Here is a 72,089-nt window from a genome sequence, read left to right as displayed (position 1 = left end):
ACTGTTTCAGCAGAACAGATTTTTGCAAAAGGGATAATTTATAAAATTATGGAAAGTTACAGATACAAGAATAAAATGGAAGGATTTAAATATAGATGACAAGTTTAAATTTGGAGCTAGTATCAGGCAGTGGGAACACAAGTGTAAAGATTCTAATTGTGTATATTACAATGACAGGATGTAGGTAATGGAATTAGCTGAAGTTTATGGAAGGCCATAACTCACCATAGAGAGTAAGACATAATAGCATTTTCATGGGAAAGTAGTAAAGGCCTGTGTAAGAATGTCAGCATTAAGTATGCAGAGGCAGTTCTTTAAAAATAGAAGTAGATTGGCTTTTTGATAGAGGAAGCCACACCCTGTCAAAATGACTGAATATGTCTGACTGTGAATACTGCAACTAAATCCACCATAGAGCATCATCACGGCATTCCAACCTGAAAATTGCAAGGAAAGAAATCACCTGAAATGTCACCTGCAGAGAAATTGTGTTGTACGACCTGACTTCTTCCTATTTTTGAGTGACCTCTGTATCACCATCTGTAAAAGGCTGTCAAAAAGAGCAATATTTGAGTAAACATTATACAGAATCTTGCCAGCACACAGGAGGTGCAAAAACCACCTTCCTCCATACTCCTACCATACCTATGGTCTTGACCACTGACTGTACAGTTTGAGTCTCAAGTCTGCACACCAAACAATTTCCTCAGGAATGAGAATAGCACTCTGATCAAATCCAGTTCGGTGGTTACCAGATCCCCAAAATGTCACCCATTCACCCATTTAACTGAATTCAGCAACGTGCAGAGAAACAAATGGCATCAGCATCAAGTTGGACTTTCTCATTCATAAAGAGCTCACAATTCCCTATGCTGTCTCGTGGCTTTGCAAAATCCCCTCTGAGTATGAATTGAATACCACCTCCACCATAACACAGTTAAAACTTGGACAGCAATCAGCCAATAAACACATTGGCCTGAATTCTTTTGGCTAAATGTGAGTTGCATCAATTTTGTTTTGGAGGGATTTTGCCATGAGACCCAATGAGATTTCTCACTGCTTCTCACCAAACTTGCCTTAGAAACTACTTACCCTACCCTTGTGGCTTCACCCACATCCAAGTCTAGCACCAGTTTAATGCAAGTTATTCTCAGAACAACTTGCAACTCAGTAGATAAATGCTAAAAAAAACTCACGCCATTTGAGAAACTATTGTGCACCGAGACGAGCATTGGCAGCCAGCATTGCACAATAGCTACACAGCATGGCTTACGCTCACTGCAAATAAACCCTATTATCTCACCATTTTAACCACAAGGCCACATATTTTACCTGTCCATGGATACATCCCATTTGACAACTTTCTCTGATCCCCAGCTGTTTTCCCAATGCCCTGTGGTCACCCACATCTGTTCACTGTCTAATAAGGGAATATCACATACAGACAAGCATTTGAGCAAGTCCGAACATGAGCTTTTATTGACAGCCACAAAATGGAGCACAAAGGAAATTAATACAGATTGTAGATCAAATCAAGCTTTTGTTGCAAACGTTTCGTCCCCTGGCTAGGAGACATCATCAGTGCTGTGGAGCCTCCTGCGAAGAGCTTCTTTGATGTTTCTTCCGGCATTCTACTATAAATGCCGGAAGAAACATCAAAGAAGCGCTTCGCAGGAGGCTCCACAGCATTGATGATGTCTCCTAGCCAGGGGACGAAACGTTTGCAACAAAAACTTCCAGCTCGGCGAACAGAACCACTACAACAAGCACCCGAGCTACAAATCTTCGCACAAACTTTGAACACTTACGGGCGAGAGACGCTGAGATCAAATCAATGCATAAGACAAATGCTCCCATCTTGACCCTGACAATCCAGACTGGTCTTGTGCATCCAGCTCACAGCTACTGGAACCAGGTATCAGTCAGGTCCTGTTTGCCTTGTAGAGCCTGTTGCAGCTGACTGTTATTTCTAAGGAGAGTTTTCTCCAACTCAATGTCCTTATTCTTCTCCTAAGCTGACTACTCCTGTTCTCCCATCTCCTCAGTATCTATCTCATCACTTCATTGCTCCAATTAATACAGAGTACAGCTTGAGGAATTTGCAGCACACTCTACCAAACTATATTGGAGCCTTCTGTGCTCTTCCCCACCCTCACCATGCCCAGACAGCTCCAAGCTGCAAAGCCATATCTTCAACAGCCCTCCATGCTGGCCCATTGTGGCTCTGGTCAGAGCACGTGCACTAAATTGATGAAGCAACACTCTGGCTGATTGACTACCATATTGCATCCAAATGGGAATTCTGCAATATTCTGATTCCCTTCCCATTCCAGACTAACCTTCTCTCTTTTACATTCAGTAGAGTCTAATATCATACTTACACGGTGGAGCAATGTTTCCTTCTCTCAATGCTTCCCATAGTACTCATGAAAATTCCATGAATGATGAGGTGCTTTTGACCAGTGTTTGGCTTATTTGAAGTTACTGCTGTTAATGTCTGCATCACAGAGAGAATGTCAGCCAGCATCAGCAGCATGTTGTGATTTGCATTTGACCAACATTTAATGCAAAGCACATTTAGTCTAGATGCATCGCATATAAGTGAAGTAATGTTTGCAAATGCCATGTAGCTGGAGTTTACAAATCCTTGCTCCACGTACTTGTCCCTTCAATGGTCTAATGTCCAGCAGATAAACACCACATGCTTTAATCCATCAGTGACATTGATCCAACCCAGCTTGGACATTGACCCAGTTATTTTTTTAGTAGTACTTTACATTTACAAAACAGCAAGTGGTAGGTAGGGAACGTATCTCATTGTGAACGTTTTCAGCACTAGGCCCAACCAGGTGCTACACCACCTGATCTTTCCAAGCTTCTGCATCCACCACACCATAAGGTCAATTTCCACCTGTACCTTGGGAGATGAATGAATAGGATTGGAAATGAAAGATTTTCGTTTACATGTGGATTGGTAGGAACAAAGGTGACGCTACCTTCTCAGTAGATGCTCCAATCAGCAAAAACCACCCTTCAATTACATACCAGGGGTACTTAAACAGTTTGTACCTGACATCACAAGATAAGCTCCATTCGTTAGGGTATAAAAGGCTGTTCCTGCGAAGAGCTAACAGGTTCTTAAAGAGTTGCAAAATTGTTAGTTCTGTGTTTGCTACCAGTCCTGTAAGAAAATGTTTTAATAACTGTTGCACAAACTTTTATGTTGGGCTTGATGATTCTTTTATGATGCAATCATGTAACCTAGATGTATTGTAACTAGCTATCAAGTAATATGCCATATGCCCATTTACTATTCATTAAAAGTGAGAATATTTTCTACCTTAAAACTGTCCTGTTGGCATCCTTCCTACATACATCGGGAGCTTGACTAATACCAGCAAGCAATTGCTTTGTCACGGGATCCATTACTTCTTCATGAAAAGACTCGATTCCTCTGTGGAATTTTACCTGATTATATTATATTGTATAAGATTAAGCTTAACAACAATGATGCTATTAACTCGTTAAGTGTCATGGGATCCGTCTACTTCTTCATGAAAAGACTCGATTCCTCTGTGGAATTTTACCTGATTATATTATATTGTATAAGATTAAGCTTAACAGCAATGATGCTATTAACTCGTTAAGTGTCATGGGATCTGTCTACTTCTTCATGAAAAGACTCAATTCTTCTGTGGAATTTTACCTGATTATATTAGATTGTAGCAACAATGATACTATTAACTCTTTATTGTATTTTAGCCTAGCAACAATTAAGTATAACTATGACTATGTGGCAACTGCTCTCTACCAGCTACTTATCAGCTACTTATTGTTTTCTCAGCTAATTAAGTGTTTAACGCGACCTTTAAACAATGCTGACCGAGGCACAGTTTGAGATTCCAGTTCTTTAAACAAATGATGTAATTGCTTAACTTAGACTGTAAGGGATATAAAAGCAGAGCTAAAACAGACAGAACTCACTCTTGTCTTGAAACACAGACAATGAGTCACCCAACCATCCTCTGAACCACCAGGCTTGCAGAAAAGACACATTTGTGCAAAATACGGACCGATCGGATGAAACATACGGACGGCTAAGAGCTTGCTGAAATACGCCTGCCTAAAAGATTCTCGGTTGAGGCACTGCATTCTAGCCTGAAGAAGATACAATCTGAACCAACTAGCTGATACACGCTAGTCTATGAAGATCCCATTTGGGACACTCAGGTATTAAGCTCTGCTTTTATCCTAGGTATCTTTTAAGAACATTCAAAAAGGCTGTAACGATTGTGATTAACTGAAAACATCTGATTGTGAGTATTCAACTTATTATATTGATAAATTTCTATTATATTTTACACCACACACTTCGTATTCGCCGAACCTTTATTTGATAAGATATGTTTACCTTTGTGTTGGTATGTTAAGTCTAGAACTTAGCTGAGAAGGCATTAGGATTGACTTAAAGTGAATCCCTCTCACTCCTAGGTGAAAGGATAAACTGAAGGGACCTAGAGACCTGCGATAAACCCAGCCGAGTTTGTAGCTATCAGGACCATACAGTCAATAGGGACCACTGGTAAACTTGACAGGTAACGGCCTCAGGTATATGCCCGAGGTACTGTAGTTTAATCCGGTAGTAACCCATACCTATTGAGGATATCCACCTGAATAACATAACAATTGGCGCCCAACGTGGGGCTCGAGAGATTGCACTATCTTGAACCTCACGGCGTAAATATTATCTTTGTCACCAAATAAACTCCTTCTGTAGGGATATAGCGAATAGTACAAAAAAAAAATAAAAGCCCCTCAAAAAGAAAAAGAAAATGGCCAATATACCTGCCTGTTATTTTAGAAATGATTGGGCAGAAATAGTCGCAGCAGGAAACGACAATATAGTCTCCCCACCTAACCTAAGAGGTCAGGAGGTAAGACTGAGGGCAGATGAGTCAGTCCTAGAAGGACTAAACAGACTCAATGGAGAACCTATAGCAGCAAGACTCCGATACAGGTTCAGAATAGAATATGTAGATGGAACTCACCATCACTATGATGGATGCATACCAGCAGATGGAACTGGAAACCCCCTAGAACCAGCCCACCAGCATACCGCTGGCGTTCTACCAGCTCAACATACGGTAACAGTAATTAGAAGAGAAACAGACCTAAGGGGAAGAGAAGTACCGCTAGTACCAGGCATGTCAGAACATGCCTGGGCAGAAGATATAGCTCAGCAAATTATAGTGGCAGCAGACAGAGTGCTCCAAATACCCCAACTAAATAGAGTAGCAGCACAAGTCCTAGTGGCGCAACATGCTGTAGAAAAAGCCCGATGGCTAATCAATAATCCCAGGCCCGGACAAGCCGGACAAGCACCACAACCGGTAGCAGCCCGCCGTGTGTACGGTGATCCCTCACTGAAGAATTTTAAAATCTGCTTCCTAGACTTTCCCTCAGATGACAGAGCAGCAATAAAATATATAATTCAACATTTCGAAAAACTAAAAGCCTTCTTGGAAGGACTAACCCCCCAAGAAAATTCAGATTTATTTAAAGCCCTGGATTGTCCTGCTTTAGATCAGGAACCGCACACCACCATAAATCTAGTTACCATACTCCATGAAGCCCACAACCGGGTATATGGAACCCAAAGAGCAGAAGCAGCCAACAAGATATTCAAAACACTCCTGGAATCAGGGAGAACAATGCTCCAGGTAGCACAATCCGCTGAAGATCTAGAAATAAACTATGTCCAAGTCAGGTCGCAATTATTCAGACAATTCCAGAATGAAGGCCATGCAAACAGGCTCAGGGAAGCCACAAACAGAGCACTAGGACAGGGACAAAACCCATGGCAAGTATTCAGACAAGAATTAATCAACTTAGGAGAAGTCCTCAATCTATCCCTAGATAGAATAGGAAAACAAAATCCCCACGGACCTCAACCAGAAGCCAAGGAAAGGAAATCAGAAAAACCTAAATCAGAAACCCAGAAATCCAAGGCGCAAGGACGCCAACAAAACCAAAGAAAACCATGGACATACCGACCCCAATATGAACCATTGGTTCAGGTAGTGGAAAAAGTCCAACCCAGAAACCAGGGACCTCCCCGACAGCAGCTACCTCCTAGACCAATTCCAGGAGTAAGCCCAAACTATTTAGGGAGAAACCCCATTCCGAATTATCAAGACCCAAGAGCTAGAGGGGGATACCAACCTCCACTACAGCCAGCCCAGCAACCACAACAACCTCGGGAATATAGGCCACCCCAACAAAATTTTAGACCTAGGCCTCCAAATGGACAAGTTCAACAAGAACGATACAACCTGAGACCCAGAAACAGTCAGGGACAAGCAATAACCTCTGGATCAGCCAGAGTGCAAACACAAGGGGACGAAAGGAATACAGAAGGGCAAAGAATCCACCAGACAGGGATGGTGAGAAAACCCAGACAGACAGCAGCAGAACCATGCTACCCTCAAGAACAAGGAAAAATAGAGGGGTATAAACCCCACAGACAGCAATGGCTCACAATAATGCTAGACACAGGGGCAGAAATGTCATTAATGGACAAAAGTTTGGCAGAAAAACTAAACATACCAAAAGTAGGAACAGAACCTTATCAGGGCATAGGAGCACCTGTAAAATGGGCAGATGTAGGAAAAATCAAATTAATCCTAAAAAATGGAAAACAAATAGAGACTAAAGCTCTAATTATAGAAGGTCTAAAAGACCAGGGAGAACCAGTAATATTAGGATGGGAAGACATTAAAGGACACAAACTACTAGAACAAACAGAAGACAAAAGAACAGAAGACTTAAAAGAAATTTTAGATAAAGAAAGCAACCCCAAAATCAGAGCAAAAATAAAACACCTAGTGCAAACTCACTGGGAAATCTGGCAAAAAGACTCATACCATTGCGGTAATCTAAACATTGATCCCACTCCCACAGGAATGGGACACTTCAAAATCAAAAAGAAGTATGGCATCAACAAACCAGAGATAGCTAGGGAAATCCAAAAAGTCATAGAAAGACTTGAGGAACAGGGAGTCCTAATAGAAAAAGGATCCCCATACAATACACCCATAATTGGAATACCAAAGCCTGATAAGCCAGGAAAGTACAGACTTGTCTGTGACTACCGAGACTTGAATTCAGGATCAGTGCCCTTCTCGTCATACTTTAAAGGAGCTCAGACTACATTGAATACCTTAAGAAGGGAGAAATATAAAACTACCCTAGACTTATCAAATGGATTTTGGAGTCATCCAATCCCAAAAGAAGAGTGGCCATATACAGCCATAACAGACACCCTAGGGAGACAATTAGTTTGGACCAGACTCCCTCAGGGATACCTAAACAGCCCAGTAATATTTTCTGCAGAAGTCAGAAAAACAGTACAAAACTTAGCTCCGCCAGGACAAATAGAATGCTATGTAGATGATATTTATATCACTCATGGTGACCTAGAAGAACATTTTGCCTGCCTACATAGAATAATGGAACACCTGTACCATAAGGGATATATAATTGGACTAGCAAAATCCCAGATCGCCAGAGAAAATGTAAAATACTTAGGAGTGGAACTAACCAATGAAGGAAAAGGACTAACTGAAGAATACAGTGAAAAAATAGCTGATATTCAACCTCCTACCAAAATTAAAGAATTACAAGCAATATTAGGCCTATGTAACTATGCCAGAGACTTTGTCCCAGGATATGCAGAAATATCTAAACCCCTGTACAAAAAACTAACCGAGAAAATATTCTCATGGACTGAAGAAGATCAAAATAACCTAAATGAACTAATCAACCAATTAAATAAAGCAGAAAACATGGGAAAGCATGAACCAGGGAAAGACATTACACTAGAAGTAATTATAGGGCAAGAAAGTGCCACCGTAAGAGTAACCAGTCAAGGACAGAACAAACCCTTCCAATATATCTCTTTAAACTTTACAGAAACAGAGAGGAAATACCCAAAAATAGAAAAAACATGGGTAGCCATAACTAGAGCAGTGGAACCCATCAGAAAAATCCAAGGGGAAGGAAAGATAATTATCCTCACGGAATTGGCAGAATTACAATCCAAACAACAAAAAATAGAAAGGAGCCAAAGGGTCCACTCGGCCAGGTATGAAAAATGGGATATCCTACTAGCTGACCCCACTATAGAAATACAGCCCCTTACAGGAAAAACAGATACTTGGTGGACACCGAAATATAAACTAGCTGCTACTGAAGAAAAAACTGAATTCAATCCAGATATGTACATCTATACAGATGGTAGTGCCCAAAGAGGCCTGGATAAACAAGGTAAAGAAGAAAAATTAACAGGAATAGGAATAGTAATTGGTACAAAACTAAACAATGAGTTCCAAGAAGAAAAGGTCTTAGAAATAAAAGGACCACTGGGAGGTTCAGCCCAGAAAACAGAAGTAAAGGCGTTAGAATTAGCCTTAAAAGAAGCAAGCCAATTTCCTGCAGAACTCCAAATTCTCGTTTGTACAGATAGCTTTTATGCCAGTAGAGGCTATAACGAGGAACTAGATAAATGGAGTGAAAAAGGATTCCATGATTGTAGGAATCACCCCATACAATATAGACAAATATGGGAAGAAATAGCTAGATTAAAAGAAAACCTCCCAAATGTAAAAGTAATACATGTCAGAGGACACCAGAAAGAAGGTGAACACAAAAAAGGAAATGATCTAGCTGACCGAGCAGCCAAAGCCGCAAGTTTGGGAAAAGAATATAAAATAAGAGTAATAACTAGGCAAATGCAAAAAGAGAATCAGGACAAAGAATTGGAAGACTTACTTCAGGGCAAGGAAGTAAAAGGATACCCTAAAAATCAGGACTACTGGGAAGAATCTGATGGGGTAGTCAAAACCAAATTTAAAGATCAAACCACAGAACAGGCTAAGATAATACCCCCTAGAAAAGGGAGAAGAGAACTTATCAAGACGGCCCACGAAGGCTTAGGGGCCGTGCATCCAGGAATAAAAACCACTCAGTCACACCTAAAGCAGAAATACTGGTGGCCTGGGATGAATGCAGAAGTTAAAAGATATTGTAATGAATGCAAAACTTGCCTAAAATATAATATCAAGGGAGGAACTAAAAAAGAACCGAAAATTATTCGGTCACAAAATATGGAGCCCGGGGATAAATGGATAATGGATTTTATCGGCCCATTGCCGACCTCTCACGGGAAAAAGCCATTTAAAAGACCGAATAAATATTGCCTAGTATGTATTGATGAATGTACCGGATTCACCACCCTGATCCCAACAAAGAGTTGTAGGACACAAGATGCTATAGAAGCTAGTGAGTTGATTCTGGTCGCTAACGGGCCTCCCAGAGTAATTCATACAGACCAAGGACCTGGCTTTAAAAACCAGGACTTTAACATGTGGTGTACCGCTCATGGGATACAGCTTGAGTTTAGCACACCTTACCATCCTGAATCAGCAGGAAAGGTAGAACGGAGAAACCAAGATGTCAAACTAGCCTTGGCAAAATTATTGTGCACTCGCGGTGGTAGTTGGAGTCAATGGTTGAAGGAGGTGCAGCTGGCCATCAATAACACACCCATAGATCTCTTAGGAGCAGAGAACCATACAACTCTGCACTATTTGAGATATGGAGTACAAATGAATACAGAAAATAAGCCTGAAATAGAAACCCTAACTAAACTTAAAAAAGAATGGATAGATCTCCTAAAAACTAAAAAAGAAGAATTAAGACAACAAAGGGAACAGAAAATTCAAGAAGACAGAAAATTTTGGCAACCTAAAGTAGGAGATTGGGTACAAGAGAAAAAACAAAATAAATCAGGAAGAGCCTTTAAAGCCCGCTATCATTTGCCTCAACAGCTAATCCAAGTAGGAAATAGGACAGTGACAGTCGGGAAGGAAGGCAAGGAAAGGAATTTATCTGTAGATAATATAAGACCAGTTAACAAAGACTAAGAACATGGCAGATTGGATGGCTGTATATTTAAGAGAAGAAGAGAAACACAGGGAACAAATGGAGGGATTTTTAACCTCCAAAAGAGATGTAAACAGCAGAAATGAAAAAAATTGGAAACAAATATTTAAAGAAAAAAAAACAAAAACAGAACAATATGGAGTTAGGACAATTAGGGAAAGGCAAAAGGATCCCAAAAGTAAAGAAACCCTCCTAAACTTAAATCAAAAAAACAAAAAAAACCAAGAAAGAAGAGACTAAGACGATTAAACAAAAGAAGCTCACGGCAGAACACTGCTCTAAGTGTAATATAGTTCAACACACCCTACTATTTATAGTATTAGCCTTTCTAACTGTAGGATGGATACTTCAGGCAGTAATAAAGCGCAGCCTGGAATGTAACACAGGTAATAACCCCGACAGCAACAGTAACTCGACAAATTCAGCAGGAATGCCTCTAATAATAGGAGGATTAACCCTATCCATCATGGCCCTAGTAATGTTAGGACTAATTACGATAAATGTTGCGCAAGCTCAAAAATATGAAACTTGGACAGATCCAAGACCCTCAGCAGAAATAATAGGAGAAGAAATTATAGGACACACATACACCTTAGACATAATAGTCTTAAAACAGGAGCTTGTGAATGAAAACCAAGAACAAGATCAAAGAATAGATAATCTTATACAAAATTGGATAGACGAATTACTATCTTATAGTATACAAAATGTTACAACAAATGAAGAAACCTCAGAGAGATAGATGGCTCTACTGTTTATACAAAACGTATAACCGTTCAGACTATCAGATCCAGGATCAAAAAACCACTATAACTGCTCCTATCCTATTATTATAAAAATAACACCCATATAATTGGATGCACCGATAAAGCCACACAATGTTATAGCCCATCAGGATACAATACCGCTCTCCTCCAAAACTGCCCAAATGATAATAGAGCAAAAAGAAATGAAACCCATGGACCATGGTCCTGCAAAATTCCCAACTCAGGAAAAGTAGTATATATAGAACACGGTAGATTTAAATGTGGATACACTTATGAAGTTCCTTAGGATAATTACTATGAAAATAATACCAAAAAGTATAACACTGAGGCAGAAAACCCAGATGGAAATCAGTATATCAAGACTGGGAAAAATTAAAATACTTCCTAAAAGACCCACAAAGACAGGGAACTGAAATAAAAGTAGAAAATACAACTCTGTACTGCTACCATTGGGGCAGGATGTACTGCTACAAAACAAAGCAGAATGCCACCTTTTGGGAACAATCTTCTCCTGATAGATGGCTGGTGATAACCACAAATCAAAAAAGCAGTAACAGCAACAATAATGATAATAATAATAATAATAATAATAATAATAGACAACAACAGGCAGAAGCATATATTAAGGATTTATTCAAAAATCAGAAAATACAATGGGAAAACTCAAAAAACCTAATAATAGAGGTGATAACAATCAAAAAAGACCAAGCCTGGCAAATTGCCTTTAATGACCTTAGAAATCAATTAAATGTAATAACTAGACGATGGTTGCATAACACCGTAAGAACAGAAAACAGGACAATAGCTGATTTAACCTCAAGGGTATACAGATCCCACGTGGAAAACAAAGATCAACAACTAAAGATCTCACTAGTAGAGATCAAATCCATCCTCACAAACGAAAATTACGAAACTAAAATAAAACAACCAATTTGGCAAAGCCTAAAAAATGGGTGGCTGAAAAAGGAAAAATGTATTCAAATTAACAATCAGCCTCAACTGATCGAATTCTCTAATTTAATCCTATTAAAACCCTGTGATAATAACACGGTTCAATATGTTAAAAAAAAAGATTGCCAGATAGAGTACTTCCCATCTGGAAATACCTGGCTAACAAACCAGTCAGGAGAATTTAATGTTACGACAGGACATGTCGGATGTAATGGCAAAATTATGAGACAAAACAGAGAAACTTATAAGAACCCGGCAGAAAAAAATTAATCTAAAAATAGAAAAACCCAAACCTGACCTAGAACATTTTGAAAGAATGCTAACCATCTATTCAGAAAAGCAATGGATGGAGATAACCTTCTCGGGCCCAACGGATGACGAGAAGCTAAAGACCCTCCAGAACCTAATATCAAAAGAAAGGAAGGCTGACCAAAAAACTCTACAGGAAGAGATAAAAATATGTGTAGAAGAATCAAGAAAAAATTGGTATGATAACTTGCATATTAATGCAAGGACTATGTCAGTATTACAAACTACTGCAAACATTTGGGTGCAAATCTATGATTGGATTTATTGGATTCTATCATGGCTTGGCCTAGAACAACATACTGCTGCAAATGTGTTGCTGGTCAAAGCACAGCAGGTTAGGCAGCATCTCAGGAATAGAGAATTCGACGTTTCGAGCACAAGCCCTTCATCAGGAATAATGCTCGAAACGTCGAATTCTCTATTCCTGAGATGCTGCCTAACCTGCTGTGCTTTGACCAGCAACACATTTGCAGCTGTGATCTCCAGCATCTGCAGACCTCATTTTTTACTAGAACAACATACACCGCTCTTAGTGAGACTTATCCTACTCTGGGTGTTTGTGGTCGTAATTTGGCCATTTCTCAAGCCATTAATCAAGGGATTGATTCCAGAACGAAAATAAACCACATTCTGCTTCCTCGACCGGCAAGCATGGATGAAACCACAACCAAATACCAAGAAGTCCTAGACTTCCTGGGAAAACAAAACCAAGACTTACTTGGGACTCTGAACTATTGTGAAGGAACGGGAATTTCTCGAACCAATGTGATATTTTCTCCCACATGAAAGAACAATTTAGCCCTGTAGTCATGCCCGTAAGTCTATGGGACGCCTACTGCCACCACCTACCCATTATAGGAGGAAACATTCTGAAAGGACTCCAGCTCCTTTGGGGCTTGGTAGAATATAAATGGGTCCATTTGACCCTAGGTATAGGACTAATTCTCACAATTATGATTGGCTTTGAATTTAAACGAAGAAAATTTGAAATTACTAAGGGAGAATGGGGATCGTTTTTAACACTGATCTCCTCAACCATAATCATATCTTTTAATTACGAACCAGAATGGGCCATTTCTTGTGCTACCATTCACTTGATTCTAAAGACATTAATTGTCTGTCATTCGGTCTTAACACAGACCTCAAACCAGGATAAACCTTCGTTTGTCCAAACCAAAAACCAAACCAAACCTTTGAAACACAGACGCGACCCGTCTTTGGGTGACGCTAAATCAGAAAAACAAAATAAGTCCAAGCAGCTACCACCTTGGAAGAAACCAAAACCACAGAAAACCTGCGTACCAAAATGGAACCAAAAACTTACATTACTGGAACTCAACAAACCCTCTGCATCTATGCGAAAAAAAAACAACCTCAATATTCCTTTATCAATATCCAAAAATTAAAGAATGGGTAACTAGAAAGAAGGAAACCAACACCACACGGAATACGGATGGTGGACTGAGCCAAGAACAGTTCTAAAAGAACACAACATTGGACAATGTTTAAATTGTAATGGACGTAAAAAGGCACAGAGACTAATATGCACATTTTGCTCAATGCTATTCGAAGAATTGAATATGAACATATTACTTTCTGTATGCAAACCAACAAAGATGTTGCCAGACCCAGATCTGATCAAAGGGGAACGCATTCGACAAACACCCCTTTCAAAAGAATATATGGTACAGTATGACCGTAGAAGAGGCCATAACCTGGCTGAACACTTAATGATACTCTCCAAAGGAAAATATACCTTTGTGGACTGTCTGAACTATGTTGCAAAACTACAAAAGCGGAATGAAGAAAACCTAACTGACCTAAACATGCTCCGATCCAACATAAAACAAGACGAGTTTAATTACGTAACCAGAGAAGCCAACAGACCGTTACCTCATCCACAAATCGATATGATAACCGAATGGTCAAAATGGACATGGTCACCTAAAGCCATAGAAACGGTGGTAACTTATACATCACCGACCCATGATTGGAAATGGACGGAAAGAGAATATAAGAACCCACCTGGATACAATGACTGCCTCCTGAGGGAACTCCGGAGAAAACACAAAATATCCCCCTACATGGCATGCGAAAGAGACCGCAAACAGGATCTCAAAGACTACCATGAGTACAAAATGAGGATTCTGAATGAAAGACCAAAACGGATGGTCCAACAAACTTCATGGTACAGTTGGAAACACGATGGCTGTCAAGGCCCCGAACCAAAACCAACATGGAAACCAGAGGTCCGGCTCTTTGACCACCAACATGATTGGAAACGAAATCCACTGATGAAATTCGTCGGAACCCCAACAACTGAATCTGATCATGAAACCCGCCATGGGAAGTCTGACTCAGAATGATTTCGCATAATTAAATGAAATGTATGCGTTGATTTAATGTTGCCTTTTCTGCTTTACTCACAATAGCTCTCATAATAAGAGCGTCAACTGCAACAAACTACACCGCTGATGAATAAAGTGAAGATAATAATAATGGAGCGCAGAAAAACGAAAAACTCCTGATACATGCTGCTATTGGTACAACAATCATTGTAGAACTCTGTTCAGCTATCATTTGAACTTTTTAAAGACACATGGGGAAATCTCGCTTTTCAAGAGGGGGATGTCACGGGATCCATTACTTCTTCATGAAAAGACTCGATTCCTCTGTGGAATTTTACCTGATTATATTATATTGTATAAGATTAAGCTTAACAGCAATGATGCTATTAACTCGTTAAGTGTCATGGGATCTGTCTACTTCTTCATGAAAAGACTCAATTCTTCTGTGGAATTTTACCTGATTATATTAGATTGTAGCAACAATGATACTATTAACTCTTTATTGTATTTTAGCCTAGCAACAATTAAGTATAACTATGACTATGTGGCAACTGCTCTCTACCAGCTACTTATCAGCTACTTATTGTTTTCTCAGCTAATTAAGTGTTTAACGCGACCTTTAAACAATGCTGACCGAGGCACAGTTTGAGATTCCAGTTCTTTAAACAAATGATGTAATTGCTTAACTTAGACTGTAAGGGATATAAAAGCAGAGCTAAAACAGACAGAACTCACTCTTGTCTTGAAACACAGACAATGAGTCACCCAACCATCCTCTGAACCACCAGGCTTGCAGAAAAGACACATTTGTGCAAAATACGGACCGATCGGATGAAACATACGGACGGCTAAGAGCTTGCTGAAATACGCCTGCCTAAAAGATTCTCGGTTGAGGCACTGCATTCTAGCCTGAAGAAGATACAATCTGAACCAACTAGCTGATACACGCTAGTCTATGAAGATCCCATTTGGGACACTCAGGTATTAAGCTCTGCTTTTATCCTAGGTATCTTTTAAGAACATTCAAAAAGGCTGTAACGATTGTGATTAACTGAAAACATCTGATTGTGAGTATTCAACTTATTATATTGATAAATTTCTATTATATTTTACACCACACACTTCGTATTCGCCGAACCTTTATTTGATAAGATATGTTTACCTTTGTGTTGGTATGTTAAGTCTAGAACTTAGCTGAGAAGGCATTAGGATTGACTTAAAGTGAATCCCTCTCACTCCTAGGTGAAAGGATAAACTGAAGGGACCTAGAGACCTGCGATAAACCCAGCCGAGTTTGTAGCTATCAGGACCATACAGTCAATAGGGACCACTGGTAAACTTGACAGGTAACGGCCTCAGGTATATGCCCGAGGTACTGTAGTTTAATCCGGTAGTAACCCATACCTATTGAGGATATCCACCTGAATAACATAACAGCTTTCCTTCCCAACATTTCAAGTAGTTTGAAAGAAAAACGTGGATTGTCTACTTCATGAACGTGCCTGTGCTAAACTTGCTAGGACCACTCCCTTCGTGACTCCCTCGTCAGATCCACACCCCCCACCAACCCAACCTCCACCCCCGGCACCTTCCCCTGCAACCGCAGGAAATGTAAAACTTGCGCCCACACCTCCACACTCACTTCCCTCCAAGGCCCCAAGGGATCCTTCCATATCCGCCACAAGTTCACCTGTACCTCCACACACATCATCTATTGCATCCGCTGCACCCGATGTGGCCTCCTCTATATTGGTGAAACAGGCCGCTTACTTGCGGAACGCTTCAGAGAACACCTCCGGGCCGCCCGAACCAACCAACCCAATCACCCCGTGGCTCAACACTTTAACTCTCCCTCCTACTCCACCGAGGACATGCAGGTCCTTGGACTCCTCCACCGGCAGAACACAACAACACGACGGCTGGAGGAGGAGCGCCTCATCTTCCGCCTGGGAACCCTCCAACCACAAGGTATGAATTCAGATTTCTCCAGTTTCCTCATTTCCCCTCCCCCCACCTTGTCTCAGTCGGTTCCCTCAACTCAGCACCGCCCTCCTAACCTGCAATCCTCTTCCTGACCTCTCCGCCCCCACCCCACTCCGGCCTATCACCCTCACCTTGACCTCCTTCCACCGATCCCACCTCCATCGCCCCTCCCCCTAGTCCCTCCTCCCTACCCTTTATCTTAGCCTGCTTGGCTCTCTCTCTCTCTTATTCCTGATGAAGGGCTTATGCTCGAAACGTCAAATTCTCTATTCCTGAGATGCTGCCTGGCCTGCTGTGCTTTGACCAGCAACACATTTGCAGCTGTGATCTCCAGCATCTGCAGACCTCATTTTTTACTCGAAGATAAATATTGACATCAACCAAGAGGTAAGAATGCTTAATGACCTTTTGACCCTTTGTATTTGGTAGCTGGGCTACCAATTTTGACATCTACTCACCTCCTGTTTTATCAGGTGTGGGTTTTAAGTGGTTGGGAAGGTGGTGAACTCACCATTTTTTGCATGTCCTTCCACCTAAAACACACCCTATGGGGTTACTAATATCTAGGCTATAATGCCTCTATTAAACATCATTGACTGTAGCTTTGTTTTATATGAAAGATATTATTAATTGCTTTATCAACATTGTGTGCACAGTTAATCTATAGATAAGGTTTCCATTCTGTTAGGCACTCCACATTATAGGCTGCACTATCAAACTGACGCACATTGAGAATCACTTAATAATTTTGCTGATTACACAAAGATGGAGAGGCAGGTAGTATTGAGGAAGTGAGAGTTTACAGAGGGTCTTGAACAGGCTAAGGGAGTAGACTGGCAGGAGGCTGGAAGGACACATCAGGAGGAGAAGTTGACGTTTTGTGTGTGATCCTTCTTCAGGACTGGGGGTGGGGTTGTCAGGGGAGCTACAGATAAAGGGGGTAGCAGGGGCAGAGTGGTGAAGTAGGGATAAGTGAAGACAGGTAGACGGTATGACCTGATTGGTCAATGGGAGGAATGAAGCCAGGTGGTGGCAAGGAGCAGTGGAAGGGAGAGGGAGGGGCTGGAAACGGATTCTGGGGATGGGAACTGAAGTTAGTTAAAATTGGAGAATTCAATGTTGAGTCCTCTGGACTATTGGCTGCCCAGGAGGTGGTGTTCCTCCAGTTTGCAGTTTGATCCGTTGTGGCAATGGAGGAGGGCAAGGATGGTCATGCCGGAAAGGGAGTGGGAAGGGGAATTAAAATGGACGGTCCAGTCAGTCCTTCTGGGCTTGGCTGAGTTGCTCGGTTAGTCATTCCCTAAGTTTCTATTTGGTCTCCCCATTGTAGAGAACACCATATCGGGAACACCTGACACAGTAAACTAGGTTGGAAGAGAGACAGGTGAACATCTGTCTCCACTGGGAGGACGTTTGAGGCCCTGGATGGAGGTGAGCAAAGTAGTCTACCAGCAGGTTTTACATCTATTCCGCTTGTAGGGGAAGGTACTTGAGGGTTTGAGGGGTTGGTGGGGAAAGTGGTGCAAACCAAGGACTGTGGAAGGGAATGGTCCTTGCAGATGGCAGAGAGGGGTAAGGAGGAGCAGATGATTTTGGTGGTGGGGTCCAGTTGGCATTGGTGGAAGTGTTTAAGGATGATGCGCTGGATGCAGAGACTGGTGTGGTGGATTTATCCTAGGATTCTCTGGGAAGCCAGGGAGGAGATTGACGAGCCTTTTGGCTTTGTTCTTTGTCATCATTCTTGATGGGAATAGTGCCAGAATACTGGAGGATAGCAAATGTTGTTTCCTTGTTCAAGAAGGAGAGTAGAGACAACCCTGGTAATTATAGACCAGTGAACCTTACTTCAGTTGTGGATAAAGTGTTGGAAAAGGTTATAAGAGAGGATTTATAATCACCTAGAAAGAAATAAGTTCATTTGGGACAGTCAACATGGTTTTGTGAAGGGTAGGTCGTGCCTCATAACCTTACTGAGTTATTTAAGAAGGTGACCAAACAGGTGGATGAGGATAAAGTGGTTGATGTGGTGTAGATGGATTTCAGTAAGGTGTTTGACAAGGTTCCCCATAGTAGTCTACTACACAAAATACAGAGGCATGAGATTAAAGGTGATTTAGTGGTTTGGATTAGAAATTGGCTAGCTGAAAGAAGACAGGGTGGTGGTTGATGGGAAACGTTCATCCTGGAGTTCAGTTACTAGTGGTGTACTGCAAGGATCTGTTTTGGGTATACTGCTGTTTATCATTTTTATAAATTACCTGGATGAGCTTGTAGAAGGATGGGTTAGTAAATTTACAGATGACACTCAGGTCAGTGGAGTCGTGGATAGTGCAGAAGGATGTTATGGGTTACAGAGGGATATCGATAAGCTGCAGAGCTGGACTGAGAAGTGACAAATGAAGTTTAATGTGGAAAAGTGTGAGGTGATTCACTTTGGAAGGAGCAAGAGGAATGCAGAGTACTGGGCTAATGGTAAGATTCTTGGTAGTATAGATGAGCAGAGAGATCTCCGTATCCAGGTAAATAGATCCTTGAAAGTTGCCAACCAGGTTGATATGGTTCTTAAGAAGGCATATGGTGTTAGCTTTTATTAGTAGACGGATTGAGTTTTGGAATCATGAGGTCATGCTGCATCTGTACAAAACTCTGTTGCAGCTGCACTTAGAGTATTGTGTACAGTTCTGGTCACCTCATTGTAGGAAAGATGTGGAAGCTTTGGAAAGGGTTCAGAGGAGATTTGCTAGGATGGTACCTGGTATGGAGGGAAGGACTTACGAGGAAAGGCTGAGGGACTTGAGGCTGTTTTCATTAGAGAAGGTTGAGAGGAGACTTAATTGAGACATAAGATAGGGTGGACAGTGAGAGCCTTTTTTTCTTGAATGGCGATGATTAGCATGAGGGGGCAAAGCTTTAAATTGAGGGGTGATAGATATAGGACAGATGTCAGAGGTAAATTCTTTACTCACCAGAAGAGGTTGGAATGCACTGCCTGCAACAGTAGACTCGACAATTTTAAGGGCATAGATATATGGATGAAAATGCAATAGTGTAGGTTAGATGGTCTTTACATTGTAGCATTGGCCTGTGATACCATTGAGGGCCAAAGGGCTTGTACCATGTTGTAATATTATATGTTCTATGTATGTGAGGACAAAGGGAACTCTGTCTTTATTGTGTTTTTGCTGGGGAGGGTTCAGAGAAGTGGAACAGGGAATGGAGGTGCTGTGGTGAAGGGCTGTCTGGATGACAGGGAGGAAAGGCATGTTCAAAATAGGTGGACATCTGGGATGCTTGGAGAGGAATGTCTCCTCATCCAAGCAGATGCAACAGAGGCAGCATGGAATTGGGAGAATGGGATGGAGTTCTTGAAGAATACTGAGTGAGAGGAGGTGTACTCCAGGTAGCTGAGAGTCTGTGGGTTTGTCTGTCTGGAAACTGTCACCAGAGATGGAAATGGAGAGGTCAAAAAAAGGGGAGGAAGGTGTTTGAGATGGACAAAGTGAATTTGAGGGTGGGGTGGAAGTTCTGGGTAAAGTCTATGAACTGTTCCAGTTCAGCCTGGGTGCAGGATGCCAGGACAAATCAATCATCAATGGAACAACAGAATAGTTGGGGCACAGTTCCTGTGTAGGTACTGACCGAAGAGAGACATATGACATAGTCGACAAAGAGGCAGGCATAGCTGGGACCCATCCGGGTGCACATGGTCACCACCTGGATTTGGAGGAAATGGGAGGAGTTAAAGGAAAATTTATTAAGGGTGCGGACCAGTTTGGTGAGGCGCAGGATGGTATTGGTGGAGAGGATCTGGATGGGTCTGTTGGAGAGGAAGAATTAGAGGGACTGGAGTCCATCCTTGTGGTGTTCAGATGTGTATAAGGACTGTATGTAGTGAAGAAAACGTACCGCGAGCCAGGGAACTGGAAGTTACTGAAGAGATGGAAGGCTTGGTTGGTGTCGCAATGTCTCTAACTAGGATACGGGAGTGGGAGATGGAATATAATGTGGAAAAGTGTGGTGTTATGCACTTTAGCAGGAAGAATAGAGATATAGACTATTTTTGAAACAAGGAAATGCATTGGAAATCTGAAGCACAAAAGGACTTGGGAATCCTAATTCAGGATTCTCTTAAGATTAAGGCATTGATTTAGTTGGCAGTTAAGAAGGCAAATGTAACATACGAGCAGGTATGAATTGCTGAGGATGTATAAAGCTTTGGTCAGACTGCACTTAGAATACCGCGAGCAGTTTTGGGTCCCATATCCAAGGAAGGATGTGCTGGAGAGGGTTCAGAGGAGATTTATAAAAATGATCCCAGGAATGAAGGGCTTGTCATATGAGGAGTGGTTGAGGACTCTGGGTCTGTACTTAATGGATTGAAACATACAGAATACTGAGAGGCCTGGATAAAGTGGGCAACAAAAAAATGTTTCTACAAGTAGAATAGACTAGAACCTGAGGGCACAGCCTTAGGGTGAGAGACAAGTCTTTTAAAACTGAGAGGAGGAATTTCTTCAGCCAGAGGGTGGTTAACCTGTGGAACTTATTACTGCAGAGAACTGTGGAGGCCAAGGCATTGAGTCCATTTCAGACAGATATTTGATTGGTAAAATGATCAAGGGCTATAGGGAGAAAGCATGAGAATGGGGTTGAGAAATACATTAGCCACAATTAAATGGTGGAGCAGACTCGATGAGCAAATAGTCAGATGTACAGCACGGAAACTGACCCTTTTGTCCAATTTGTCCATGCAAACCAGATATCCCAACCCAATCTCGACCTACCTGTCTGCACCTGGCCATATCCCTCCAAACCCTTCCTATTCATATAGCCATCCAAATGCCTTTTAAATGTTGCAATTGTACCAGCCTCCACCACTTCCTCTGACAGCTCATTCCATACACTTGCTACCCTCTGCGTGAAAAAGTTGCCCCTTAGGTCTCTTTTATATCTTTCCCATCTCATCCTAAACCTATGCCCTCTAGTTCTGGACTCCCAGGGAAAAGACTGTCTGTCTATTTATGCTATCCATGCCCCTCATAAATTTAAAAACCTCTATAAGGCCACTCCACAGCCTCCGACCCTCCAGGGAAAACAGCTCCAGCCTATTCAGCCTCTCCCTATAGCTCAAATCCTCCAACCCTGGCAATGACCTTGTAAATCTTTTCTGAACCCTTTCCAATGTCCTAATTCTGTACTTATGTCTGAGGGCAATCCTGACCATAAAAGCTTATGTGGTGTATGGCAACTTTAGCAGGTATTTTAAACCACTCTACATGTTGAATGTTCAATATCAATGTTACAATTAGATGTGTGTTTATTTGCAATTTTTTAGATGCCATCCAGTTCCCAATGGCCTTTAGATAGTGACAGAAAGAAAGCACCCACTGCCACTGTTCCTATGAATTTATTTTTCAAAGTATTCTATTGTACTGTGGAATAATTAAAGTACTTTGATTTCCCTAATGATCATTTGAATACTGACCTCTGTTTGCAGCATGAATATCAATTTGCGCTTCACAGCATAAGAGTTACTGAACTGTGAACACAAACAAGGCAATAACAAATCAGTAGACAATTTGTACTCTGTCTGAAAATAGAAGGTGGAATCCAAAATGAGTTGCTGCTACGCTGTAACTCATTTTGTGATGAATCTAGTTTCACTTCCATTCTCTCAAGGGACTGAGCACAGAAGTCATGATCACAGGTATTTTCAGGTTTACACGGTGGATTATGTAATAAGAACATACATGCAACTGGGCATGATATTAACAATGTAGATTTTTGTATATATTTGAGTAATGTACAGAATATGACCGTTGGTGGGAGGTCCCAGATCATTCGTCACAATTTGCTATGTACAGCATAAACCTGAACAGTGGATGGAGGCAGTGATAGTTGCACTCAATTATACTTGAAATGAGGAATTGTCAGCATGTAATAGTACGTCAGGTGTCTTCAATAGGGTGGCATTAGTATACCTTGTGTTATCAGCTGGCAAGAGCTGCCAGAGTCATTCCACTCCTTGCACTTTCATGAGTGCACAGTCATGTTCTTGCCAAGTGAACACATAGCATCCACTACTGAGAGTCACAATTATCAAGGAAAACCATATCCGGTAAAATATTTGGTGAATACCAATGATGCACGCAAGAGAGTATCCCATTATCTCCTCCACTGCTTTGGAGCAAAGACTGGGAGAGGTAAGGCATTACAACTGGATGCTTGGCATAATTGATAGGATGGTCAAGCTCTTCAAGTGAGTATGAGGGCCAATTGTGCCTGAATAAGTTGTGTTTAATGCCAATGTTACCACAAGGTGGCACAGTGACTGGTGTGTTCAGAAAGGATCCAAATTTGTGGTATGTACAGTGAGGGATGCAGCCAGCAGGGTGGCATGAGGGAGTACAGCTCATAAAAAAGGATGGGAAATGGCTTTCCCCAGAAGCTGGGGAATAGGGTGATCAGTAGTCAGTGTGATGGCTTGGAGGAAAGCAGAAGGCTCTGATGTAGCATAGTAATGTCGTGCTACCATGTGCAGGTTGGTAGCTAGCGGCCATCTTGGCATTGGCAACTCTGTTCTGAAAAGAAAGAGGAATGGCTGCCTAAAAAAGATTGAAATTCCTCCCAGGGAACAATTAGCATGGATAGTGTGGCCTCATTCTCTTTGGCATTGACATCATGACTCTGGAAGACATAATGACAGAAGCGGGTCCAGGAATTATGCAGGAGGCTTCCATTCAACCAAGAGCAGGTTGAATACTGATAAAATGCTGTCAGTATAAAGTACTGACTGATATTCATTCTAACATTAGACTTGTCCAATAGTAAGTAGGAGGATAAATAACCTATAATTGATCATATGTAACAAATTTAAGATTACAATTCTTTCTTTGGTGATAATGAAGAATCTAGGTAATAAATTTCAGGCACGTAAGAATGGGGTAGGCCTCTTAACAGATGTGTTCTTCCATAGAATGAGAGGCTGATCTGTGACCTAGCTCCATATCCTTTTCTTTGCCATAGATACCTTCATGTAGAAAGTGAGGACTGCAGATGCTAGAGATCTGAGTCAAGAGTATGGAGCTAGAAAAGCACAGCCAATTAATACTGTATAAATTATTTTTTATTTGCATTTGATAGGTTTTTGGTCGTGAAAGGCATGACGATATCTGCATCAAAATGTGGTGCTGAAAAAGCACAGCAAGTCAGGCTGCATCCAAGGAGCAGGAGAATCGATGTTTTAGTCATAAGCCCTTCATCAGGAATCATGATGAAGGCTTTATGCCTGCAACATTAATTCTGCTGCTCCCTGGATGCAACCTGACCTCATAGAGTCATAGAGATGTACAGCATGGAAACAGACCCTTCGGTCCAACCAGTCCATGCCGACCAGATATCCCAACCCAATCTAGTTCCACCTGCAAGCACCCGGCCCATAATCTTCCAAGCCCTTCCTGTTCATATACCCATCCAAATGCCTCTTAAATTTTGCAATTGTACCAGCCTCCACCACTTTCTCTGGCAGCTCATTCCATACACGTACCACCCTTTGGGTGAAAACGTTGCCCCTTAGGTCTCTTTTATATCTTTCCCCTCTCATCCTAAACCTATGCCCTCCAGTTCTGGACTCTCTGACCATAGGGAAAAGACTTTGCCTATTTATCCCATCCATGCCCCTCATAATTTTGTAAACCTCATTAAGGTCACCCGTCAGCCTCCAATGCTAGAGGGAAAACAGCTCCAACCTGTTCAGTCTCTCCCTGTAGCTCAGATCCTCCAACCCTGGCAACATCCTTGTAAATCTTTTCCAAAACCCCTTCAAGTTTCACAACATCTTTCCGATAGGAAGGAGGCCAGAAATGCAAGCAGTATTCCAACAATGTCCTGTACAGCTGCAACATGACTTTCAACTCCTGTATTCAATACTCTGACCAATAAAGGAAAGCATACCAAACGCCTTCTTCAATATCCTATCTGCCTGTGACTCCACTTTCAAGGAGCTATGAACCTGCACTCCAAGATCTCTTTGTTCAGCAACACTCCCTCGGACCTTACCATTAAGCGTGTAAGTCCTGCTAATATTTGCTTTCCCAAAATGCAGCACCTTGCATTTATCTGAATGAAACTCCATCTGCCAATTCTCAGCCCATAGGCCCATCTGGTCCAGATCCTGTTGTAATCTGAGGGTAACCCTCTTCGCTGTCCACTACACCTCCAATTTTGTTTTCATCTGCAAACTTACTAACTGTACCTCTTATGCTCGCATCCAAATAATTTATGTAAATGACAAAAAAGTAGAGGGCCCAGCACCAATCCCTGTGGCACTCCACTGGTCACAGGCTTCCAGTCTGAAAAACAACCCTCCACCACCACCACCCTCTGTCTTCTAACTTTGACCCAGTTCTGTATCCAAACTGCTGTGCTTTTCCAGCACCACATTTTGATGCAGATACCTTCATGCCTTTCACAACCAAAAACCTATCAAATGCAAATAAAAATTAATTTATACTGTATTAATTAGCATTTGCAGAAGCCTGTTCTAAACTCTACAGTTGATTGCATGTTGAAATCTCTCCTTGCTTCACTCCTGAAATGTCTGATTCTAACCTTTAGACTGAGCCTGTTAGGTTCTCAATTCCTCAGCCAGCATAAATGGTTTCTCTAAATCTACCGTATTAACTATCAGTTCTGCATTCTTTGAAAAATTTAAACAGGTCACTCCTTGATCTTGCAAGAAAATATGAACAAATAAATTTAGGAGTTGGAGTAGGCCATTTGCCTCTTAAGTCTGCAGTGTTAATCAGTAGGTTCATGGCTGATCAGACTGTACCCTCCAAACTATTCATTCCTGCTACTCCGATGACAAACTAAGAAGTCAAATGTTCAGAATGTATATATCTCTGCTTTAGAAATATTCAATGACATTGCCTCCATTACCCTTGTGCAAAAATTTCTCCTCATTTCTGTCTTAATGGAGGACCCCTTATTTTTAAACTGTATTTTTTTTTTATTCCACTAGTTGTCATGGTTGGATTTAGAGTCATGATTCCAAAGCATTAGTCCTGACTTTTCAAACTAAATCAGTAATATCGCTAAATGGTTCCATTTAACACAGGCCTGCTAATCCATACATATAATACCAGTTTACTTAATATGACCTCTCAATTCATAATCCCTCAAGTCTACATTTTATTCACGTAAATATGCACTATCCTTACTCCAAGCCTAATGTATCTTTCCACACAGTGCCTGGAATTGAGCACGCAAATCCAAGTGTAGCTAACCAGGACTTTGGAGAGCTCCAGCATTCCTCTCACTAGCTTATTATTATAGTCCTTGAGATATTAACCTTTTTTGTTTATTTTGTTTACCTGTTCACTCCAGTTTAATCAATTTACATTGCCACAAAATACTAGAAACATTAGAGTTCCAAAGAGAACTGGAGTCAATGTGGTATTATTGATTGACTATTAACCCTGAAATAGCATCTGTCCAGTGTGGAAACAGGCCATTCGGCCTAACAAGTCCACATAAACTACCTGAAGAGCATCTGACCCAGACTCACCACCCCACCATAACCCTGTATTTCCCATGGCTAATCCACCTCACCTACACATCCCTGGACATCATTGTTTCCTCCCATCTTGAAAAGATGTGCAGATTAGGTGGATTGGCCATGTTAAATTGCCCCAGAATGCCCAGACAAAGCACATATGGTGTCAATGTATGCAAACTCCACAAGACATTTGCCTGAAGCTGGAATTGAATCCTGTTGCTCTATACCGTGAGGCAGCAGGGCTAATCACTGAGCCACCGTGTGTGGCCCAGGTGAGCCATCTAGTATCAACCTAGGCATCAGAATAGACATTGGTAGAAAAAAGCCTGTTGACCCTGCAAAGTCTTCCTTCATAACATTTGGGGGCTAGTGCCAAAATTAAAACTATCTCAGACTAATCAAGCAACAACCTGACACAGTCATAGTCACTGCATCATACCTTATAGACAATGTCTCCTGATATCACCATAACAATCCCTGGATATATCCTGTCCCACCAAACAGAGACCCAGCAAAGATGATGGCACAGTAGTGTAGAGTCAGGAGAGAATTGCCCTGGGAGTGCTCAGCATTGACTGTGGACCTGATGAAGACACATGGTATTAGGGTAAACATGTGTAAGGAGAATGTGAGGACTGCAGATGCTGGTGAACAGAGTCAAAAAGTGTGGCGTTGGAAAAGAACAGCAAGTCAGGCAGCATCCGAGGAGCGTGAGTCGACATTTCAGGCATAAACCCTTATTAAAAATCTTGATGAAAGGCTTATGTCTGAAACATTGATTTTCCTGTTCCTTGGTAGCTACCTGACCTGCTGTGTCATAGATCCATAGAGATGTACAGCACAGAAACAGTCTCTTCAGTCCAATTCATCAATGCCAACCAGATATCCCAATCCAATCTAGTCCTCCCTGCAGTTTAATTTATCAGTCCTAATTTGTTCTAAACTTGGTCCCTGCCTACCCTGATTGTTTGACTTGCTTCTCTTCTCAACTGTACCAGCCTCAGGTTGATCTCTTTCCTCACTGTCTCCCTGGGTCGCACTACCCCACGTAAGTTAAATTCTTCTGAGCAGCTCTAGCAAATTTCCCTGCCAGTATATTAGACCCATTCCAATTCAGGTGCAATCTGTCCTTCTTGGACAGGTCACTTCTACCCCAGAAGAGATTCCAATGATCCAAAAATGTGAATCCTCTCCCATTAACCAGCTCCTCAGCCAAACATTCATCTGCTCTATTCTCCTATTCCTACCCTCACTAGCTCATAGCACTGGGAGTAATTCAGATAATACTATCTTGATGACCACCTTTTTAAATTGCTGCCTAACTCTCTATATTCCTTTTCCCTTCCTATGTCATTGGTTCCAATGTGTACAATGACCTCTTGCTGGGCCTTCTCCCCTTGAGAACATTCTGCACCCTCTGAAACATCCTTGATCTTGGCACCAGGGAGGCAACACACCATTCTGATTTTTTGCTGCTGGCCACAGAAACGTCTGTCTGTGCCTAAGTCTAGAGAGTTCCCTCACACAATCTATCTCTTGTAACCTGACATACCCCTCATTGCATTAGAGCCAGTATTAATAATAGAAACTTGGCTGTTCATACTACACTCCCCTGAGAATCCATCATCCCCCGACATTTTCCAAAACACCATACTTGTTTGAAATAACCACAGAAGACTCCTGCACTACCTGCCTACCTCTTGTACCTTTCCTGGAGGTAACTCATTTGTGATTGTATCTGTGACTTTTCTCCCTCCCTATAACTGTCATCCATCACAATCCCTTGCTCTCGTAAATTCCTCTTTGACTTTAACTGTTTATCCAACTGATCCATAGAATTCACAGCTAATGGCATTTATTGTAGATGTAATCCTCACAAACATGTAAACTCACTAAACTCCCACATCTGACCAGGCGAACATACAACTCTACTCAGGATATTTTTGCTGCTTCCAATCTGCAGACTCTGAAAATAGTGCCGTCTTATTCTTCTACAAAACACTGCTGCAAGCTAACTTAATGCTTATGACTTATTTTTAAGTTGAATCAAGAAAGAAACCATTCTATTCACTACTGCAGCCTTGTAGCAAGGCCACACTTAAAACTATTCACTTATCTGTTTCTGTGCCATGACCTCTCCCAAACAGGTTCTTCCAACATCAGTTGTGAGTTTCACTGTTTGTTAATTTTCCTAGACATATTCCAGTGTCCAGCTATACACAAATTTACTTTCTCTCTGCCTCTGCCTCTGCCTTCCCCTCCATCTCTCTCTGTCTCTCTGTTCCTGTCCCTTTTAACAGTGCTGTTGTTTTGGGTTTTCTTTTCTCCAAAGTTCCAAAACAATGCAACTGTGTATAAAACATTAGTTGCTGCTTCTGGCATTCAAGGAATTCATCTCCATCACTTAAAATACCTCAAAAGGAGTAGCCTCTTACACCCAGAAATTTTTCCTCCATCTTGGATTACTCAATGTTTTCCAGAGCCCCATTTTGTGCCTTAAACATGGTAAGGAATTCTCTCTCTGATTACTACTTTAAGACCTCCCTTGGCTGATGAAATAGTACTTTTGAGCAAGCACTAATGGAGCAAAATGTACTGTAGATGGGCGCCTCAATACCCACCACCAAGAGTGACTCAGTCCTGATGGAGCTAGTTGGGTCCTAAAGGACATAACTGCTCGACTGGGTCTGCAGCAGGTGATGAGGGAACCAAAACGAGGGAAACACATACGTGACCTCATTTTTACCAATCTGCTGGGTGCAGATGCATCTGTCCACAACAGTATTGGTAAGAGTGACCACCATGCAGTCACTCTGGTGACAAAGTCTCACCTTCACATTGAAAATACCTTCCATGTTGTGTAGCACCATCACTGTGTTGAATGGGACAGATTTCAAACATCTAGCAGCTCAAGGCTGGGCATCCATGAAGCATTGTGGGCCATAAACAACAGCAGAATCATACTCTAACACAATCTATAACTTTATAGCCCAGCATATCCCCCACTCAATCATTACCACCAAACTGGGGGATCAGCCCTAGTTTAATGGAGAGTAGCACTAGGCATACCTGAAGATGTGTTAACTTAGCAAAGTCACCAAACAGGACTACTTGCACACCAAACAGCATAAGCAGCAAGTGATAGAGCTAAATGATCCCACAACCAATGGATCAGATCTAAGCTCTGCGGTCCTGCCACATCCAGTCATGAACATTTGCTGACACTGGATACTGCAAAGGCTACATGCCCTGGTGGCAATCCAGTAATAATACTGAAGATGTGCTCCAGAACTTGCTGCTGCCATTGCCAAACTCTTTCATACAACAATGGCATCTGCTTGATAATGTAGGAAATTGACAAGGTATGTCCAGTCCACAAAACAGGAAAAATCCAAGCTGGCCAATTACCACCCCATCAGTCTTCTCTTGATTGTCTATAAAGTGATGGAAAGTGTCATCGACAGTACTGTCAAGCAACACCTACTCAGCAAAACCTCTTCACTGATACTCAGTTTGGGTTCTGCCAATGCCAACTCAGCTCCTTGCCTCATTACAAGCTTTGTTCAAACATGAACATGAGCTGAATTTCAAAGGTGAGAGTATGGCATCAAGAAGCCCTCGGGAAAACTGGAATCAATGGGAATTGGGCAAAATCTCTGGCTGGAGTCATACCTGGCACACGGGAAGATTGTTGTGGTTGGACATCAGTCATCTCGGCTCCAGGATATCTCTGCAGGAGTTACTGAGGGTAGTGTCCTAGACTCAACCATCTTCAGCTACTTTCATGATTTTTCCTCCATCATTCAAGGTTAGGGATGCTCATCAATGATTGCACAATGCTCAGCACCCTTTGTGACTTCTCTGGTACACAAGCAGTGCCTGTTCAAATCCAAAAAGGCCTGGATAATATTCAGGCTTGAGCTGGCAAGTAGCAAGTAACATTTGCCCTGCACAAATATCAGGCAATGACCATCTCCAACAAGAGACCACCATCTTTGGACATTCAATGGTATTATTATTATTGTATAGCCCACTCTCAACATCTTGGGGATTACGGATAACCATCTGAACTTGCTATATAAATATAGTGGCTACAAACGCAGGTCAAAGGCTAGGAATACTTCAGTGAGTAACTCACCTTGTAACTCCTCAATGCCTGTCTATCATCTATAAGGCACAAGGCACATGTGATGGAATATTCCCTACGAATCTGAATGAGTGTACCTCCAACAACACTCAAAGTTTGACACAATCCGAGAAAAAACAGCCCTCTTGACTGACACCGTATCCATAAATATCCACTCCTTCCAGCATCAATGCTTGGTCACAGCAGTCTGTACTGTCTACAACATCTAAAAATTCACCAAAGATCCATAAACAGCACCTTCCAATCTCTATTATGGGAACACCACCACCAAGTTTCCTTCCAAGACACTTATAAATTTGACTTAATGAGAGAATGGCGATATACTTCTGTCACTGTGTCACAATCCTGGAATTCCCACTGTATTGGCACCGTGAGTCTACCCACAGCACACGAACTACAACAGACTGGGAAGTAATGGCCTTGTGGTATTATTCCTAGACTGTTAATCCAGAGACCCAGGTAATGTTCTGCGGACTCTGGTTCGTATCCTATCATGGCAGATGATGTAATTTGAACTCAGTAAAATCTGGAAGTAAGGATCTAATTGAATTTATTGTCACATGTACCAAGGCACAGTGAAAAGCTTTGTCTTGAGGGCAATACAAGCAGATCACATAGTTAAGTAGCATAGATAGTAAATAATATGTAAACGGGGCAAAAACAAAAACACAGGTACAGGCGAATGTTAAGAGTTTGAGTCCATTTAGTACTCTAACAACAGTAGGGTAGAAACTGTTGCAAAAACAGCTGGTGCATGTTCAGGCTTCTGTACCTTCTCCCTGATGGTAAAGGTTGCAATAAAACATTGCCAGGATGGGATGGATCTTTAAACCTTGAAACCGGGCCTGGTAGATGGATTCTATAAATCGGAGGTTGCCTTTGTGATTGTCTGGGCCGTGTTCACCACTCTCTGTAACCATCTCTGATCTTCATTGTTACAGTTGCTATATCAGGTAGTGATACATCCAGACAGAATGTTCTCGATGCAGCACCTATAAAGATTGGCAAGGGCATTCACTGTCATGCCAAATTTCCTCAGCTGCCTTTGTAACCAATACGTCCACATAAAGAGTCCAAGAAAGCTTGTTGTGGATGACCACTCCTAGGAGCTTGACACTCTCTACTCATTCCACCTCTGTGCTGTTAATGTTTAGGGGGGCATGAGTAATATCCCGCTGAAAGTCAATAATGTGTTCCTTGGTTTTGCCAGCATTGAGAGCTAGGTTGTTCTCACTGCACCGTTTTTCCAGGTCTTCCACCTCGTGTGTGTAGTCTGTTTCATTGCCATCTCAGACTTTATCGACTATGGTGGTGTCATCAGCGAACCAGTAAATGGCAACAATGACTGAATGTATTGCCGATTGTTGGAAATACCTATACGGTTCCCTAATGTTCTTTTAGGGAAGGAATCCGCCATCCCTATGTGGTCTGGCCTACATGTGACTCCAGATCCACAGCAATGTGGTTAATTCTTAATGGTCCTCTGCGCTATATTAGGGATAGGCAGTAAATTCTGGCCCATCCAGCAACGCCCTCAACTCTTGAATGAATTAAAAAAAAGAACAGCAGCCACTCACCATCACTTTCTTGAGCAACTGGAAATGAGACCAGCCAGTGAAGCCCATGTCCCTCATGTGAATTTAAAAAAAGACACCAAGAGCAGGAGTAGCCATTTATCACATTGAGCCTATTGTCATTCAATATGATTATGGATGATCCTTTATGTCAATTACATATTCTTGCTTTGTTACCATATTGGTTGATGCCTTTATAATCTAAAAAAAATCACTTTCTTGAATAAATTAGTGATATGGAATCCATTGGTTCTCCCTTATCTATTCTACTAGTTACAGCTTCAAAAAAAAACTCCAGTAGCATTTCAAACCCCAGGATACTGAGATATCACTCATTTGCATTCCGGGATGGGCTTCCCAGTCAGCTTGGGTGTGAAGGCCATCATGGAAGACCATTCCCAGTGACAAGCACAAGGAAAAGCGTCCAACCAGAAAGTGCGAAGATAGTGCTGATTTGCATTCTGTGAGTGGATTTTTTGAAAGAATATTGCACACAAGTTGTTGCACCTGCTTTCTAAAATACACTTATGGAGGGAATTTCCAGTTAGATCCAACTGCTCCACACCAACATTGTTAGTGCAGTCTCAATGAATGGGTGGGAATCAAAGCTTCCGTATCAGATCCGGAGTCAGGCAGGGATGCCCACTCTCCTGCCTTGTTTCTTTGTTTAGACCCAATTACTAAGTGAGCTTGTCAGGGGTGCTGATTCCAGGCAGCAGAGACCTGCAGGTCAAAGCCTCCCTGTACATGGATGATGTCGCTGTTTTCTGCTCAGATCCACAGTGAGTAGATGCATGAGCATCTGTGACCAGTTCAAACTGGCTTCTGGAACCAAGGTAAGTTGAGGCAAGAAGGGAGACCATGTTTTTTGGGAACTAGGACGACCCATTCTTCATTCCCTTTACTGTCAGGACAGATTATCTGAAGGTGCTGGAAATAAGGTTCGGAGGGAGCAGGGTATACACAAAATCTTGGGAGCAATGCATCCCCAAAATGAAGTAGGAACTTTTGGGGGCACCGCTTTGGCTCATTCCCTGAAACTGTGCTGTTTCAATCATACTGAGCCACCTTCCATTTCATCTGAAAGCTAAGACAGACCAGGTCTGTAGGGACTCCATTTACAAAACTCAGGATAAAGGGATGGAAGAATGTACCCAACATTGCCTGCATCCTGATGGCCACCTTTGTGTGGCTGCATCAAACTGTGCCTAAACCCGTGGTTTACAAACACCAAGTCTCTCTACACACTGAGGTTCTACCTCTCCCGATGTGGCAAAGCATGAGACTGGCCTCTCTGCCACAGAATGCTCCCAGTTGTTAGACCATTCCATATCACTTGTCCTTCCTCAAGAAATTCGCAATGAAAAACACCTTTGATCACCAGTCCATCAGGAAGTGGTCGGCACACAGCGTCCTTGAGACCCTGTGGAAAAGGAGAGAGTGGATCCTGTCACGTGGTTCCCTGAGCAGACTGTCAAATCATTTGGCAGTATGCCCCATCACCAGAACTTTCTGATCAGCACCAAGACCTGTGAGGTCCTTTATGCATGCCCATTCAGTCTGTGCCACCGCACACTGCCCTTGAAGTGGCCGTGGGTGGATGAGACTGTCTGACATCTCCTTCTGGAATGTGCCTTTGCAAAGGAAGTATGGAAAAAGATGTGTCAAGGTTCGTCCTGAGCAGCTCTGTGACGTGGGACTCTATGGCCTGTTCGCCGGGACCCACACAAACAAATTCACTGTGCCTCGAGGACAATCGTGAAAAATGCTCTTTGGTCTGCCTGAAATTGTTGGTCTTCCAGAACAAGGAGTTGGCCCTGATCAAGTATTGCAAACCGGCACATTCCAAGGTCTAGGACTATGTGCTGAGTGACTCATTGAAGCCTGGGGCAGCTGCTGCCAAAGCACAGTGGGGAAAGACCACTCTCTGAGGTCTTCCAGCAGAAGGTAAATGGGGGTCTGTTAAATTATTGGGTGAACACAGTGCCTCAAATATATGTAAATAGAATCATAGGATCCCTATAGAATGGAAACAGGCCATTCGGCCCAACAAATCCACACAGACTGTGAGTATCCTACCCAGACCCATTCCCCTACCCTATTACTCTACATTTCTTAGTATTATATGTCTGAGAGATTTTTTTTTGGATAGAGTCAAAGTCCAATATTTTGTTTATTTACTTGATATACAACTGTACAGAACCAAACTGATTTTGTGACATACAAGGAAATTTTTTTTGTAAATTAAGTATAGTTTTGAAATTAAAAAAAGATTGGGAGTGGGCTTCACAGTCAGCGTGGGTATGAAGGGCATTGTGGAAGAACCTGGTGTTAAGGAACAGTCAGCCCCAAACATTACACTACCGTTGTGTTTCCATCCCTCCTTTATCCCCTCTCCCAGGGGAAAAAAAATGAGAGGCAAGGCTCAGAGGAGAGGAGACAGAACATTGTGAGAGAGAGTTCCAGCAAGTAAAGGAACTTAAGTCGAAAGAACTTCTAGAAACTATTGTTGCTGAGTAGCAGGTAAGCTTTAAGAAATTGTTATCAGAGCAGAGAGCACCAGCAGCTTCAATTTAGTATTAAAGATGTTTGACATTGCAAGAATTAATTAAGATAAAGGGATAAAACGTGACAAGAGAGCTCCAAATCATAGTCTTCTCCTCTTGATTGATGTGGGAAGCTGGGCACATTTCCAATGCTCAGGACCTGCCTTGGAAATGCTCCACAATGTCCCCAGCTGCCACTCCGAACTCTGGCTTCCAGGAGTTGCAGGTGGAGTAACTACTTGCAGACGTGCAGGTCCTGAGCACTGGAAATGTGCCTGGCTTCCTACGTCTTAGTATCCTCTTTGGCCACAGGTGAGGTCCCAGAGGATCAGAGAATTGCTTTAAGAAAGGTAGCAGGGATAATCCAGGAAATTACAGGCCTGTTAACATCACATCAGTGGCAAGAAAATAGTTGGAAAAGATTCTTGGACAAGAGTTATGTACATTTAAAAGCAAATAGACTTATAGGGGAGGTCTTGCCCTACCAACTTGATTTGAGTTTTTCAAGAAGGTGGCAAAAATGATGGAAAAGTAGTTGATGTTGTCTACGTGAATTTTAGTAAAACCTTTGACAAGGTTCCTCTTGGCAAATGAGCACAAAAGGTGAAGTCACATGGTATTGGGTGAGCTGGCAAGATGGATATGAAACTGGCTTCCTCATAGGAGACAGAGGTTAATAGTGGAGAGGTGTTTTTAATAATGGAGGACTGTAGCTAGCAGTGTTCCACAGGGATCAGGGCTGGGACCTCTGTTTATGGTCTACATAAATAATTTGGAGGAATTACTTTAGTCTAATTATTAAGTTTGCTGATGATACAAAGACGAGTTGCAGATAATGAGGAGGATTGTCAGAGGATATAACAGGATATAGATCAGTTGAAAGCATGGGCAGAAAAATGTCACATAGAGTTTACTCGAGACAAATTTGTGGTGATGCATTTTGGAAGGTCAAGTGCAATTGGCAGGTGCAAGTACAGTGAATAGCAGAACCCTCAAGAGTATTGATATGCAGAGGGATCTGGATGTGCAGATCTATAGATCACTGAAGGAGGCAGCACAAGTAGATAAGGTCATAAACAAGGCCTATGGCATGCTTGCCTTCATTCTAAAGGGCATTGAGTATAAGGATAGGATAGATAATGCTGCAGCTTTATAGAACTTTAGTTAGGCCACACTTGGAATATTATGGAAAGTTGCAGTCACCACACTACCATAAGGATGTGTATGCTTAGAGGATACAGAAAAGGTTTACCAGAATGTTGCCTGGTGTAGGGGATTTTAGCTATGAAGGAAGGTTAGATAGACTGGGTTTGTTTTCACTAGAATGCAGGACATTGAGGGATGACCTGATAAAAATTCAGAAGATTATGAATAACCTGGATAGAGTTGAAAGTTGAGGCTTTTTCTCAGGGTGAAGGGGTCAATTACTAGTGGACACAAGTTCAAGCGCAGGGAGCGTGGGGGAGGGGGGGATTGAGTTTAAGAGATGTATGAGGCAAATGTTTCTCACAAAAAGGTAGTGAGTGCCTGGAACATGCTGCAAGAGGAGGTGGTGGAAGCAGACACAGTTGCACACTCAAAAAGTACCTGGATGAATACATGAGTAGAAAGGGAATAGAGGAATACAAGTCCTGTAAGTGAAGACAATTTTCGCATGGAAGGGCAAAATGTGTCAGCACAGGCTAGGAGGGCCGAAGGGCCTGTTCATGTCCTGTATTGTTCTTTGGGTATGTTATTTGCTTTGATAAATCCATGTTCTGCTACCATATCGTTTATTATACACTCTAGCATTTTTCCTACCGATGTTAGACTGATGTGTAATGTTTCCTTTTTCTCTCCCTTTTGAAATAGTCGTTATATTTGTCACCCTCCAATCTATAGGAAAAGCTTAAGAGCCATTGGAATTTAAGAAGATGATCATAATTGAATCAATATTTCCAGGACTATTTCCTTTAGTATTCTGGAATGTAGATTATGAGGCCCTGGGGATTTGTCAGCCTTTAATACAATTACTTTCCCCAGCACCATTTTCTTACTCATTAATTTCCTTCAATTCTGGCCCCTCACTAGACTTTTGCTTCCAGGTTACTTGAGCTCACTGTTGAGAAGACAGAATGTAAAATGCGTTCAGTTCTTTTGCTATTTCTTTGTTCCCATTATAGTCTTCCCAGCATGGCTGCAAGAAACTTAAATTTATCTTTACTAATCCTTTGCTCTTCACATTTCATTGAAACAAAGTGGATGTTTCTTGATACTGATAGCCATTGTCAGTTTTTCTCTTTCACTCAATTGATTAATACAGTTTTGTGAACTTTGTTTCCATTTTGACTACCTGCATACAACATAACTTTGTCTCTTCAGCAAGCTTGAAGAACTGGATTTCTATCCCAAGTCATTAAAGGTTGCATAATCTTTCTTGTTTGGCTGATTAAATTGGATGTGCGTTTGGATCCCCCTAGGCTACGGACTTTTCAATGATGTGGGAATCCTTCATATCTACCCAAAGTAGATTTTTGTAAATGCCTCTGACCTGTACAAAAAAATGGCAATTTTAAATCCTACAAATATCCCTCTGGTAAGGACCCACTCAATCTCAATCTGGAAGATTTAGTACTCTAAGTTTGTCTTGGATTTCACCATTAGGACTCCGGAACATATTATGAATCTTCTCAAATGTCTATTTTTCTCCCCTTTCTACTAACATAACATTGTGAAATTGCGATTGCACGATGTCCTAAGGTAACCTGACTGCTAGCTAGCAATTTTTAATAGTATCTTTTATAAATAATCACATTACTGTGTATTTTGTAGAAAGTAATGCTTTGTAGCAAAGAAGATGACAACGAAAATGACTTAAAAAAACAGTTTGAAAATGCTTTGTTATGGGAGTTTTGTTAAATGCCATTCTCCTGTCTGTCATAAAAAGCTTGCCTGTGGTAATGGTGGAACAATAACAAAATCTCATCGTCAATTGTCTCCAGTGCAGATGTTTGTCTTGTATAAATGCAATACAAAAAAAGGACAATAAATATTTTATTAAAGTGAGCGGAAGGAAGTCTCCACAGATCACATTAAAAGGACATTAGTAGAGTCAGATATGGTCATAATGCATAATGTAAGGATAGACAGTGGAGGTGGTGCTTTTCGAAACTTCTCCTGGGAAAGATTATCCTCATTTTGCTCTGCTCTATTGTACCAGAAATTTTAATGACTGGCAGAGGAGAGTGAAAGAATTGCAGAGCATTTTGAATATGCGTTGATGTGGTAAGAGACCGTCTAAATAATTGACAGATTTCTTAATTCGTTAAGGAGAAATAAAAGCATTTCATCCTCCTGTTCTAACTTTATTGTCAATTGGTCCAAGTCTGATAGATTATTCAGTGCACAATATTCCATAGTTTGAGGTTTTTGTAGTGGACAAGTGACCTTGCCTCTATAGGTTGATTTAATGAATATATATTCCACAATTTGAGGGCATAAACTTTCAAAAGATAAGTAGTGTAAATTCCTCAATAATTTAATGCAACCTGGATGACAACATAGTTTATTGGATAGCAATGCAATTATTTAAGGGCGGCACAGTGGTTAACACTGCTGTCTCACAGCGCCAGAGACTTGGGTTCAGTTCCTAACTCAGGCGATTGACTGTGTGGAGTTTGCACATTCTCCCCGTGTCTGCGTGGGTTTCCTCCGGGTGCTCCGGTTTCCTCCCACAGTCCAAAGATGTGCAGGTTAGGTGAATTGGCCATGCTAAATTGACCGTAGTGTTGGGTAAATGTAGGGGTATGAGTGGGTTGCGCTTCGGCGGGTCGGTGTGGACTTGTTGGGCCGAAGGGCCTGTTTCCACACTGTAAGTAATCTAAATCTATTTGTAGGGAAAATAAATCATCCGCCATCTTTTAATGATTTTAATGGTCCAAACAACCTTAATGTAGCTTGGGGCTGTCAGTCTATTTTGCATTTTGACTTTTAAATTTTAGCCCATTAAATTTAGGATAACATTTATTGCAGGCAGACTACAGTACAAGTACATTAGTTTCCCTGCATAATTGGACTGCAGGATGAGCACAGTAATTGAAGCATACTATGACAACCTTTAGACAGCTGACAGCAAAGATTGAGGTGACAATGTTCAAAGAAAAATATCTGCAATTATTTCAAATAGGGCTTTCCAATTACTTCCTGAATTTAACAGAAACCTTGCAACACTTAGGATTAACATCCCAAGAACTGTTCCTGTCAACTCAGGATAAGCATCTTTAGAGATGACAGACATTTTAAAGGACAGTCACTTTGTTACATCAAGAATAGGCTAATATTAAGTGTGATGTTAAATACTAATTCAAGTATTTCAGCAAAATAAAGCCTGTGTGAAGCTATAAGTATTTGCTTCACATGCTATAATGCATTTCAACCAAACACACAATTCCTTGCAAATCCATTTTCCTCTCCACTATAAGTCAATTCTTCTGAAGTCCGATCTCGATGCAAGATTCAAATTGCAAGTTTATCAGAAGCCTTCTGCAGACATGCTCTAGTAATTCCTTTTTTATTTGTAATGAATGAATGCCAACAGCCGAGTAAAATCATAGTTGAGCTAGATTTTCTTCATCAGCAAAAGTCCACACACCTACAGTTTCCATTGGGGATTGTTAAGTAACAACAGAAATGTCAACAGCTTTTTCACCAGCACAGGGATTTATTACTATCCGCAACTATTTTTAAAATCCTGTTGGGATTATGCACAACATTTAGGAGGAGCAGACACAAATAGTCAATGACTAACAGTGAAATATAAAATGTGTACCTAGTGAGCAAAATGTAATTAGTGTCATAAATCTGTATCAGAAAGAAGAATCTATTTACTAAATGGACTAACACATGCATGAAAATGTCTTGAACATTCGAAAGGATCCAGATTATATATACAATCATTGGATATCATTAGTTAAAGAAAAATGATCTTAATTTTCCTTTTTTTCTAAGTTTAAAAATTCTAGTGAGGATGTTTTAGAACTTTATCCCTATTTCTTATGTGGCCCTGAACTCTGCCATGCCAAATAGTTGTCACTTCCAAGTTGCCTCACAATAGGGTTAGAATTGTGTGAATGATGCACTCTTACAGATCTTTACTTCGATGGATTTAACATAGTGTGTTGTGATGGATAAAATATTGCTTAACAGGCTGGAAACAGTAGGAATACCTGGATCTTTTTCTGAATGGCAGGCAGTGACTAGTGAGGTCACGCAGGGGTTGTACTAGGAGCCCAGCTATTAATATGTTAATGATTTTGAGGGTACTACACGTAATATCTGTTTGCAGAAGACACAAAGCTGGGTGGAAGGGTGAGCTGTGAAGAGGATGCAGAGATGCTGCAGTGTGATTTGGATTGGCTAAGTAACTGAGTAAATGCATGGCAGATGGAGTAACGTGTGGATAAATGAGGCTATCTACTTTGGTAGCAGAAATAGGAAAGCAGATTATTATTTGAATGGCTGTAAATTGAGAGAGGATAATGCTCAATGAAACCTGAGTATCCTTGTGCACCAGTCACTGAAAGTAAGTGCAGGTGCAGCAGGCAGTAAGAGAAGCAAACTGTATGTTGGCCTTCATAAAAAGTGGGTTTGAGTACAGGAACAAGGATATCTTGCTGCAATTATACAGGATATTGTTGAAGCCATACCTGGAATCTAGTGTGCAGTTTTGGTTTCCTTTATCTGAGAAGGATGCTCTTGCTTTAGAGGGAATACAGCGAAGGCTTACCAATCGATTCCTGGGATGGCAGAACTGATGCAAGAGGTGAGTCTGAGTCAGTTAGGATTTTATGCATGGAGTTTAGAAGAATGAGGTGGGTTATCCCTCAGTACCAGCACTAGACAGAAGGATGTTCCCAATGGTAGGAGAGTTGAGAATCAGGAGTCATAATCTAAAGATTTAGGGGTAAACCTTTCAGGACTGAGACGAGGAGAAACTTCTTCACCAAGAGAATGGTGAGCCTTTCAAATTCACTACCCCAGAAAGTAATGCAAGTCAAAGTATTAAGTATTTTCAGGAACGAGGAAGATTTAGCTCTTGTCACTAAACGGATCACTGATTATAGGGCAAGGCAGCATTAGGAAACTGAGCTTGATGATCAGCCGGAATCATGTTGAAAGGCAGAGCAGGTTCAAGGGGCTGAATGGCCTATTCCAGCTTCTATCTGCTGTATATCATTTGCATCTCAATTACCAGTGATCAATACCAATACCACCAATCTTAGCACCACTAAACACCTGAACTGAAAATACGTAAAAAACCTGTGATCAAATTTCATAGACAATCTGTAGAGTTCAATTACTCTGTGCTTGGACATCAATAGTAAACAGACTCCTACAATAACTGTATTAAAAACAGAAAATGCTGGAAGAATTCAGCAGGTCTGGAAACATCTGTGAAGAGAGAGGAACAGAGTTAATGTTAATTACCAGCTGCATTAAGCAAAATGTTTTCCACATGGCACTTTTTTTGTCAGTTACTTTAAATTGGTGCCCAGGGATTTTGTGGCAACTGAAAAAGATTAAACCTCTAATAATCCATAAAGACTTATTCATAAAATGTATTAATATAATGTAAATGTCCTCAAGTGATCAATTTGCTGAAAAAATAACAACAAAGACTATTAATCCTATAACAACCTTGAAAGCAGTCTAAGATTTTAATAGTAGCCTGTTGATGTTCTGGACATTTTAAACGCAACCAAATGCTGTCAGCTCAGACCTGTGAAAAATAGCTTTGACAAATGTAAACAATGGATTCTATTAAACTTAGAAACACAGATTTTCTCCCTATGTTACAATAGACAGCTTGTCATTGCAGCTCTGGGTCTGTGTCTTTGCTCTAAATGAAAGCTGTATTAATTTTGCATGGTTTTTGTTTTAAAGAGCTGGGGATTTAAGTTACTTTACAATTCTTCCCTCACTCAGGTTTATTCTTCCATGAAATCATGGAGGTTTATTGGTTAAGATAATTAGAATATTGAAATTGAGGTCTGATTGAATTAAACACTAAATTTCAAGTGTGTCTGCTGATTTTGTTTGTATTTATGCAATTTACATTTCTTCCTTTACCCCACAGTAAAATTGGAATCTGCTAGAAACATGGTTGGTGTTTCTGCATCTGGGCGATGTTCACCAAAGTCCTCCTGGACATGGCAGAAATCAAGGCCTTTTCGTTTCACTTATCTTAAACCTTCTATATTCACCTTTTGGTTTCCATTTTAAATTTACATATATCATTTGTCATCTGCAGTCTCTTGATTTTTCATCATCCAGAAAACTCTGAATTTGATTGTTTAATCTTTCCTCCTGCTGGAAATGTACCTTGACTGTACCCAAACTATTTCCTGTATAGAGCTAGCATGTTACTCTGTTGTACTTCTGCCTGTCATTCTTTGATTCTGATTCACCTGGCCTATATCTGCTCTCACCCACTGACATTGGCCTTGCTCATTTGCTTCTTACCCTGAATTGCCCCTTATTCTAGGGACGTGCAAATCATACCTTTCCATTGAATATAAGTACAAGAACATGTTCAAACTGAATTATGAAACAGCGGCATTAGATAAGATGGACCTGGTTTATAGTGCATCAAGTGAAGTGTCCTTTTTTACGTCCATTTAAAAGGAGTTATGTTCAACAATGTCTATTACTGCTCATTCACAAGAGTGTAGATCTCTTCTTACAATATACTTATCCTTTTCCATAGCTAACCTAATACCATGGTAGAAGTCACACAACACCAGGTTACAACCAAAAAGGTTTACTTAAAGTTAGAAGATTTCCGAGTGCTGCTCCTTTATCAGGTGAGGTGGAGGGAGGCACAAAATGTACAGGCACCTATAGGCCACCCTCCACCTCACCTGATGAAGGAGCAGTGCTCAGAAAGCTTCTAACTTTAAATAAACGTGTTAAACTATTACCTGGTGTCCTGTGACTTCTGACTTTGACCACCCTAATCCAACACCAGCATCTCTACATTATAATACTATGATCGTCATCAGTTTATACCCATTTCTACCCCTTTTTGTGCCACATCCCAGAATCACAACATCATTGTGGTGAGAATTTTACCCTCTTGTGAGGTGAGGCCATTGCAGAGAGAATCCAATAAAAGTAAGGGGAGCTGATTGTACCCAAGGCCAAAGGATCCCCTTTCATGTGTGCAAACTACTGACTGAATGCAGCTGATCTTTCAACAGCCACCTCAGGACAGAAAGAGAGCAAGTACTTTTTCTGATTTAAGAATGAACCATGGGCAATGAAGGTATATACACAAGGTTAGGTAAAAGAGGTTTCACCTCTATCAATATCTTGCTTACAATTTACTTTTGAAAACATTTCTTGACCCTACTTCACGTAAGCTGCAGAATCCTTGCTTGCTTCAGTTACGGCCACAATTCCTGATGGTACCTCTGAGTTCTGAACTGATTAGGAATGGGCAGCCATCATGGTTAGGATAGTAAATCCAACAGCACGAGTCCTGTTCAGATGACCAGTTAGGCCCCTGGGCTGACAGAAAAAAATTATCCTTTTATTCCCATGTGACCACTCATACCTGCAACTCACCGTCCATTTTGCAACACTCTGCATATTCACATTCATCTAATTTAAACTTTCACGTTTCTCTGTATTTGGACTCCATCTAATAACTACTATTTTCTACTCTGGTGCCACCTATCCTTCCCAATTCTTGGCGCACCGTGCTTTTCCTCTTAAAATCCATGTCTCTACTAAATCAGTGCAAGCTCTTATCAATTGAACGAGATATGGGACGATTTCATTCATAATATTAATCACAAATTTGCAGGATTAAACATTTGCACCATGTCATTCAAACTATTGTGGTGGCTCGAGCTTTCTGTTAGAACCTCATGTGTTTGCCAATTTTTAAAAATCAAGTCCACTGTCTTTTACATCAGTAATTATTATCTTGCTGAATGTCAAACGTCTAATGCTACCCACTGGAGGAAAGAGTTCTGTGCAACATAATGATACTAATCTCCTAATATATTGAGATTATCTAACTGGATGACAACAATTTTCTGAGAAATAATGTACACTCTTATAATCTGTATATGTTTCTAAGTGATTGATGGATTTTTTTCACATTAACAATTAACAGATGAACATTTACAGAAGTGAAAATTGATGCTATTAATCTTCTGTATTGTATGTCGACTATAAGGCAATGCATTATATAAAAGTATGTCTTTTTATAAATATAAAATAGATTTAAGCAGAAATACAATTAGGAGTTTTTGAATTTTCTTCAATTCTTTTTTAGACAGTATGTTTGGATCAGCTCAGGTTTGAAGGGCCGAAGGGCCTGTTCCTGGGCTCTAAATTTTCTTTATTCTTTGTTCTACTCCCAAGGCTTTCATATGCTTTTCCCAACTTGCATCTGAGTCACAAGAACCCTTATGTTCTAACCTTTCTATATTTCTTGCTATAGTAGCTTCCAATACTGTTGCTAAACAATAATACCCCAAACATTTTTGAACATTTATTTGAAGTTGAATCACATACTAAGAATCAATACCACTTGGTTGATCGAAGTACAAGAGAAAATGAGTAAACGAAGTAAACTGGCATTTCCACTCAGTTTCAAGGGCCATCCCTGTTTGACTTCACTCAATTCATTGTTGAAATTTTTGCTCTTCAGGCAAAGGTTTAAGATCCTGACTGAGATAGTGAGCATCAGAATGGCTAATTAATAGCCTTGCTCTGAGAAAAGGTGTGGGAACCCTTATTTGATGCTGATGTCAAGGTCCTAAGGTCCTAAACTATGAATAATAAAATTGATACTTGAAGTCCCAATATTCATATTTAAAAGTGGACAAAAGTAGCATTTCATATATAAGATATCAAAATGAAACAAAGAACCTATTTAAAATTGGCAAAAAGAAACCTTTGTTCACTCAAATGAGATTTTTGTGTATGGAACAAAGTTTCTTCCTTCTTAGAAGAGTATCAGAAAACAAAATGGAACTTATCAAATGAACATAACTTTGTTCATATTAGCATAGATACAGCAACTAAAATCGATGATGAAAGCTCAACAAATTAATAGATGTTTGCAAGCTCCTTTGCAACTTTTACATACTAGTATGGAACATGAGACAGTTACTTAGGAGATTCTCAATTGTAGAAAACAATGCACAGGTACAATAAAGCCAGAAGAGCTAGGAATTCTTCTGATTTGTTAACTGTTCTCTGTAGAACGACATTCAGTCTCACTTACTTGAAACCACAAACAAAAGCACATGGAATTTTAAAAATTGAAAAGACTTCAAGAAATAGCACTGATGTCATTTAATTGTACTATCTCACCCACAACCATCAAAATAATTTGTAAAGTGAAAAATCAGTTTGATGGCAACAGTTTCTTTTTTGTCCTTGCTCTGGGTTATTTGAATTCAGATGAGAGTGAATCTTCACAGTACATTGTTCCCTCTATGGAAATGTCAAAGAAAGAATAGAACAAATAATTGTACGGGTTAGTCCTGAGAGATATTAGTGAACATCTTGCCACCTCAGCAAGCACGTACAATGCAAGAAGGTCCATGGTAGGGGTGGAGGAAGGGCTGGTAATGGGTAGTTAAGGTCCATAAAAATGGTTAATAACTGCTTCATAAGATAACCATTAGGGCCCTCTTGTGGTGCAGAGGTAGTATTGCTACCCCAGAACTGGGAGCCCCAGGTTCAAGTCCCATCTGCTCCTTTGAAAAAGGTAACTTGTGGCAGAGTGGTAGTGTCCCTAACTCAGGACTAGAAAAGCTGGGTTTAATTTTCACCTGCTCCAGAGGTATGTAAAAACATCTCTGAACAGACTGATTAGGAAAAATAGGTTGAATTAAAGAAAAAATAACCATTCTGAAAGAGCAAGCACTATGTGAGAAGGTCCATAGTGATGGTGGGGATGGGTTGGCAATGGGCAATTAAAGTCTATAAAAGTGGTAAATTAAGTGCTTTATAATGTAACCATTCTGAAAGAGCTAGTGTTGAATGTGTGTTAATTCCATCCAATCTTATAATATCTCTCTCAGTTTGTGGGTGGATGCTGAGTTGTATGCTAGCCTTCATAGAAAGCAAAAATAATTCTATAAAGCTCCAGAAATTTAAACCTGATAAGGGATATAGCTGTGCTTATAACTATCATGTAATAAACAATCTTCTTAACCAAAATAAATGCCACTCCTACAAAGATGTACAGTCACCACCACGGACCATTAATGATGCTCTGTACACAAAATAGATAAACTATGACCAGTAGCAGTTAACTCTTCAAACAGCCACATCCCTGTGCCATTTATTGGTATAGGTGCCAGAAGTGGAATTCTGGGTAGTATCACCTCAAGGGCCTCAACATACCATGCCTGGCAGGTGATTGGGGATGGTTCTGGGCAACAACATGCCTGCTGAGTTAGTATAGCCCCCAATATAGCTAAACCTGGGGCTAACTGGGGATTGAGTTGGTAAGGGCCTTATGCTGCCCTCGTCTTCAACCAGTCTTAATTCCCAAACTGCTAAACCATTGAAATCCAAAAGAAAACGGCACTAATCCCTCCGAGAATCCCTGGCTCACACCTCTCATTATTTGGATTTCATAAAGACTAAGGTAGCAATGATGATCTCTCAGGCACAAAAGCTGCCAGCTTTTCATTGGTTGACAGTTTTAAGTGAGTTAGGACTTCACTATCAAGACCTTTGATTTACCAAGAGACTTGCCATCAGATCTTAATAAGTTTTCTGGAAAGTCAACCAGCAAGTTTTTCTCCTTGGTGCAAGTCAAGATTCAGTCATGACTGAACACCGACATCTCCACACTGGCTATAAGATGTCCAGCATTTCTGGTGTTTACTAATCGGAAGATGTTAAGGTTAGTTAAAAGTCATGGGACCAAGAGAAGCAAAAAACATCTTGCACATATTAAAATGTGAACAAACATACTGCACAATACAAATTCTACTTCCTTACACTGCTTTCTCCAAGGAAAAATGCTCCCAGTTTTTTCCATTTCTGTCACACCTTTTCTCATTATATCACACTACACAGGAAGCTTCCAACATATTTTCCCTTAACCAAGGATGCCCCACTTTCTGCACTTCTACTCTAAGCCTTTCCTCAGTTCTTCCAGAATGTAAGTAGAGATCCCCCCTTACTTTCCATCCCACCAGTCTCTTTTACAAAGAATCATCCTCAGTTATTCACATCACCTCCAGCAGGATTTCACCAAACATTTCTTTCCCTCCCATCAGCATTCTGCAGGGTCCAATCCCTCTGAGTCCATGGCTCACACCTCCGTCACTCTAAAACTCTCTTCAGCCCTCCATGACATCTTCACATGCAACTGGAGGATGTAAACACTTGTCTTCACTATCCAAGACTTGAAACACAACTTCCATCTGAAGTAACATTTCACTTACATTAGACTAAATAGAAAGGAATGCGTTTGCTGCCCGCAATGTGGTCTCTTTGACACTGCAAACTGAGTGACACTATGTTGTGGAAACCCCACTCTACTCTCAAACATGACTCTGACCTACCAAATGAGTGCCTTTTCAATAAATTATCTTGCGTACCACATTTTCTACTTGGCATCGTACAACCTTCAGGACGTAGCATTGAGTTCAACAACTTCAGACCATGCGTCTACCTTCATTTTGATTATATCCTGCCATCATTTTCAGCTTAAAACCACATTTCAAATGCTTATCAGTTCCAAAGCAATCATTTTGGACTCAATGTTAACTATATTTCTCTTCAGTTTGTGCTCATACCTATTAAAAATTTAATTACAAATTGTCTATTTTATCTTTGAAATGTTTCACTGATCAATAAAGCAGAAAGGAGCTTTTAAGGACAAGCTGCACAATTTCAACTTTGTATGCAATCTGGCCAGGGAATACAGTTCTTTTTTATAAAACAGACACAGGAATGCATGTTCAACAATTCAATATAAATTGGCAAGTTTAGTTTCAATGCCAGCGTCTACAAATAACTTTAGAAATGTTTAATTTTTTTTCTCTGAATCTATTATGTACTGGCTCCTTCGTGTCAATGTGTATAAAAAGATCAAATTAGTTCATGTATATGCAATAATGAGGAGTGAACATAATATCCACAAATCTTGAATTGTTGAGTTAGCTGTGGAAAATAAATTCTCTTCATAGATTTCTACTACACACTACAAATAAAAACATTACACAATAAAACTTCAAACCCCATTTTTCAGCAAGACCAATTTACTGATTTGTACTCTATTGCAGTAGGGAAATGTGTACAACTGGAACCTGATCTTGACACACTTTTATTAGCTCTTGATTTCAGAGACATAATTACAAACATGCTTGTCCTAATATAACAGTCACAGTTTTAGAATGCTCTTGAATTGAGCAGAACAAGTGAATCCCTCGGTAATGCATACCACCTGAATGCAATTAAACTCAATTACTATACAATTAAATCTCCCTTCTTACTCTTTAAGCAGAATTAGATTTATATCTAAACAATCATTTAAGTAAAAATCAAAGACTTCCATATTTTTTAACCAAGCATTATATTACAATACTCATTGTACCATGCATCAAAAGACTAAACCTCCTGCAATTTGTTTTGAATCATCATCATCTTCATCCTCTTCCTCAGAATTATCTTCATTATATGTCACTGTCAGGAGGTTGCCTCTTTGCTTTAGACTGTTTGTTGCAGAATGATTCTTTGAACCATGCCAAACTTGCTTGAACATTCCTGGAATTTATTCACTCTTTACTAAGAATGGTGAACAGGTCCTCGAGGTTGAAGCTTAAATCAGAGGAAAAGCTGAAAGTTGCTCATTGAGTTGGAAATCTGATCAATGCAGTAGGCGTAAACTGAAGATTCCCAATGCCAGTCAGGACTGCAGGTCAATGAGAATTCCGTCTATATAAATCTGATAGAGTCAGGATTGCTGCATTTCTCCCATATGTTGCCATCGATAAGGCTTGCATTTTGTCATTCCAATGGACCCTATTCCATGCCACTCCTTCCCAGTGCAATGTCTGCATGGACCATGCTACATTAATGGACTCAAACTTGCATTGTTATATCCTCACAGATTCTGCCTACCACAGGGTATCTGAACTACACTCTTGAATGTGCTGTATGTAGCTACACTTTTGCTACTGAGTCTGTTATGTCTCTGTGTATTTGCTTATCTAAAAATGACTGCCCCTACTCCCAGTAAGTCTTGTAATCTCTTTTTATTTTCTAATGCACAAAATACTGATTACAATTCCATAGAGGGCCAGTTAGCTTAGTTGGTTGGAAGACTGGTTTACTATATTGAAGTATGCTAACAACATCATGAAGTTAACATGAAGAATTCTTCTTCTCAACCTCTCCCCTCATTTGAGACATAGTGGCCCTCAGGTTAAACCACCACCAGTTGTCTGTCTGTCTGTCTCTCTCTCTCTCTCTCTAATGAGAAAGCAGCCCTATGGCTGGATAGGACTATGATAACTTTACCCTTTGTTCGATATTTTCAATGCATGCAACTGTTAATGTCAGGTCAAACTAATGAAGACCACTTACAATCTGCTAGCAGTCTCCACACATAATGGAGTGCGCTTCATGAATAGAAAGTAGAAAATGTAACCAAGGATAATATTGGTCTTAAATGGAAAACTAATGAACATATTTGGTTACCTGTTTCCATGAAGCATGTAGCTGATCCTGTTGTTATCAGCCAGTGTCAGAGGTTTTCCTGGCAATGGGAATACAGTAGGGAAACATCTCAGGGCACCCCATTATTTTACCAGCCATCTGTCTTCTATCCTATCTCCATAGGCCTAGAAACCCCAGCTCTCATATTGTAAACACTTGTCTCTCACCCATCAACCACACTTTCAATCTATTTCTTTACAGCTGAATGCAGGCAAATCTCCAGTTAACATCCACCATCAGAACACAACCAAAAACTTAATTACTAAACATTAATAATCTCAACCAGTCAGACCTCAAAGTACTGTATTACATTCCAAGGTAGGTGATCACAGATTTTAATCAAAACTCAATGCTGATAATTATGGGAAATGTCTGTTGCAGACATATTATAAATGCTGCAGAATCATGATTTTCTTGTGTTGGTCCTCCTTCAGAACAAATATTTCAGGAATATTTTTGTTCTTATAATATTTGTTGAATGATACCACACAGTTTAATACCCAGCTTTTGCAACATTTAAAATATTAATATCAAATTTCTGAGAACAAACTTCTAATACATATCATGGAATAACAAAAATGCAAAAACAATTTCAGTTGAATTATATGCTTAGTGTCCAAATAATATATGGAGGCAAATAAAAATGTCTTCAGATTGCAGATAAACTGATGTACGAAAAACAGCAAATCTGCATTTTTTTAAATGCAAGGCTGTTGGACTGCTACCATTTCCTGGTTTCTCTAGCTCCCTGATGATTCATCCAAAGCTTTTATGTTGTAGTACATTGGTTGTCCCCAATATCTCATTTCAGGGCATGCTTGTGTTTTATTCATTCCTATTACAATGATGTTTCTTTCTATTAAAACACTGTGCTTTATACAATTAAAGATGTATTTTCTACAATAGAGAATAAAAAGAGAAATAATGTTGAAGTATATTTTTAAACAGGTTTCAGGTAAAAAAAAGAACTGAATAAGAAAATTATACAAACAATTTAGTTGTGAATTGACAGCCTAGATATTCTAGTGTATGCACTTGGGGCTGGATTGTATGGCCCCTTGTCAGATGGATTTTTGGCAAAGGTGTGGGGAAAGGGGAAGTAATATATGACAGTTGGCCAGTCCACTGTCTTTCAACTTAGTGTCTATAAAGCAGTTGGTATATGTGTGCTGAAATTGGGCAGTCCACTTGCCATTCTTAAATAAGTAATTAACAGGCAATTACATTTGAAACTAAGAGAATTGACCTGAATGTTACATTGTCCAAGACATAAGGCAGTTGACATGGGCAGGTAGGTAGGAGTGAGAAGTCTATCTTAAAATTAAATTTGTAAAAGAAGTGGATCAGTACCTGGTGCTATGATTTTGTGGCCATAATAGAGACGTGGGTTTCTCAGGGGCAGGAATAGTTGCTGGATGTTCCAGGGTTTAGAACATTTAAAAAGAATAGAGGGGGGGGAAAAATCAGAGAGGGTATCACAGCTACAGAAGTTACCATTGTCGAGGAAGGTCTGCCTACTGAGTCAGTATGGGTGGAAATTACGAACAGTAAGGGAGCAGTCTCTTCATTAGGGGTTTATTACAGGCTCCGCAATAGCAGCAGGGAGATTGAAGAAAGCATAGGTCAGCAGATTTTGGAAAAGTGTGAATGTAGAAGGGTTGTTGTAATGGGTGACTTTAACTTTCCCAATATTGATTGGAACCTCTTCGAGCAGATGGTTTGGAAGGAGCTGTTTTTGTAAGGTGTGTTCAGGAGGGTTTCCTAACTCAGTACATTGACAGGCCGACAAGGGGAGAGGCCATTTAGATTTGGTGCTCAGCAATGAGTCGGGGCAGGTGTCAGATCTTGCAGTGGGAGAGCATTTTGGTGATAGTGACCACAACTGCCTCATATTCTACATAGCTATGGAGAAGGAGAGAAGCAGGCACAATGGGAGGATATTTAATTGGGGAAAAGGAAACTATGATGCTATCAGAAGTGAGTTGGGAAGAGTGGACTGAGAGCAATTGCTCCATGGAAAGGGGACCATAGACATGTGGAGACTGTTTAAGGAACAGTTGTTGCGAGTGATGCATAAAAGTGTTCCTCTGAGACAGGCAAGAAGGGATAAGATAAAGGAAGTTTGATGACGAGAGCGGAGGAGCTTCTTGTCAAAAGAAAGAAGGCAGCTTACATAAGGTGGAGGAAACAAGAGTCTTGCTCAGCTCTAGAGGATTACAGACAGGCGAGGAAGGAGCTCAAAAATGGTCTGAGGAGAGCCAGGAGGGGGCATGAAAAAGGCTTGGCAGGAAGGATTAGGGAGAATCCAAAGGCATTTTACACATATGTGAGGAATAAGAAAATGATCAAAGAAAGAGTAGGGCCAATCAGGGATAGCATAGGGAACTTGTGTATAGAGTCTGAGGAGGTAGGGGAAGCCCTAAATGAGCTTTTTGCTTTTGTCTTTACTAAAGAAAAGGACCTTGTAATGAATGAAACCATTGAGGAGCAGGTAAGCATGCTGGAATGGATAGAGGTTGAGGAAGCTGATGTGCTGAAAATTTTGACAAACATTAAGATTGACAAGTCACCAGGACCAGACCAGGTTTGTCCTCGGCTGCTTTGGGGAGTGAGAAATGTGATTGCTTCACCGCTTGCAAAGATCTTTGCATCCTCGCTCTTCACCGGAGTCGTACCTGAGGACTGGAGGGAGGCAAATGTAATTCCTCTCTTAAAGAAAGGAAATAGAGAAATCCCCGGTAATTACAGACCAGTCAGTCTCACGTCTGTCTTCTGCAAGGTGTTAGAAAGGATTCTGAGGGGTAGGATTTATGACCATCTGGAAGAGCATGGCTTGATTAAATGCAGTCAGCACGGCTTTGTGAGGGGCAGGTCATGCCTCACAAATCTTATTGAGTTCTTTGAGGATGTTGCTAGACAGGTTGATGAGGGTCGAGCTGTGGCGTATATGGACTTCAGCAAGGCATTTGATAAGGTTCCCCATTTTAGGCTCATTCAGAAGGTCAGGAGAAATGGGATACAGGGAAATTTAGCTGTCTGGATACAGAATTGGCTGGTCGACAGAAGACAGCGTGTGGTAGTGGAAGGAAGGTATTCTGCCTGGAAGTCAGTGGTGAGTGGTGTTCCACAGGGCTCTGTCCTTGGGCCTCTACTGTTTGTAATTTTTATTAATGACTTGGATGAGGGGATTGAAGGATGAGTTAGCAAGTTTGCAGACGACCCAAAGGTTGGAGGTGTCGTTGACAGTATAGAGGATTGTTGTAGGCTGCAGCAGGACATTGACAGGATGTAGAGATGGGCTGAGAGGTGGCAGATGGAGTTCAACCTGGATAAATGTGAAGGGATGCATTTTGGAAGGTTGAACTTGAAAGTTGAGTACAAGATTAAAGACAGGATTCTTGGCAGTGTGGAGGAACAGCGGGATCTTGGTGTGCAGATACAAAGATCCCTTAAAATTGCCACCCAAATGGACAGGGTTGTTCAGAAAGCATATGGTGTTTTGGCTTTCATTAACAGAGGGATTGAGTTTAAGAGCTGTGAGATCTTGTTGCAGCTCTATAAAACTTTGGTTAGACTGCACTTGGAATACTGTGTCCAGTCCTGGTCACCTCTTATAGGAAAGATGCTGGTGCTTTGGAGAGGGTTCAGAGGAGTTTTACCAGGATGCTGTCTGGAATGGAGTGCTTATCTTACGAAGATAGATTGACTGACCTCGGACTTTTTTCATTGGAAAAAAGTAGAGAGGGGACCTAACTGAGGTGTACAAGATAATGAGAGGCATAGATAGAGTTGATAGTCAGAGACTTTTTCCCAGGCCAGAAATTGTTAACACGAGGGGTAATAGTTTTAAGCTGTTTGATGGAAAGTATAGAGTGGATGTCAGAGGTGGGATCTTCATGAAAAGAGTTGTGAGAGCATGGAATGCATTGCCAGCAGCAGTTGTGGAAGTGAGGTCATTGGGGATTTTTAAGAGACTGCTGGACATGCATATGGTCACAGAACTTTGAGGGTTCATACATTAGGTTTACCTTACATGAGGATCAATGGTCGGCACAACATCATGGGCTGAAGGGCCTGTTCTGTGCTGTACTGTTCTATGTTCTAATTGGGAAGGCAGTCAGGGCACAGTATTCATGGATGCATCAGATGTTACCCGCATTGTTGTTTCTCCACAACTGGACTCCAAAGCCTTCCTTGGTCATCCTCCTTCAGCTCCTTGATTCCTCGCTACCAAGACCCCAGAGACTGGACACTAGGCTAATCTCACCCAGGAACCTCTCAGCTGTGCCCAGAAACTTGTGGAATTATAGAATTGCCAGTCAATCATATTAGCCAGCCACTTAAGAATGGCATTTCCTCCCATTGGGGGTTGGAGAGATTCAGAGATCCCACTCAATGTCCAATGACTCCATGTGCAGGGTGCTACCATGACAGGTGCTTTTCTGAACTCGGTGGACTGTTGCCTGACTCTTGCATCGGGACAAGAGGTAAAAAGCGACACTCATTCTACATTGAAATTTAGCAAATAGAATTAGCTGGTTAATTCTTCAAAAAAGTAAAGTGAATTAGATTAAATCTCTGGAAAATCACTTGAGCTTCATAAAGACAAAGCACAGAATCACAACATTGTTGCAGCTAAAAAGACGACCATTCAGCCCATTATGACTGCACTGACCCTCTGAATGAACAATAAACCTAATGCCATTTCCTTACAGTCTCCATATAACTCTGCACAATCTCTATTTTCAAATAAAAATCCAATTCCCCCTTGAATGTCCCAAGTGAATCTACCTACACAATAGTTGCAAGCCACACATTCTCGATCTGAAGAATCGCGGTGTGACAATGTTTATTCTCCTACATCATTGCTTCTTTTGTATTATCTCAAATGTGTACATCTTTACACTAGTTCAATCAGTGAGAGCAACATTTTCTTCACACCTATTCTGTCCAGATCTACAAGACTTTGAATACGCCTAACAAATCTCAACTTAATGCCGTTTTTATAAAAAGTCCTAACATTTTCAATTTATCAATGCAACTGAAATTCTTCATTACTGGAATTATTCTCATGAATTTTTTTTGCACTCTGTCTTAATCTCTTAATGTGTGTGGTGCCCAGAACTATATGTAATATTCTAGTTACAGCTATTAAACACAGAAAGGATTCATCGCTATACCCAGTTGTACTGCCTCTCCCATGACCTGTAATCCCCATCCCTCTCTCACATGCCTTTGGTCTAGGGTCTCATAAACAACCTCCAGTTCTAGTGTGTACATTATAGTTGGGTGCTATCTCACCCCATGATAAGCTACCACTTTCTGGTTGGCTGGTACCTCTTGGAGGAGGTGATTTATGCCAGCAAAGACCTCTGTCCTGGCGAATGACAGAATGTGGCCTCTTGTGTATGAAAGGCATTTGGTCCATTGGCTTGACTGAACTCAACCCTAAGTGTAAATTCCTTTGAATACTTATTTGCAATTTATAATTTTCTTCATCTAAACGTTATTCCAACAAGAATTGATAAGTGTAAAGTCAGGATATTTCCATTTACCTTTCAAGACTGTCAAAAAAAAACTTTCCTGTATCAATGAAAACATGAAAAACATGAGTAAATATGGCATGATATTGACTAAGTTTTTGCAGAATCCTGAATGAAAATTTGCACTTAATTTTAAATAAATAAATATTTCATGGTGTGCAGCTTTAATTCATGAATAACTCACGAATTTGCTTATTTTGTTTTTAAAAGATTTTTTTCCCCAGCTCCAATAGAAATTGCAAATAAGATTGAGCATTTGACACAATCTCTAGGTCAATATGCTGACTACTACGTACTTGATTTATATTAAAGGATATCATTTCTCCAAATGTGTGGTTGATTGGCCTTTAGATAAAGTCAAAAAATAATTACATCCACGAAAGACACAAAGACCAAATTGGGGATTATAAAGGGGTTTAGGGGAGTTCACGACAAGTGGCTGGGATGTCCATGGCAAGAGCTGGGAGGCTACATTTCAGTCTAACACCGTCTTAATGCTGGGCCCCTCAATCAGGCAGAACTTACCCAATAACTATTTGCTTGGTAGTGTTTGTGAGACATTGGAAAGGTGTGCCACCCAAAGTTAATGCCATCTCCAAAGTTCTAGTGGGCCCAGGGATTATGGATGTCATTTGGCTCATTAACAGGCCACAACCAGAAATCCCACATCAGACCCTTCTATCCCCAAATGTTTATTCATTCTATATGTAGATCATCATGCTAAACAGAAAGATCTACATTGTTTTGTGCTGCTTGCCTTGTGCTTCCAAAAGTCAGGCTACTCACGATAATAATAAATGTTTCTGCTTTGTTTTTCCAATATTTACATTTAAATAAACATTGAAAGTTTTGAAACATATTGTGTATGCGTATTTATTGATTATTCTTGCTATAAGGATAGTGACTTTTTTTTTAATAGTAGTCTCTTTTAAAGTATGGACGGAAATGGGGAAGTGGATTTTAGACTCCCAGACAGCCAATGGGCATTAGAGAAGCAGGTATGAAGACTGAGGTGTCTAAAAATAATAATTCAGTAATTATGAGAGGATGAAATTCCCCAAACATTAATTGGGATAATCATAGTGAAAATGGTTTACACAGGGCAGATTTCTTGAAATGTTTTCAGGACAGCTTTTAATGTCAAAATGTAGAAAATCTAATAAGGGATAGTGTAGTGTGGGACCTTATACTTGAGAACAACGCCAGATAGCTGCTTTTAGTGATGGCGACCTCAACACAGTGCATTAAGTTCGTTGTGAAAAGTGGTCTGTAAGAAACGATTTTGGACTGGGGACAGGAAGATTTTACTAGAAGAAGACAGGATCTGACTGAAGTAGACTGGGAACAGGGAACTTCTGGATAAATATATGACAGAATGGTGAAGATATTGGCAAGATACTGACCCAGCATGTTCTCTTTGGAGTAATCTATCAGAGCAACAAGCCAGACAATTCTGGATGTCCAGAAATACTCAGGACTGGATGTAAAGGAAGGGAAGGGATTTTCACAGGTTAAAAAGGGAGCAAATCAATCAAGACTCCCATGGAGTAGAAAAAGTGCAATTTAGAGATCATAGAGCAGTCATGAGAAAACATTGGTAGGTAATGTTAGGCAAAATCCCATGATATTCATTAAATAGACTATCAAAGGGAAGAGGATAACCATGGAAAGAATAGGGACCAAAGCAAGATCAGTATGAGGTGCTGGAGGACATGAGTAGGGTGTCAAGTGTGTACTTTGCATTTGTCTTCACTTTGGAGAAGGAGGATGTAGGTCCAGAATTCAAAAAGAGGGACTGAGTTTCTCAAGGAAATTGGCATTGGTACTGAGGAGGTATTGGAGGTTTTGTTGGGCTTAAAAAGTGAACAATCACCAGATCTGGATGAGTTGTATCCCAGACTGCTGTAGGAGATGAGGCAGGAAATTACAGAGGCTCTGACTCAAATTTTAAATTGTGTTCTGGCCACAGGGAGGTGTCAGATGGCTGGAGAGCAGCTAATGTGATTCCATGTTACAAGAAAATAGTAGAGATAAATCATGGAATTACAGACCACCAAGCCTCACCTCAGTGGTAGGGAAACTATTGGACAAAATTCTTTCCGAATGCTAGAGTACAGATCCATAGTCCTCAACTGCTCCTAATAATACAAGTCCTTCATCTGCGGGATCATTCTTGTAAACTTACTCTGGATTCCCTCCAATGCCAGCACCTGCTTCCTTAGATATGAGGTCTAAACTGCTCACAGTATTCCAAATGCAATCTGACTGGAGTCATATAACAGCCTCAGTAATGCAGCTCTATTCTAACCCTCTTGAAATGAATGCTAACATTACATTTGTCTTCCTAACTGCCAACTTGAACCTTCAGGTTAACGTTACGAGAAACCGGAACTGGGCCTCCCAACTTTTTACTTCATATTTCCGAAACATTTCACTGTTTAGAAAATAGTTTACGTCTCTACTCTTCCCACCCAAGTCCATAACCTCACACTTTCCCACATTGTATTCCATCTGTTATTTCTTTGTCCACTCCCCTAGCCCTCGTTATGCAATTGACCAGGACCCTGGTCCCAGCATGGTTCAGGTGGGACCCCATCCCCATGGAACAGCTCCCTCCTTCCCCAGTACTGGTGCCAATGTCCCATGAATTTAAACCTGTTTCTTCCACACCAATCTTCGAGCCACCTCTTTAATCTTGTTGACCCTGTGCCAATGCGCTCATGGCCAGGCTGTAAACTGGAGATTATTCCCTTTTTGTTTCTACTTTTTAAATTTAGCCTTCAGCTGATATCCCTCCCACAGAATCTCTTCACCTTCAATGTTGGTTTCTACATGGACCACTGGATTTTTCCCCTCCCACTCCAAGTTCCTCTGCAGCTCAGGTGACATATCTTAAACCCAGGCACCAGGCAAGCAACACAGCCCTTCGGACTCTCAATCCTGGCCACAGAGAACAGTATCTTTTCTCCTGACTATACTATCCCTGATTATGACTATATTTCTCTTTTCTTCCCCATCTTGAATGGCTCTCTGTACCATGGTACTATGGTCAGTTTGCTCTAAAGGGTGTGACTGCCTCCTGAAACACAGCATCCAGGTAACTCTTCCCCCATCCTGATGAGTTGCAGTGGAGCTGAAGTACATCAAAGCTACCAACACTTGCTACAAATGTGGTCATTATGAACCTAGTTGGGGTCCAACAAACTCCCATATCATGCAGTTACAACAGGCCTAACATTTTTTTTTACATAGTTCTTACTTTGAATTTTTAAAAAGTTGTATTGGTCTTTTAGTTTGTAACCTGTAATAATTTCCCTGATTAACCTTCAATATTAAAGTAGTCTGTAATAGACAGCTAAATTAGTAGCTGTACCAACTTATAATATCACTGTTTTGTGCTGGGCCTTTGATCATGGACTTCAATTTATCCCATTTAAAACAAAACTTACAAACTATGAGCCAAACAAAAAGCAAGCAAAACGCACCTCTTCCAGTCTGCATTGAATTTCGACACCACCTCCAAATTTCCCAAACAATGTACTCACCTGGGATTTTCTTTTTGACCGTGCAAAGCTTATGGATTTCAGCAAGGTCTTTGACAAGAATGATTTTTTTAAAATTGAAAGCAGAGGTTCCAGGGTAACTTGACAAGTTGGATCCAAAATTGGTTTAGTCGTAGGGACAGAGGCTGTGTGACTGAAGAACAGTATCCAGTGAAATATGTAAATGGTACAGAAGAAATTAAGGTGGTGTGGTGATAAGTAAGTTTGCAAATAACATAGAAGATCAGCTGGATGGTTGGCAATGAGGAAAAGGGTCTTAAGCTACAGAAAGATATAAACAAATTGAGCAAATGAGTAGAATGTGAGGTGATGCACTTAGTAAAAAGTAACAAGACAAGAGAGTATTCAATGATTGACAGAACACCAGGAAGCTCCGAGAAACAGAGGCATCTTGAGATATTTGTTCAAAGATCCCCGCAGGCAACAAGACAGATTAACCAACGTTGCTTAAGAAGGCGTACGGGACATTTGCCTTTATTGTTCATGGCACAGATCATTAGAACAAGGAGGTTAAGTTGAAGCTGTAAAAAACTTTGATTAGGCCCCAGCTTGAGTACTGTGTATAGTTCTGGTTGCTATATCACAGGAAAGATACATTTGAAATAGAATGGCAGCAGGGAAGATTCACCAGGTGTTGTCTGGGACAGATCATTTCAGCTTTGAAGAAAGGCTGGATAAGCGTGGGTTGTTTGCTTTAGAACAGAAAAGGCTTGAGAAGGACCTGACTGAGGTGTATAAGATTCTGAGGTTGATAGGAAGTAATTGTTCCCTTTAGTTGAAGGATCAATGACAAGGAGAACATAATTTTAAGGTGAAAAACAGGGTCTATAAAGCTATAACTCATGGGTGTCAGGTGACTCATTGCTCCAATCCTGCAGTCATCCCCTCAACACTGGGTTTTAAAACAGTTCATAGAACCATACAGGATAGAAGAGGCCCTTCAGGTCATCAACTCTGCTTCAGAAAATTATCTGCTCTGAACATCTCTGCTTAGCAATTTAAACCAGCAATACAGAAAAGATTTATCCCCTGCAGTAATTGTGAAAATTCAATATCTCAAAGGTCACAACTTAAAGTAAAAATTAACAACTTTATTTCTTAAAAATTAACAGAGAATAATTAACTAACAACTCTTTACAACTCCTTTCTCTAACCTATTTTACCTTCCCCTTCAATAATAACAGTCCGATAAAACCCCCGATTAAGATTTACCAAAAATTCAAATTTCAAAACCAGCCAGCTGTCGATTTTTCTCTTCATATCTTCCTCCGTCTTCTTTTCGTTTTCTTAAGGATATCTGTTTCACAGGTCTCTGATCAATAAAGGTATCATTAAGAGACCTATTCTCCGGGCAGTCTTCATGTGTTGTTGGCTTGGTAGTTCTCCCCCAACTGTTCAATTTTTCCCAGTCTTATACCCCAAAACAGTGGATTGTGTCATTGGCTTTTAATATTGTCAATATACTCAATTAAATCTTGATTGGAATTTGATATTTTTCAAGGTAGCATTTAAATTGATTGGCCAAATCCAATTTTTTTTTGTTTCCAGGCAACCAGCTACACTAACTGCTGGACCAAAAGGTTACATTATATCTTGTTCAGAACACTTGGTGCTGTCAGGTAGTTCTGCTAGCTTTTAATTTTCTTGAAGGTCCTTTACACCCACAAATTCATAACATTAGGCATCTCGTTGTCCAGCACCTGACCGAGAGCCTTGAATGTTATGACAATTCAAATACTCATCCAAGTACTTACTAAAGGTTGTGACATTTCACGCCCCCTAGGTAGTGCCTTCCAAATTCCAACCACCCTCTTCGTGAAAAATAAATTCCTCAAATCCTGCTTAAACCAGCCATGTCATTTTTGTTACACAAATGTTGCGTCATGATTGTATAAGTGTGACATAAACACGTAACGGTCAGTTTTACCAGCACTTCAGTGTAAAAACACACATTAAACCAAATGGTAAATCTACACCATTTACACATATAAATCTACAACATTTATGCAAGAAATTAGGAACATTTTTGACTGTTAGTCACCAAGACAGCAGATTATTTCAAATACCAATTGTTTCTCTGTTAAACATGTACCCAGCTAAAGAAACCAGATGAAATTAACTGTGGATATGATTCTATTGCAAATCATTCCATTTTTATACAAATGATTCATAATCAATTGAATTGTGAGTCACTCAAATCATTTTATACAGCATCATCATGATCAAAACATACATGAAAGCAAAATGGATTGCCTTTGATCAGTGACTAATTATTATGTTAGCCACACAACAATTACTTAACACAATAAACCTTTGTGATTTTAAAGCTCATGTGGACTACTGTTTAACAAAGCCATCACTTCTAGAACAAAACAAAATGGTTAAAACATTAGTCTGCAACAGATTAGAAAGGAAGCTTCAAACACTTTACATCCCTGGGTAATCTGCCTTAAGCTTCAGTGGAGCATTATGAAGGTAGATTGCCTGATACTAAGCAAAGACCCAGGAGGCAGTCAGCATAAAAAGCAACATCTATCCGGCAGCAAAGTGAAAATTTGATTAGAATAAAGTACCAGCTGTAATTTGTATCTTAACATTTCATTACCTGCCTCAAGGTGCCTCAATTCCATTAAACTCCACCAATTGTGACCAATTTCCAATATGAGACATGTCATGTCACTCTAGATAAACACGCCAATCACAGAATTGCAGGCACAGAACTGAAAGGTACCCTAAAAACTGCCCAATATAATTCTTAATTCCTCATTTAGTGAAATAGTTCATATGTGTGTTTAATAAGACCTGGGAAATGTTCCAGTTAGGACTAATAAGTGGTAAGTAACTTTCCTGCCACATAAGAGGCAGACCCCTTCCAGCAGAAAACAATATAATGTTTCCACTTGACGTAAAACAGCAATAACATCACTGAAACATCCATCATCAACACCCTGGAATACCACCAGAAACCTAACTTGACTAACCTTGTAAATAGTGAGTTCATAAGGGTTAATCAGAGGGTTTTTTTTTCTTCTCAATGGATGTAGATGTCTTTAGTTAAAGTGATATTCATTACCTATTTCTAACTGCATTTCCGAAAATAATGGTGAGCTATCCCATTGAGCAGCTGCAGTCCATTGAGTTAGGGGCATCTACAGTGCCAATAAAGAGCAAATTCCAGGATTTTCATCCTGTAACACTGGGGGAACAAGAGTATACTTCCAACCCTAGATAATGTTTGGCTTAGAAGGGTAATTCCAGTTGGCAATATTCCTACACTTCTGCTACTCCTGTCCTTCAAGGTGATAGAAGTTCTGGGATTGGAATCATTTGAGTGTTCCTGCAATGCATTTGTTAGTTGATAAACACTGCTGCCACTGTGCATTGGTGGCAAATGTTATGAATATTGAATGTGATGGATGGGATGCCAATCAACCAGGATGCCTTTTCCAGGATGTTTCAAGCCTCTTGAACCATGCTGGATTTGCACTCATCAGGCAAGTGGAGTGAATTACAGCACACTCCTGACTTGTACCTTTTAGATAGTGAGCAGCCTTTGGAGAATCAGAAGGTGAGTTACTTACTGCTGAATTCCAAGCCTCGAACCTCAGGATGTCAATTGTTAGGATTTCAATTATGGTAGTGCTATTGAATGTCAAGCGCTAACAGTTCTCTCTTGATGGAGATGCTTATTTGTGTGGTATTAATGTTGTTTTCCACTTAACAGATCAAGCTTGGATGTTGTCCAGGTCTTGTTGACTTATGAACATGAGCTGCTTCAGTATCTGAGGAAATATGAATGGTGGTGAACATTGTACAGTAATTAATGAAGATTCCCACTTCTGACCCTATGATGGTGTTAAGGTTATTAACAAACAGTTGAAGATGATTAGGCCAAGGACATGACAGTGGTGAACTCTTGTAGACGTATCCAGATGCAGAGAAGAGCTGTACAAAACCTCAGCCTCTTCCTTTGTGCTAAGTATGACTCTAATCAACTGAGAAGTTTCTCTGATTGCATTTCCTCCAGTTGCGCTAGTGCTCCTTGATGTCCTACTCTTTAAAAATCTGCTTTGATATCAATTCTGCCTCTCACCTTACTTCCAGTATTCTGCTCTTTTGTCAATGTTTGAATGAAGCTGTAATGAAGTCAGAGTTGAATGGCTGTGGCAGGTCATATATTGAGCATCAGTGAGTAGGTTATTATTGAGTGAATGCTGCTAAATAGTGATATGAGAATCACTTCCATCACTTTTCAGATGATTGAGTGTGGACTGATAGAACAATGATCAGCCGAGTTGGATGTCTTGCTAAAAAGGGCATAACCAGAAAAATGTCCACATGGTCTATTAAATGCTAGTGTTGTAGTAATGCTGGAACTGTTTAGTAAAGGATATAAATATTTATGGATATCACCTCTTCAAAACCATTGCCAGAAGTTTATCTGTGTCCACAGCCTTTGCGGTGTTTGATGTCTTTAAAAATGCTTCAGGTCATTCCTTAAGCAATTCAGTTGAGGTGACTGAGTGATTTAGAGTTTTGATACTGTGTACTTTAGCTTTGGAAAAAACCTTGCTGTTGCATTACTATGCTTGCCACTGGATTTTGAGGATTTTTCAGCTGGTTTTAATTGGAAGGAACAATAAGCAAATTAGTAATGTGAAGGACTAATATCACCACAGCCTTAAAAAAAGTCAGAGATCGTTGAAAGGTTCTCTTTTTCTCCTGATATCGGTTAACAGGGTTATTGATCCTTCTCTTCACTGGGGTACTGTGCTCTCTGTTTGGATCACTCTCCCTGAAGAAATCCATTGCCTCATTCATTAATTTGACAGTGCTGACCAATTGTTTCCGTGACAAGATTTTACGGGGCGATGTTTTTGTGGAATCTTCTTTGTCAACTTGTTGACTCCAAAGCTGCATTAGGTCCCCATTGGACAATTCTCTCCATGGGATGCAAAGAATTTTACAACATCAGTCTCAGTCACCTCCCTCACCAAAGTCAAGATTTCATGCTGCACCTCAAGAATAATGTCATGCAATTCTTCTTACCCATTGACACAGTTGGCCGACAATCTTCATCAAACAACATTAAGAAATGACACTTTAACTCCATCCCATGTTTTAATGATATTGTCAACATCCACGAGGGCGTTATAACAAAAAAAAATCCCTGAATGATGTTACATTCACTGCATCTGCTGCCTTGATAAGTTAAGATAGGGTGTGGTTGAAATAGTAGACCATGAATGTTGTCATTGTCCCCTGATCCATGGATGTGATTAATGAAGTCCTGTTTCTAGCAGCAAAAGCACCATATCATTTTAAAGTTATAAATCACACAACACCAGGTTAAGGTCCAACAGTTTATTTGGAAGCACTAGCTTTCAGAGAGCTGCTCCTTCATCAGGTGGTTGTAGAGTATAAGATCGTAAGGCTCAGAATTTAGAGCAAAAGTTTACAGTGGGATGTAACTGAAATTATATATTGAAAAAGACCTAGAATGTTTGTTAAGTCTCTCATTTTTTTAAATAAGCATGTTGGTTTCACTTCTTTCATATGTAATTCGCAGAACTATTTTAAAGTTACATTCTCATGTGAACTTTGACAATTGGTGCCATATCAGCCCAGATAATGCATCGAAGGTGTCAGCTGCCCTGTGTGAGACTGTCTGTGCCACAATGTTCAGTCTAACAAATTGACTTACAGAAACTTACATGATTCATGCACTTTTTGAGCAAATAAAATGTAATTCTGCAAGTACAAATTCACTCCAAAAACTTATATGTGTGTGTGTGTGCGTGTGTGTTGGGTGGGGGGGTTATGAGCATCTGTGAGAGAGTGTGTGCATGTGTGTGAGTGTGACTGTGAGTGTAAACGGGTATAAGTCTGTGAGATAGTGAGTGTGGGAGTGTATGTGTGAACGTATGAAAGAGAGCTTGTGTATAACAGGTCTGCGTGAGTGTATGGGTCTGTAGAAGAGTATCTATGTCTGTAAGAATGTCTGTATGTGTGTGCGCATCTGTCATTGTGTGTGTGCATCTGTGTGTGTATGCATCTGTTCATATGTGTGCATCTGTTCGTGTGTCTGTGACACACACACACACTCACGCAGACCCTCTCTCATACACAAGCTCTCTCTCATGCATTCACACAAACCCTGCCATACTCAGATGCAATATCTCACAGACTTATACTCCTTTACACTCACACTCAACACATACACACATTCTCTCACAGACACTCATAACCCCACCACTTCACACACACATCCACATGCACACACACATATAAGTTTGTAGACTGAATTTGTACTTGCAGAATTACATTTTATTTTGCTCAAAAACTGCATGAATCCATGTAAGATTCTGTAAATCCATTTTATTTAGATTAGAATTAGTCTGAACATTGTGGCACAGACAGTCTCACACAGGGCACCTCACAGCTTCATCGCATTATCTGGGCTGACATGATACCTAATGTTAAAGTTCACTTGAGAATGTACTTTCTAAAAAGTTCTGGGATTTACATACGAAAGAACTGAAACCAACATGTTCATTCTAAAAGATGAGAGACTTAACAAACAATCCAGGTCTTTTTCAAATGTAATTTCAGTCACATCACACTGTAAACGTTTGCTATAAATTCTGTGTCTTATGATCTTATACTCCACAACCACCTGATGAAGGAGCAGTGCTCCGAAAGCTCGTGCTTCCAAATAAACCTGTTGGACTATAACCTGGAATTGTGTGATTTTTAATTTTGTACACTCCAGTCCAACACCAGCATCAGCAAATCATAAAATTTTTAACAAATACAACTGTTCTGATTGGAACCATAGCCATGTGGATTCCATTGAATGAGATCCTTGATTGTCTCAGGTTAAAAGCCCAGTTGGGGAGCCCTGGCTGACAGATAAAAACAGGAGTTTCAGAAAGTCTGCTCATTCTAGTGACTGGTTCTGAGCTAGTTCATCAGAGTCCATGTACATGTGTGAATAAGATACATGATACCTGCCCCCTTGGAGTTACCTCAATATCAGTACTAAAGAGATGGCCTGGTAATCATTGATCAGAAACAATATTTTTTAATGGCAAGACTTAGATGGTCACAATATGCTGTCTGAACAGGACAGCAGACATGACTGAAAGAGTCTCATCTTCAGGCTTCTTTCATTGAACATTGACTTACAGGGAAATACTCCTTTGTATAAACCCTCAAAGCCAGGAATGCTTTGCACTGATACAACCCTAGGGCTTAAATTTAAAATCTCCTGCAGCAGTTTCATCAAGCAAAATAGTCAGGCAATCCATGACAACATTGAAGCCTGGGTAGGATCTTCTCCTCTTGTGAAATTTACTTTCACTGGGACATTTGTTTGAAACATAACCCAGGTTGATCATGTCGCCTGTTTTGCTGAAATATCTACCTTTTCCTATGATTATTTTCAAATTGACAGAGAATTCATCAGCCACTCTAACTTCAGAGCTGGTTGCTTTGCCAGACAAATGCTAATGTTGTGCAAATAGGAGCACTTCTTGAAAGAGTTGGACAGGCTACAACTGGTCCTGAAACTCTTCAAATGGGAACTCTCACCCTGCTCATTACATTTTTGTATAGGTCTCTGGCTTTTCCTTGGCTTATAAACTCCGTGGCATCTGCCCCGGGTTTTCTTTATCCTGTCCACCAAGAGTCTTTCCATGTTCTACATAATAATGCTTCAAGCCTGACTCATCCTGCCTGCATTCAAAGCTATAACGCGTTTTGCACTTTATTTAATTTTGTTAGCATTACAATGGATTGTACTCATTGTTATAGGTACCAGCCCCTAACACTCTGACTGTATTGAGCATTTAACTGCTTTAAGGCACCTTAAAACTGTTTTCTTGTTAGGCAATCGCTTTTCTGGATCTGCAGTTTCAATGCCACTACTTGCTTTTTTTTCTGCCTCAAACTGAATAGCTTTCAGCGCCATGGGTTTTCAAATGGGCTCTTTGCACTTACGTGCTGCAGAAGAAGCAGCCCACCAGCAAAGTTAGGTTTTGCAATGTCTGTACACCTTTTTGCTGCAGAAAATTCTATGCAGGACCTACATTTCAGAAAAACTACCTTGCCATATCTTTAAATTCAAATTTTAAACTTCTGAGTCACAATATCTTCCACACAATGTTTCCTGGGACTGACAAGTTCTAGAAAATAGGAACAGGAGTGGGCCAACTGGCTCTTTGAGCCTGTTCCACCAGTTAATATGATCATGGCCTGATCACCCAACTCATATCATTTTCCTGCTTTCACTTTATAACTTTTTGATTCCTTTAGCCTTTAGAACTAACTCTTTCTTGAAAACATTCAAAGTTTTGGCCTCAGCTGCTTCCCGTAGCTGAGAATTTCATAGGCTCGCCATTGTCTGGGTTAAGAAATTTCTCCTCATCTCAGTAGCTATGTGACTTTTGGGTCCAAAAGAATGCCGTACAGTATCTGTACTTCAGTGGAAACAACTTGAACAAACTTCAAATTTAATTTAAATTCACATTCAGTGTTACAAGGTTCTCAATACCTGTCTTCATAATGTTCCTTTGAAGTGGTACAATGCCCCCAGTTACACAGGCCAACATGCACACAAAATTGAGACTTCATTTTGCTCGAACATAAGTTGCTCAATTATTTGAATCTTAGATGCAGACAATTTCAAAATGTATCTATCCATATTGACTGAATATTGCTATTATTCTGCTACAAAGTATCTCCTTGCAATTTGCCTTCAAGTCTTATTTGAAGTCATTACATTTCACGCAGCAGATATGTACAGAAAAGAAAGATTTCAAACAATGCCAATAGTATACCTGAATAGATTTAAACATAAATGTAGTTGCCTAGGTGTATTATTGTTTCAATTTCTTAAAAGTCAATTATGTATATATAAAACATTTTAAAAATTTCTTTCATGTAAACGAGGTGATCAGAAAACTACAGAAATATTAGATAATTGTTGACCTGCATTGACAGGGTCAACAGTTTTGCACATCTACACAAAGTTTAGAGCGATCAATGCTGTGATTGACAGAGCTTGCAAGTTAAATTTTTGCAGACAGAGAATATGAGGCATACGAGAAACAGATTCTTGGGAGCCCATGCAAGGTTACCTCAAACAATGTCTCCTTGCAACAAGACAAGGATTGAGGAGGCGAGAGAGAAACCTGTCTCATCTTCAGAACAACACACTACTGCCAGAAGAAATTCAATGATAAGATAAAGAAAATTGAAGAAATAAACGGACAACTCATTGTTTTGGGATTGAAAGCTGTTCATTGTCTGAAAATGCCACCTACTAATTCGGCATTTAAGGTGAGCCACATGATGTGCAAACTTTGTATCTTCCCTCTGCATCCCCCCTCCCCCACTCATCCTTCCAACAAAGTGGGATTTTTTATGACAGCAAGTTGGAAGGAGGAACCCTGGCATTTTCCCCTTCTATCCTGATCCAGGTAGCCTCAAACAACCTTCCTACACCTTCACCAAGTGAAGCCTCGATGAGGGCAATTCATGTCCAATAAGGAGATCATCCCACAATTGATAATATCAATCCATCACCCTGTTGGGAGGACAAAAAATAAATTTGGCATGTTTGCTTGCAGGGTCACAAAAGAGATCCTTATTCAAAAGCTTGGAATGGAAAATAAAAGTACACTATGTCAGGAGGGAGGTGTCCACTGAAAGCTGAGCTCTGGTCTTGAGGCTCTCATCTGAGTGGTGGAAAGCTATGGGGGGAGGGTGTGTTGATGGGGTGGGAATGGGAACAGACAGAGTCATAGAGGTGTACAGCACGGAAACAGACCCTTCAGTTCAATCCATCCATGCAGACTAGTTATCCCAAAACAATCTAGTCCCACCTGCCAGCACCCAGCCCATATCCCTCCAAAGCCTTCCTATTCATATACCCATCCAAATGCCTCTTAAATGTTGCAATTATACTAGTCTCCACTATCTCCTCTGGCAGCTCATTCCACACACGTATCACCATCTGTGTGAAAAAGTTGCCCCATAGGTCCCCTTTCTATCTTTCCCCTTTCACCCTAAACCTATGCCCTCTAGTTCTGGACTCCCCAACCCAGGGAAAATACTTTGTCTATTTATCCTATCCATGCTCCTCATAATTTTGTAAACCTCTATAAAGTCACCCCTCAGCCTCTGAAGTTCCAGGGTAAACAGCCCCAGTCCGTTCAGCCTCTCCCTGTAGCTCAAACCCTCCAACCCTGGCAACATCTTTGTAAATCTTTTCTGAACCCTTTCAAGTTTCACAACATCTTTCCCACAGGAAGGAGACCAGAATTGCACGCAATCTTCCAAAAGTGACCTACCAATGTCCTGTACAGCTGCAGCATGACCTGACAACTCCTGTACTCAATACTCTGATGATAAAGGAAAGCATGCCAAATGCCTTCTTCACTATCCTCTCTACCTGCGACTCCACTTTCAAGGAGCTGTGAACCTGTGCACTCCAAAGTCTCTTTGTTCAGCAACACTCCCTTGGAACTTACCATTAGGTGTATAAGTCATCCTAAGATTTGCTTTCTCAAAATGCAGCATCTCACATTTATCTGAATTAAACTCCATCTGCCACTTCTCAGCCCATTGGCCCATCTGATCAAGATCCTGTTGTAATCGGAGGTAACTTTCTTTGCTGTCCAATAAACCATCAATTTTTGCGTCATCTACAAACTTACTAACAATACCTCTTTTGCTCACATCCAAATCATTTATATAAATGACGAAAAGTAGAGGACCCAGCATCGATCCTTGTGGTACTCCACTGGTCACAGGCCTCCAGTATGAAAAACAGCCCTCCACCAACACCCTCTGTCTTCTACCTTTCAGCCAGTTCTGTATCCAATTGGCTAGCTCTCCCTGTATTCCGTGAGATCTAACCTTGCTAACCAGTCTCCCATGTGGAACCTTGTCAAATGCCTTACTGAAGTCCATATAAATCACATCTATGGCTCTGCAATCATCAATCCTTTTTGTTACTTCTTCAAAAAACTCAATCAAGTTTGTGAGACAAGATTCCCCATGCACAAAGCCATTCCTAATCAGTCCTTGCTTTTCCAATTACATGTATATCGTGTCCCTCAGGATTCCCTCCAACAACTTGCCCACCACCGAGGTCAGGCTCACTGGTCTATAGTTCCCTGGCTGGTCCTTACCATCTTTCTTAAACAGTGGCACCACGTTAGCCAACCTCCAGTCTTCCGGTACCTCACCTGTGACTATCCATGATACAAATATCTCAGCAAGAGGCACAGCAATCACTTCTCTAGCTTCTCATAGAGTTCGAGGGTACACATGATCAGGTCCTGGGGATTTATCCAACTTTATGCGTTTCAAGACATTCAGCACTTCCTTCTCTGTAATATGGGCATTTTTCAAGATGTCACCATCTATTTCCCAACATTCTATATCATCCATGTCCTTTTCCACAGTAAATACTGATGCAAAATACTAGTTTAGAATCGCCCCCATTTTCTGCGGCTCCACACAAAGGCCACGTTGCTGATCTTTGAGGGGCCCTATTCTCTCCCTAGTTACCCATTTGTCCTTAATGTATTTGTAAAAACCCTTTGGATTCTCCTTAACTCTATTTGCCAAGGCTATCTCATGTCCCGTTTTTGCCCTTCTGATTTCCCTCTTAAGTGTACTCCTACTGCTTTTATACTCTAAGGATTCACTCGATCTATCCTGTCTATACCTGACATATGCTTCCTTCTTTTTCTTAACCAAACCCTCGATTTCTTTAGTCATCCAGCATTCCCTATACCTACCAGCCTTTCTTTTCACCTAACAGGAATATGCTTTTTTCCGGATTCTCATTATCTAATTTCTGAAGGCTTCCCATTTTCCAGCCATCCCTTTACCTGTGAACATCTGCCCCTAGTCAGCTTTTGAAAGTTCTTGCCTAATACCATCAAAATTGGCCTTTCTCCAATTTAGAAATTCAACTTTTAGATCTGGTCTATCCTTTTCCATCACTATTTTAAAACTAATAGAATTATGGTCACAAGCTCCAAAGTGCTCCCCCACTGACACCTCAGTCACCTGCCCTGCCTTATTTCCCAAGAGTAGGCCAAGTTTTGCACCTTCTCTTGTAAGTACATCTACATACTGAATCAGAATTTTTTTTCTTGTACACACTTAAATTCCTCTCCATCTAAACTCTCGCACTCCCAGTCTATTTTTGGAAAGTCAAAATCCCCTACCATAACCACACAATTATTCCGGCAGATCGCTGACATCTCCTTAAAAATTTGTTTCTCAATTTTCCTCAGAATCCCCTACATTTTCCAAAACAGCATACTTGTTTGAAATGGGGATAGCCACAGAAGACTCCTGCACTAACTGCCTACCTCTCTTACCTTTCCTGGAGTTAATGCATCTATGTGGCTGTATCTGCAACTTTTCCCCTCTCCTATAACTGCCATCCATCACATACTGTTGCTGTTGCAAATTTCTCAATCCATTAACTGTCTCTCCAACTGATCCATTCAATCTGACAGGAGTCACAACCAACAGCATTTATTGCAAATATAATCCACAGTATCCCGTAAACTCTCCATAAACTCCCACATCTGATAAGAAGTGCATGTCACTCTACTAAAGGCCATTTTTGCTCCTTCACAATCTACCGAGCCAGAAAATAGCACTGTCTTATTCCTCTCCAAAGCACTGCACCAGGTTAAATGAATATTTATGGCTCATATTTTAAGTTTACTAAGAGACATATCTCAAAAAAATATAATCAAGAAAGAACCCATTCTACTCACTACTGCAGACTTTCTGTAGGCCACACTTAAAAACTATTCACTTACCTGATTCTGAGCTGTGAATTCACCCAAACAGTTCTTACAAGATCAGTTGTGAATTCCATTGTTTTTTAATTTTCCCAGATGCATTCCAATGTCCAGCGATACATGAGTTCAAACAGCAACGGCAATAACTGTGCAGGTACACTGTGTCAGTTTCTTTCTTTCTCTCTCTCTCTCTCTCTCTCTCTCTCTTTCTCTCTCTCTCTCCTGCACTGACCATACCATATGTTTCCTTTGTCTGTTCTTCTACCTTTTAAAAGTGCTGTTGCTCTGACTTGTTTATTTCCAAAGTTCCAAAACAATGCAACAACATATAAAACAGTAATTGCTGCTCCTGGAATTCAAGGAAATCACCTCCAACATCTAAAATACCTCAAAAAAGGAGCTGTTGCAGCCAGAAATTTTTCCCATCCTCCATCTTGGATTACCCAGAATCCTTTTGCCACACTGCAGGTAATGCCCACTTATTACCAAAGAAAGAGCTTTGTCACTCACTTTCATCTCTCTCAGTACCTCCCCGCTTTAGTTTCAAGAGCAAAATGTGATAGAATAAGAATTAAACCTTCTTTCTGTGCAAGGAAAAATATTTTGGTAAACTGTGTGGCTGAGGGCCCCCCTGGACTTTCAAATTGGCACAGATCGATTATGGAATGTATCCCCCTTGACTTCCTTACAAATATGGTGCACCAAAAGACCGAATTATTTCATAAAATATGGCAGCCCTTCTTGAATTATATAAATACAGATATTTCGGCTATCCTAACAAGGGCTTTTATTTAATTGAGATTACAAACCTGGCTGGTCCGGGGCCCCTTGGGAAAGGAATCCCGCATGATTACGGGTTTTGTTACATTTGATATTAACACATTCCGAGCATGTATCTCACTACCCAATTTCTGTGTTATCTGTTGTGTTTTTTTATCTTTCTCTTATTTAAATAATGTAAGAGACTTAATTATACACTCTGATTAGTTGTAGGTTAGATTAGTAGTTAGTTGAGTTTTGTTTTTTTTCTCGGTATTTTTCTTTTGTTAAATTTTGGTTATTGTTTATTTAAGATTTAATTGTACATCAATGTTTGTATTTGAGAGTTTTGTTTATTTTTGTAAATTTGTAAAAATGTTAAATTTCTAATAAAAATATCTATATTAAAAAAAAGAATTAAACCTAGAGCCAAGTGAGCTTCCAAACATTTGGCTGC

The sequence above is a fragment of the Hemiscyllium ocellatum genome, chromosome 6 (genome assembly GCF_020745735.1).
Source record: "Hemiscyllium ocellatum isolate sHemOce1 chromosome 6, sHemOce1.pat.X.cur, whole genome shotgun sequence".
Lineage (NCBI taxonomy): Eukaryota > Metazoa > Chordata > Chondrichthyes > Orectolobiformes > Hemiscylliidae > Hemiscyllium > Hemiscyllium ocellatum.
Note: the sequence above shows the minus strand (reverse complement) of the source record.